The sequence below is a fragment of the Megalobrama amblycephala genome, linkage group LG2 (assembly GCF_018812025.1).
Source record: "Megalobrama amblycephala isolate DHTTF-2021 linkage group LG2, ASM1881202v1, whole genome shotgun sequence".
NCBI classification, from domain to species: domain Eukaryota; kingdom Metazoa; phylum Chordata; class Actinopteri; order Cypriniformes; family Xenocyprididae; genus Megalobrama; species Megalobrama amblycephala.
In genome coordinates this window covers 62,180,985-62,235,820 of record NC_063045.1, presented here as the reverse complement: position 1 = coordinate 62,235,820, position 54,836 = coordinate 62,180,985, and the positions used below count along the sequence as shown (strand labels likewise).

Sequence of the window (54,836 nt, the reverse complement as noted above, 5' to 3'; positions counted from 1 at the left end):
TCCATCGGTTTATCCATCCATCCATCCATCCATCCATCAGTTTATCCATCCATCCATGCATCCATCGGTTTATCCATCCATCCATCCATCCATCCATCAGTTTATCCATCCATCCATGCATCCATCGGTTTATCCATCCATCCATCCATCCATCCATCAGTTTATCCATCCATCCATGCATCCATCTGTTTCCATCCATCCATCCATCCATCCATCCATCCATCAGTTTATGCATCCATCCATCCATCAGTTTATCCATCCATGCATCCATCAGTTCATCCATCCATCCATCCATCCATGCATCCATCCATCATCCATGCATCCATCGGTTTATCCATCCACCCATCCATCCATCCATCCATCAGTTTATCCATCCATGCATCCATCCATCATCCATGCATCCATCGGTTTATCCATCCATCCATGCATCCATCCATCCATCAGTTTATCCATCCATCCATCCATGCATCCATCCATCCATCAGTTTATCCATCCATCCATCCATTCATCCATCCATCAATCCATCCATCCATCCAGTTACATAAGACATTTCCCAAAACTTAAATACATTAATAAATAAATACAACATTACAGTTTTTCTCAGTCGCTTTGGTGCATTTCTCACATCACTATTTACATTTGCACAACAGTTAATGCAGTTCTCAAAACAATTAGTACAAACTGCAAAACCTAGTTGATAACCTGCAAAAGCGTGTCACTTGCTCAAAATGGATAGGTCATTCCTCAAAAGCAAGTATTCGTGTCAATGAAAGTGTCAGTGTCATCAAGATGAAAAGTCCAGACACCATTGTTTATGAACAAGATAGTCAAATGGCTTTGTCATGTTTTCATTATGACAGTTTACTCTGTCAATGTTTTCCAATGCAAAAAAAGTCAGATCTTGGTGACACTACCTGAAAATGCTCAAGACAGCACTATATACTATTTGCACAGCCATTTGAAAAATACAGTAAAGTTACACATTACTGTATTTAGTGAGGTAACTGAGTACAAGACACTGAATATGTATGTTTCACATTTTTACTGCATATGCTCTTTGCAATTCTAATTTGTTCACAGCATTGTGCAAAAGAAAAAATACACCCTTATTTGCAACAAACATAAACTCCCTTTGGGTAGAGCTGTGCACAACTGTAAACAATATTGCAGTACATATGGCAAATCTTTACTGTAACACTACTGTACACTACAATACACTAAATGTGTGATGCAGTAAAGCTGTACGTCTAAATGTAAAATGTACAGTGACAAGTTCTTGTCCCACTGCAAGCTTCATGTATGACACGATGACAGTAGTGCAGTGCAGAATGTTTAGTGCTGAATTACTGTCCATTTATACACACCTGTTCTCCCAACGAAATGTTTGAATAATTGAATTTACAGTGGTTCTCCCAACATTTGGCTGCACCCTTCGACCAGCCTCAGCCATTGTGAGGCCGTGACTGACAACATGATCCACAATTGTAGCCCTGATTTCATCAGGGATCTGCCTATTGGCCTCTTCTTCCTCTTCCCCTGTTTTGTCCGCTTCCCCTTCTTCCCCGCACCCTCACCCCTCTTCCATGAGGCTGACCTTCCACTTCTGTGTCACAGTATTGTAGAAATGGTACACCTGCTTGGTTCGTACATGCTTGTAAAATGGGGGTTTATGGGATTCAGCTCTGACAGTGATTGTAGAGAAGTGGCTTATCATTGGTTGCAACTAATGCTTCACACAACCCTTCTCATCAGTGAAAGTTGAGATTCACTTGAGAGAAATTGTTCAATTTAGGAGACATTTTCAGGAAAAAAAGATTTCAAAAAAATGTGTAAAATTTGCTTGACAGATTTTGACAACTAGTTCAACATTTTTGTATGTAATGACTCAAGCAATGAAATGAGGACTATTAGTTTTATATGGAATGACTATTCAGCATTCACAAGTATAGTTAATTTTGACTGACATGACATAAGCAAATGATAATGTTATAAAACAGCAGAGAGTTGTATGAAAGCAATTGATGCATGTCCAATTTGTTCGAAGGAATGAGAAACTGCTACTATGATGTGCACAAATGACTAAATGTTGTGGAGGTTGAACTAACTGTTGTGCAAATGTAAAGAGTGATGTGAGAAATGCACCAAAGCGACTGAGAAAAACTGTAATACAATTGTTTCAAGTATTACATATAAATATTATTTTTTGAGTTATTTATTTATTTAGCAAAGTGAACTACACATTCTTATTTTCTTGTCACAGTTATTCCACATGGAATGAGCGGTGTGTCATTGGATCTGCGGAGAAGACCTTCTGATTACTCCAGAAGAGACACGTGTTGAACTGAATGTGACTGTGATGCCCAAAACAAAAACACTGCAGTCAGCTTAGTGTGTTTGAGGCACAGCCGCTCAGTGCAGTGCGCATGCGCTGTTCGCCATATTGCGCAGCTGGGCGTGAGATGGTGCGTCGAGACCATCGCGGCTACACTGTTTATTTTCGTCGCGCTCAATGACTTTTCATCCTGTTGTTGGTAAAATACAGTGCCGAATCCCAGTCTAACAGGGTTATCACTCAAATGAAGGACTCGTGTCGTCGCTTTAAATCGTTTTAGAGATCGTCCGGCTGAAGTGTGTCACGCGCGCTAGCCGCTAACAAGATTCACACCAAAAGTGGAGAAAAAAAAGACATTGATTCACAGGAGACAGAACAGGTATGTAATTTAAACACTCACTTTGACATTTAAATGTGTTTTGTTGCTCTACAGCAGAAGTTAAAGTCTGAAGTGAGCGCTTCTCGCAAGCTAGCATGTAGCATGTTGTGCTAGCGTTGTTTACATTCGCTTCAGCTCGATTGTAATCACTCGTTTATCTTCACATTCACGCGTTCACTGCACACCTCCACCTGTGCACGTCTTTGCACTGTGTATGAAAGCAAGTGTGTGAAGATTATTGTGTGTGAGTCGCTTTATCCAATTAAACTGTTAGTAAACACGATGTTTGTCCTCAGTGTTTTGAGAACTTTCTGCTGATTTATTTATTTGGTGCTTTTATTTGCTTTAAACATCTTCAGGGAAGTGTATGTTTATGTTAATATACACACGTTTATTTTATATACATAAACTACATATACACATATATATTTATATATATTTTATATATGCTTATTTTTTAGATTATTTATTATTTTTAATATATATGCTGTAAAATGTTTTATGCTTATGTTTATATATATATATATATATTATATAAATTATATAAATATATAAATTTAATAAACAAATACATATATACAAATGTATATATGCGGCTGTTTACCATTCTAAAGTCCTTTATATATAACAATATATAAATTGTTATATAAACTTATATATATATACACACACTTGTGGTATGTATTTGTATTATTATTTTTATTTTTAAACATGTATATTTATATGCTTGTATATTTTTTTGATTATTATATTATACTTATGTATTTTTTGTATATATATATATATATATATATATATATATATATATATATATATATATATATATGTATTACTATGCTTATATATTTTTTTGATTTATTATTTTAATATGCTGTAAAAATGTGTTTATGCTTATGTTTTAATATTTATATATATATACATTTGTATATATGTATTTGTTTATATAATTATATGCTAATATAGATATATAATAAATATTATTTTATATTTTATTATATATTGTTTTATATGTACTCATATATATATATATATATATATATATATATATATATATATATATATATATATGCTTGTTTTTATATTATTTTATTATTTTGTGTATATATATAAATAATGATATAATGATACAAACAAATACATACAAAATGCATATTTTTTTGTATCATTTGTATTTTATATATAATCAATTATATATATTATTTTATACTTTTATTATATTTATATGCATATATATTTTTTATATTAATTATATTTTATATGCTTATGTATGTTTATATACACACACATTTGTTTATATGTATTTGTTTATATAATTATATGCTCTCATATATATATATATATGTGTGTGTGTGTGTAATTATCATTACCCCTCAGTAGCTCATTATTGTTCTCAATCTCTATCCTTCCTCATAGGACGTGTGAATGGACCCTTTACTGGCGTCAGTGTCTTGCTGAAACGAGTTCGAAACGGCACCCGGGAGCCTCTCCGAGGCGGATAATCAGCGCAGGATGTCCATCACAAACACGCCCACCAGTAACGATGCCTGTCTGAGCATCGTCCACAGTCTGATGTGTCACAGGCAGGGCGGCGAGAGCGAGACCTTTGCCAAACGGGCCATTGAGAGTCTGGTGAAGAAACTGAAGGAGAAGAAAGACGAGCTGGATTCCCTCATCACCGCCATCACCACTAACGGCGCTCATCCCAGCAAATGTGTGACCATACAGAGAACACTAGACGGCCGGCTGCAGGTACAAATACATCATATACATGCATATCATTTGTGTTGTTAAATAAATACTGCTCTCAGTGTCATTCTGAATGGCTTGTGTTCTCGTCTGCGTTTAGGTGGCTGGTCGTAAAGGATTCCCACATGTCATTTATGCACGGTTATGGCGATGGCCTGACCTTCATAAGAACGAGCTGAAACATGTGAAGTACTGCCAGTTTGCCTTTGACCTCAAATGTGACAGCGTCTGTGTGAACCCCTACCATTACGAGAGAGTGGTGTCTCCAGGAATAGGTCAGTTTGATGTTTGTTTTGATAGCGTTAAGCTCATTCATCACGGCTTCTATTTATAATTCATCTATCCTGTGTTTTCGTTTAATCTAGATTTATCTGGACTCACACTGTCAGGCTCTGGTGAGTGATGTTCTCTTGAAAAAAGACTTCAATTTTGATTTCATGGTTACTTTAATGACACAGAAGGTTTATTAGGCTGCTGTCACTTTAAGACTGAATGCACAGATCTAATATGTTGATACGTTTACCATTCTAAAGTCCTTTTTTCTTCTTAAAATATGACATTACGGAAGTAATATGTTTTTCAGATGCATTTTCATAGACTTGACATGGAATGTTTGTCTCTGTGATTGCTTTCAGGTCCATCAGGCCTGATGGTGAAGGATGAATATGATTATGAATCGCAGCAGTCTCTGCCCAGCACTGAGGGACACATGCAGACGATTCAACACCCTCCCTCCAGACCGGTGGCCCCGGAGCCCTTCAACACGCCCGCCATGCTGCCGCCAGCAGAGGGCAGCAGCTCCGCCTCCACCTCCGCCTTCTCCAGCATCGCGGTGGGATCAACAAGTACGACACACGTCACAGTTCCTCATTATATCCTTGAATGCATAGGCCATGCTGGAAAGCTTTCTCGTTTGTGTAGGCGTCATATTCTTCATTGGTGTTTAATAGGGCTGGGCGGTGTGACCGGAGAGATTCTGCTGTACTGTTTATACCACAGTAGGCCGTTGCATTAGAATGACAAAGAAACATGCGAAAATACCAAGTGGAATGTGAAAAAAAAACATAAATAGAATGCGCAACATGCAAACAAAGTCCATTTTAGTTGCTGAAATTTTGGTGCATCACTATATGAAGAGTTTGGTTCGAAAACGCGATAAACGACATTTAAAAAAAAAAGGAGTTTCTGCCAAAATCAGTATTGTATCTGGTTGGTATTGAAAAGTCATTTATTAATTTTGCGCAAAATGCGATATCCGTCGTGTTATTCTGTCATGTTTTCTCCCTTTCTTTCCAAAACGCGATATATCCGCTCAACCAATCACAGCGCTCCATTCCACACACTGTAAACAGTAACGGCGGCGCTCTGAATACACCCGGCATCCTAGTTTTCCTCATCTGTTTTGTACTTTGTGATCAACAAAAGCAGAAAAATGAATGATTTTGACGGCATTGATGAACCTGTGGTGGTTTCTGCGGTGGGGAAGAAACGTGAGTCGTGGAAATGTAATCATTAACGTGAGGAGATTCAGAAGAGGAGGCACTCGAGTCGGAGGAGGAAAAATCAAAATCAAGCATCGAACTTCTGTCACGCTCCCCAAAACTGAATCATGGCCGTTTTTAATACCAGTGTACTCGGCAAATGTGTTTACTTTATAACGTTTATAACATTTTATTAATTTATAACATTAACAAAACGACTCGCTGAATTCATTTTGGGAGCGACGACTGGATGTGTTTTTAGTCAAACGCCTGAATATAAGATTAGTATTGACAAAGTTCAGAGGCTGTCATATATGTGGATCAACTTACTTTGTTGTGTATTTTCAATATGAAAAATAACTTTTATATTGATGGATGAATTGCATTTTGGGGGAAAAAGAATCAGTTTTTATAATAAACCTTTGAAAATCAAAATCTAGATTTGAATTTTTCACATTTTTATAACCAAAAGATGCTATGTGAAAGTTTGAAACAGAAAATAGTGTTTTTCATCTTGCCACTTTCTTGGTAAAGAAAACACATTTTTACTCAAATTAATCAAAATGGAGTTATAGCGTTTTGGAACCAAACTCTTCATATATTATGATGTATAACAATGCCATAATTATTAAATCACCTATACAGTGATGCACGCTTGTGGTCCTGCCGCCCAGTCCTAGTGTTCAATGGTTTGTGTGTGTTGATGTGTGCATGCCGCCTCTCTCCCCAGCTCAGCCCAATAGTGTTCTGACAGGAAGCCATAGCAGTGAGAGTCTGCTGCAGATTGCATCAGGGACAGGGCAGGGCTCACAGCAGAATGGCTTCCCACCAGGCCAGCCCTCCACATACCATCACAGTAAGCCATCAGTGAACCTCCACCCACAGGGGTCCTTAAAACTGATCAAATTTAAGGCCATAAAAAGTCTCCCCTGTAGTCAATTATTTTATCCCTTAAAATGATCATCAAAATGACACATTGAAACGTTTTTTCTTCATGCCTTAAAATAGCTTGAATGTAACTCTACACCCTTGCCTGATTTATTATACGCAGAACTATGAATATGCTAATTAGCCCTGCCTCCATTCACTCGCACGAGCTCAAAGATCCACTCGGTCAACTTACTGAGGTAAACGCTGCACAATGGTATCCCTCTTTTCAACGTCGGGCACATAACAGCAATTAATATGATTAGCCTTTTGCTTGACTACGTTATCAAACGGCTAATGTTACACAAACCATGTTCCCGTTCACCATCTCAGATGCCTCCTGAAAATCAACGTCCTTACAAATGCTTAGAATGTCAGTGGAGAAAGTTCATCAGAACTTCGTAATATACATCATACACCCGCTATTCGGACCAGCCCTAGTTTACATTATAGTGTTTATATGATACATGACAACTCGTCGCCTTTCAGTGAGGAAAGTTTCTCTGGCATCCTACTTTTCATATCACCTCCGTATATTTCCCTAATAAAGCTTTGTTTACAGATGGATCCGGGGTCACCGCTATATTTCTGCAGTTCCATAATCGCCATCAGAGAGTGAATTTGCACTTTTATTCAGCGCATCTGCCATTTTTATTTGATGCAAAGAATATTTTTATGCAGCTTGCATGCATTTTGACTAAATCCGTTATCATTTTGAACTTTTCTTAAAAAAAGTGTGTGAAATGTGACTTATAATTTTTGTTATTATTAAAACTTTATTATTTGAAATGTAAAGTTGTTTAAATCGTCGTCTTTACTGTCATTTTGTGGTTTAGGATGTCATCATAAACATTGACCTACATCCCCTCCCCAATACGGAATACATTTTATTTGTGCAGGTCTTGAAAAGCCTTAAATTTGATTTAAAAACTCCGCAGCCAGAGTCCGAAAGCTTTTCAGCATCTCCTGCATCCAGCACATTCAGACATGAATAAGTCTGCTTCATGACAGCAGGTCCGGTGTCAGATGTGCGTTCTCTCTTCTTGTGTCCACAGATGCCACTTCCACCTGGTCGAGGAACAGTAATTTCACCCCCACTGTCCCTCACCATCAGAATGGCCATCTTCAGCATCATCCACCCATGGCGCATCCGGCACACTACTGTGAGTGTCTCGCGTCAACCAGAACATATGATAAATTTCTCACGCTTGACTTTCTCATAATCTTTATTTTCTCCTCAGGGCCTGTTCACAATGAAATCGCATTTCAGCCACCGATATCCAACCATCCGGGTAAGAGTTTCATTCCATTAGGATCTTATTCCAGTCATCATTGGATGTCTTACAATCTTCTCGTCTCAAGCAGCTCCTGAATACTGGTGCTCCATTGCTTATTTCGAGATGGACGTTCAAGTCGGAGAAACCTTTAAAGTTCCCTCCTCCTGTCCGATCGTGACCGTCGACGGCTATGTGGACCCGTCTGGAGGAGATCGCTTCTGCCTCGGCCAGCTCAGCAACGTCCACAGAACGGAGGCCATCGAACGGGCGAGGTAGCGCTGTCGCGTTAATCATGATTATTGCGGATATTTGATTATCAATCGAGTTGATTTGATTTGTTGCATGTCTGTTTTCAGACTGCACATCGGGAAAGGCGTCCAGCTGGAGTGTAAAGGTGAAGGGGACGTTTGGGTGCGCTGTCTGAGTGATCACGCCGTCTTCGTTCAGAGCTACTACTTAGACCGGGAGGCCGGCCGCGCTCCTGGCGATGCTGTACACAAGATTTACCCCAGTGCATACATCAAGGTTAGAGTAACATCTGATTTAAACCATTCTGGTATAAAATTAGGGATGGCCCAATACCACTTCTTCACTCGTCCGATATTAATGCTGCAACCTTTAGTATCTGCCGATACCAATGCCAGTACTGTTTTCTTGATCAGTTTATGTGTATCTATACCTTAAAGGTCCCGTTCTTCGTGATCCCATGTTTCAAACTTTAGTTAGTGTGTAATGTTGTTGTAAGAGTATAAATAAAATCTGTAAAATTTTAAAGCTCAAAGTTCAATGCCAAGCGAGATATTTTATTTAACAGAAGTCGCCTACATCGAACGGCCAGTTTGGACTACATCCCTCTACTTCCTTCTTTAATGATGTCACTAAAGCAGTTTTTTGACTAACCTCCGCCCACAGGAATACACAAGAGTTGCGTTTGTAGAGTGTGTTTGTCGCCATGTCGTCGAAACGCTGTTATTTTCATCCCGCAGTCCAATCACCGGGTCTGATTCCGGCTCAAATTGATAGGGTAAAATTAAAGACATGTTTACAATAACACTGAGCGCGTGCATCTCCACGTTATGGTAAGAGGCGTGACCTTTCCGGGACCTTTCCGCTAAGCTGCTGTCGAATCACAACACAGGAACCGCTGGCACAATCAGAACTCGTTACGTATTTCTGAAGGAGGGACTTCATAGAACAAGGAAGTCATCAGCCCGTTTTTTTTGACAGTGGAAACAGCGGTATACAGATAAGTAAATTATGTGAAAAATACTGTGTTTTTTTACACGTGAAACATGAACACATGTTATATTGCACACTATAAACACAATCAAAGCTTCAAAAAACCACGAAAAACGGGACCTTTAACTTTGTATGGATACACACTGCTACTCAATATATAGTGCGATATGGTTCTATAACAGCACAGCTTTGATTGGGTCGTAGGTGCACAGCCTAAAAAACTATCAATGAAGGGCTTCCTTAGTGAAGCATATGATTATCTGCATCTGGTAAAACTTTCATTCTCTAGGTCAAGTCATAAATTTGTAAAAATTTGGATGCACAATATTGAACTGACACTGTTTAAAAAGTCAAGTGGGCACGGTTATTGGCTGATGCTGATCTCGAAAGTCTCAAATATTGTCCAATGCTTCGATCCGTCACTAAACGAGAGCTCACACTGCAGTCATGCAATCTGTTCTCCTCCCCTGCAGGTGTTTGATTTGCGTCAGTGCCACAGGCAGATGCAGCAGCAGGCGGCGACGGCGCAGGCAGCAGCGGCCGCACAGGCAGCAGCGGTGGCAGGAAACATCCCCGGCCCCGGATCCGTGGGAGGAATCGCACCTGCTATCAGTGAGTGTTCCTACTGTTTACACTCCAGAACTGCAGTTTAAGTTTCCCAAACTTGGAAATTCAGTCATTTAGTCTCATACCTACAGAGCCCCTAAAGAGACAAAATACGAGATGGGAGGAAAAAGATATTTCAGTGTTTTTGTGTTCCCCTGAGAAACCTTGCGTTCGCTCTGAAAACTTTTGTGTTCTTTGCGAGCGAATGCAAAGTTTCTCAAGGGAACGCAAAAGCATTGAAATATATTTTTTCCTTCCGTACATGCCTCAAACTCATGGCCGTTCTGACGTTGTTTCGTGCAAATCTGAGGAGTTTTTGTCTCAACTAAACCTTTATTTATAGAGCACATTTGAAAACAACAGTAATGTGCTTTACAAAACACATTCAATCATAACATTTTTACACGCTCAATCAAACATAACTTATTTAAAAGATAAAGAGTAAAAATGTGTTTTCAAAGAGGCTGATCTGACATGAAACAAGTTTGTTCCAAACGTTACGGCCTTTAATAGAAAATATATGAATGTATATCGGAAGGGAACTGTCTTCAGAAAACATTTGATGACTTTTTGTTTTCATTTTACCTTCATATGCTGTCTAATAAAGTTTGTGTACAGGGGTAACCGCTGTATTTCTGCTTTTCCATAAGTGACTGTCTGAGAGTGAATTTGCAGTTTCATTCAGCCTTTCTGCCATTTTTGTTCAGACCAATTTATTTGTTAAATTCATCAACGAAATCTATGACGACAAATGTTTGTTGACGACCTTTTTTTCCATGACTTAGACGAGACAATGACGAGACGACAACAACGTCATTAAATGATAACTATGCAATATTGTTGAAAGATGTGACGGAAATGTGGTTAAACTAAAACCTTGACCAAAACCACTCTGTTTTTGTTGAATAAAGGAGGAGACAAAACATTACAGACTATTTTTACGAGCTTTCATGCTTATGGTTGCCAGATTTCAAGAATTTAATTCCCCCAAACAGAGCTTTTCTGTTAAGAGTGTCAATACAGCCGGTTACCTTGATTCAGATTTCTCATAAGTTTAGGTCTAAAGAGAGAAAAATTATGACTATTTTTGTCTAATGACTAAAATAGCTACCAAAATTAATGATGGTAACTGCAGTTTGACTAAAAGTTGACAAAAATGCAATGAATTTGCGTTGACTAAAACTATGAAATGTGAGGTTTATCATATATTATTTCAACTGTAAAGAAGTTTAAATCATCGTTTTTAGAGTCATAGACATGGGTTTTGTTTCAAAACAACATCGCAACATAAAAGACGTTTAATATTCAGTAATATTATTGATTCAACTACACTATCAGGAGAGAACAAAACTCTGTAGAGCTGCTTACAGCACATTTTGAACTCGTCTCATATGTAAATCATTATTTGATTGATCCTGTAGGTTTGTCTGCGGCTGCTGGTATCGGTGTGGACGATCTCCGCCGGCTCTGCATCCTGCGCATGAGTTTCGTGAAGGGCTGGGGTCCCGATTACCCGCGGCAGAGCATTAAAGAGACGCCCTGCTGGATCGAGATCCACCTGCACCGGGCGCTGCAGCTGCTGGACGAGGTTCTGCACACCATGCCCATCGCCGACCCCACGCCGTTAGACTGAGACACTGTGCAACCAGACAAACCCAGCGCCGCCCAACTGTGCGAATGACGCAGAGAGAACAGACGGATACATACGTTTCATTTGCTCATTTTGTTTTTGCCTGTGTTGCTGTCAACATTTTCGACCCCAACCAAATTTATCATCTAAAAAGTTTTGCATGAAAAAGATCTCTGCAGAGGTGCATGCTGGGATTGGGTTCAGTCTTCAAGAGCCGTTTTAATGAATTTGTTTCCTTTTTCATTTCCTTTTTACTTTGTTTTGGCCGTCATCTCTTAATGCAAACCTTGACCAGAGTCTCACAGGCCGAACATTTGACAAATCAAGTAGCAATTCATTTGCTGTGTTTGGGTTAAAGCGGTTTGGTTTGCATGTACATAAGCTTCAAGATAACTGACTTGACCATTTTTTTATTTGCAAGTTTCTCGCCTGCATACTGTTAACCATCATAGCAAGACTCCTAACGGTTAGTCTAAATTCACACATGCACCGGCTTTATTTTTGTTCTGAACGCTTTTCTTTTAGCCAAGTACATGTGCTTAGCACTTCATGTATGTTTCTTTTCCGTTTCTCTTCTTCGCAGCCTGTGAATAAAAAATATTCTGCACCTCTTTTACAGACATGAACACGGTTATGAATTGGTACTAAGATGGTTGTCCTGGTTTAATGCAGCTGATTTACTGGTTAAAGGTCAAAAGGGCTCTGTTTGACTCATAATGACACTTTTATACCATTAATCTCTCCGTTTTTTTTAGAGCAAGCATCACGTTCCCCTTCTGATGCCTGAGAATATCAGTTATTCTTACAGTAGATGACGGTCATGCATTGATACGAGATGGACTGGAACCACCGTGTGTTTTTGATGTGAACATTGAAAGCCATATGAAATTAACATTATGGAGAAAAAAAAAGATGTCAGTATTATCCGGAAGCTTGTTTTTCTTTTTGAAATGACAGACTTACTCTTGAGATGCCATATGTGACGGTTCAGACAATCATGTCAGCCTCGCATGTCTGGAGTAAGATCACACGACCGATTGAGCCTGATTTTCTTTCTCTGTTTGAAAAGAAATAGGAAGATCCTGAAATGGAAGTTTCCTCAGATAGCTCATACTTTTAGCAGTTTATCAAATACAGTAAGATATTAAATTGATTTTGAAGTCTTGTGTATTTCATATTGCATTTTTTCCATTTTCACAGACATACTTTTTGCACATATATGAGAGAAATCATTCTCAGATTCGAATATAAAATCGGCATAAAACAGCAATACAACCCATATTTTGGTTACACTTTATTTTACAGTGCCGTAGTTACATTTTAATTACTCAAAAAAGTACTGAGTACTATTAATTAACTACATGTACTCACTATAGAGTTATGGTTTAGGGCTAGTTACTTGACATTATGCATAATTTACTGTTATTACTATAGTAAGTACATGTAATAATATGTAACTAAGGCACTGTAAAAAAAAAAGTGTTACCCAAAATTTAGTGGTTATTCTTATGAAAATGAACCATGGTTTTACTACAAAAAACCAAAAAAAAAAAACAAACAAACATGGTAACCACAAATTAACCATGGTTTTACTACACAAAAAATAGTTAAACCATGGTAACAAAATTAACCATGGTTTTACTACAAAAAAAAACTATGGTAACCACAAATTCACCATGGTATTGCTACACCGACTAACCATAGTTTAACCATGGTATTTGTAGTAAAACTGGTTCTACAAAGGGTAACGTAATCAATCTGCCAAAAAACATAGTTACTACACTTTTACTATAGTAAAACCGTGGTCAATCTATGAATTTTGCTGTTTAGTATTAAAATTCTGTTTTAAAATACTACTCGTACGTTTCTACGTCAGCAGTGTCGTGCAAGCTTATATTAATATTCATGTAGTGGGCGTGGCCTGTCACTAACACGTCATTACGAAACATTTGTTGATCCACAACTGGCTGGACTTCAAGACTCCTCTGTGAAGGTAAAATACTGAATGAAATGAATTTCTTTTGACGAAATAATTTACGAAGATCTGAAGAGATTTTTCTACATTATGGATCTGATCAATTTTGGTTAACAAGCCTCGCTAATTAATCTATTCTGAGATAAAAGTATTTCGCCTCAGTAATTCGCGCCATTTCTGTCAGGCGCGTGACAAAGAAGTTCGACTGGATTTTCTTCGTAGAAACGCTAAATTATCTAATCAGGTGAGTAAAGCTAATTCTTGTGATATCTAATAACTATTATGAATTGGACACACCTTATTCACTGTAAAACTTTTCAGGAGTGAATTAATCATTATAAAAAAAAAATATCGTCGGGTTTTACTCAAAAAAAAAAAAAAAAAAAGAAAAGAAAAAAAAGGCAAATTTGCATTCTGGCCTATTTTAAACTCAATTTATTTTTGTATGACCGATTAGATACCCTTAAGTAATGCCAACAATTTATTATGTAAGTCAATCAAGTACACGCTTTATTAAAAATAAAGATTCCAAAAGAGGGTTTTCGCAGTGATAAAACAATTTACTATAAGACCAGGAACATACAAACACGAAGAAAATATTTTTTCTATATATATATATATATATATATATATATAATTTAATTTCAGATAGATACAGTTTTGTAAATATATAAAAAACTTTAATGGATGTAAAAGTTTCTTCATTAAATCAGCAATGACAATAAATAAACTTTATTTTTAAAGGTGCAGTAATCAAATTCTGAGAGTTGAAAGTGGATCAGACCAAGTGCCAAAACACATTAGTAGCCAATCAGCAGTAAGGGGCGTGTCCACTCATGGGGGGAGTTGCCTGTGTTACATAGCGTGTTTGTAAATTTGGGGGCGGAGCTATCAAGATTGGGGTGTGATCCTATTGGGTAGGGGCGTGTTTGTTTTGGCTTATCAATAGAGTTGCTCAGAAATCGCTTACTGTGAGCTAATAATCCCCAAAACTCCAAAATAACTATTAGAATCTCTTCTAAATACCAATTTAACAGAACAGTAAACATGAACAAATCTCCTCCTTCATTCTTCCTGCTCAAAAACATAAAATATTTTGAACACTCTCACAAGATTAAGCAGCGAATAAACATTCAGTGATTGTTTTGCATTAGCTCATTTAAATGTAAGCAAATTGAGCATGCAGCAAAAATGCAAAAAAATGTTTGTTTAAAGGTTAGTTTGCATCATTGCAGGAATGTTTAAGCAAAATCCCTTTACAGTCAAGCCAACAAATGAAGGTTTTACCTTCTAGTTTTCGTCAGAAATTAATTATTTTTTGAGGTTGTAAATACATATAAAGAAAATATTATTTTAGCATTTCTACTTCAAAATGTAATGTTTAATTCAGTGTGTTACTTGATATTTCTTTAATTATTTGTGAAATTTACTAGGAATTTAATAGTATTTCTTAAACGTGCGAATTTTCTCTTTCAAAAAGCTAATTTTATTCATTGTTTTTATTCTGTGGAATTGGTGATGATTATTAAATTTGATGTCATTTTTTAATTTTATGTAAGTAAGATGACAGAACTTAACTGTAGAATAACAGAACATTTATGATCCATTTTATTTATTTTTTGGAGCTTTATGAAAAAGCTCTGATTCTCCAACATTTCTCCTATTGGTTTCCACAGGAAAACAACAGCAGCAGCGCTGATGTTTGGAAAGACATGAGGGTGAGTAATTCTGTGACATTGAACACAAACAGGTCTCGTTTCAACAAGAAAAAAGTTTATTAATTGAAAGACAAGCCACAAATTTAAGAAAACAACACTAATAAGCTAGCCTGAGCTCAAGTCTGAAATATTCAGAAAAAACAAACTACATGTGTCTTGGATAATTCCTATATTTTCCTCATATTGACACACTAAATGTTAATATATCATTTTATAAATATAAAAGTTCCCCGGTTTTGTTATCCTTCATGTAAAATACACAATACAAATCACTCTACACTTATTAGTAAGCTTTTACCAATTTTCAGAGGATATAATTTACTAAGAGGTAAATCGGAACAACACACAAAAAAGGAAAAAAATACATATGTACTGTATATGTAAGGTACATCATCCAAAACAATAGAGAGGGGGGGGGGTGGTATCACAATTTACACTTTCAAACATATCTGTCATTAAACCGCTTAAAGTAAGGGACTGTAAATAAATATCCTTCCATTTTATCTCAATATTTACATCTAGGACTTTGTTCTGAGAGGTTCTCAGAGTACCACGATGCTTGTGCTTGCATTTGAACGCGCTACAGCAGGCCACGACTCACTACGTAAACAGTCAAATGGCACTTAAAATATTCCAAAAGCCCCCCAAAATAAGACCACATAGAAACCAAGCGTGTCACTCTACGTACAATAGAAAGAAAAGTCGTGATGACAATGATAGTGCAGTGCTCTTATTGGTGGAATCCCAATATAGTTCTGTTCATGTCATCAGTTCATCAGCAGGTGAAGTTCGGGTGCCTTTAAACTGGGGTGTGCATATGTGTCTCAGGTGAGTGTGGCGTGTTGGGAGACGTGCTCTGAAGGTCCGTCTGTCCGTCCGTTGGCTTGTACTGGTTCTGGAGGTCTTGGTGAAATCAAAGGCACTGAAGTCTCTAGTCAGTGAAGCTGCCTTCACGCTCCTCAGGGCTTGATATGTCGAATATCAGAAGAAGGGCAAGTTTCTTTTCCTAGAAAAGCTTGCATTGATATCCAGAGTAAGGTTGCAAGTGGCGAAGCCAATTTTAGTGTCAAAAAAAGAAAAGGAAAAAAGCACAGGCGTCCTCGCACGATTGAGCGAGACTTGCCAAATCAAACGATCTTTAACTGCGTTTTGGCAAACTTTGAGTAGAAACAGGCATGTGGTTTGAAATCAACGCACTGAACTGTTCTATACTTTCTGGCACGTCGTCCAAAAGAAACAAAGAAAAGCGAAACTCATGATATCCTAGCAGCACGAGAAAAGGCATGCAAGACCAAAAGCACTTTGAGTAGTGATCAACACATCTACCAAACGATCCAATAGTGAAGCGCTGTCTGTAGTCCAGGCACAAAAGACAGAAGAAAAACTAAAACCGATTACATAATCTCAGAAATAATCTGCAATTCTTCAGCCGTAGAAAAATCTGCTCGTTATGGTTTAAAAAAAGGTGACTTTCACAGATTGCACACATAAATATAAATCACGATTATCAGAAACTTGGACAGACTGAATCTCTTCAACTGAACAGGATGGTTTTCTCCATTACAACCACGTTAAAATTAAGATTCATAATACATTTCCATAAAAAAGATGCATACAATGTACTTGAAATAGCGCACACAGTCAGTCATTGAAAATAAAATCAAGTTTTAAATGTCATTAGTGAAGAAAATAATGTTTTCCAACTACAATTTTCCAGTGTTTTCCATAATAGTAGAGCAGTTGACGACGGGTCGAGTACAGAACGACCGAACAGCCGACTTCGTCCTTAACGGACGCTGGTTAACATCCTCGTTTCACAGTAATTAAACAGCAAACAAAACTAAACAAACAACAATCTAGATCTAATACCAAATTAAACTCCACCCAGACCATCATCTATACATGCAGAAAAAAAAAAATAAAATAAAAAATAAAATCATAGGTCTCCCCAGCTAACAGGGAACGTTCTCAGAACGTTCTCTCAAAGTTCCAGTAACGGTAATAGAACGTTCGTGCAAAGTTATCTGGTCATTAAAAATGTTCTCTAGATGCTAGCACAAAAATATTATCCATTACGGAGCCCTGCACATGATATGCCAGAAAAAAAAGAAGGCTAAATCGTGCGCACATTTTAACAAATCGAGAACTAATTAGTAAATCGTGCGCACATTTTAGCAAATCGAGAACTAATTAGTAAATCGTGCGCACATTTTAGCAAATCGAGAACGAATTAGTAAATCGTGCGCACATTTTAGCAAATCGAGAACGAATTAGTAAATCATGTGCACATTTTAACAAATCGAGAACTAATTAGTAAATCGTGCGCACATTTTAGCAAATCGAGAACTAATTAGTAAATCGTGCGCACATTTTAGCAAATCGAGAACGAATTAGTAAATCGTGCGCACATTTTAGCAAATCGAGAACGAATTAGTAAATCATGTGCACATTTTAACAAATCGAGAACTAATTAGTAAATCGTGCACACATTTTAACAAATCGAGAACTAATTAGTAAATCGTGCGCACATTTTAGCAAATCGAGAACTAATTAGTAAATCGTGCGCACATTTTAGCAAATCGAGAACGAATTAGTAAATCGTGCGCACATTTTAGCAAATCGAGAACGAATTAGTAAATCATGTGCACATTTTAACAAATCGAGAACTAATTAGTAAATCGTGCACACATTTTAACAAATCGAGAACTAATTAGTAAATCGTGCGCACATTTTAGCAAATCGAGAACTAATTAGTAAATCGTGCGCACATTTTAGCAAATCGAGAACGAATTAGTAAATCGTGCGCACATTTTAGCAAATCGAGAACGAATTAGTAAATCGTGCGCACATTTTAGCAAATCGAGAACGAATTAGTAAATCGTGCGCACATTTTAGTAAATCGAGAACGAATTAGTAAATCGAGCGCACATTTTAGCAAATCGAGAACGAATTAGTAAATCGTGCGCACATTTTAGCAAATCGAGAACGAATTAGTAAATCGTGCGCACATTTTAGCAAATCGAGAACGAATTAGTAAATCGAGCGCACATTTTAGCAAATCGAGGGAAAGAATCGTGTGCACAACTTAATTTTTTCCCCCTGCATGTCATGTGCGGGGCTCCGTAATCCATAAATCGTTTTTGTAAGGTTTTTTTCTGATGAAACTTATAACGTTTTTTTTTTTTTTTAAATGTTACTACTTGTTACGGAACATTCCGAGAACATTCAAAAGTACGGAGCCCCGCATATGACATGCAGAAAAAAAAAAAAGTTAATCGTGCGCACAATCTACAAATTAGTTTCCACAATTTACTATTTCATTCCCTCGACATACTAAATCGTGTGCATGATTTATAAATCGAGGGAACAACTTCGTAATGCATAAGCACTATTTAGCATGCTAGCACGTTCCCATAATGTTTAAAGAATGGAATGTTCGCTTAACATTCGCATAACCGAGAAAAAGTTTTTAAAACATTTTGAAATAACGTTTTCGTAGCTCAAGCGTAATGTTCTCAGAACATATTTTTGTTAGCTGGGACATTTATGAAACAAAAATAGTTCCTGTCGTAAATCGTCAATGTTTTTAAAAACAAATCAAACTGAATGAGACCCAATGTATAAACTCTTTATCATCATATACTTCTATACCAATATAGATATTTATCAACTTTTGGTCCACGATACAAATATTGACTTGTGATTGGAGGGCAACCGATGTGAAATTAAAAATGACGGGTCAGCAAAGAACAAACACATTTCCGTCAGGACTTGTGTCTAAGACCGGCGGCGCCGGCGTGAGGTAGGGCGACAAGATACACACGTAACAAACACCTCGGCCAAATTCACACTTTCGCACACAAACGGGCCTTGACGTCGGATAGGGAGCGGAAACAGATGCGCGTTACAGCGCAAGCCAAACCACGATCCATGAATGTTCATGGCGATCTGAGTCGGATCACAAATCCAGCGTGACAGATGTCTACGCGAGATTATGAATATTCTCTGGCGGTGTGGTTTTCAGTACAAACGCAGTGTCGCTTCACCAGTTCAGACGAAATGAAAAGCTGTTGTTTGGGTTAAGGCACTAAGATGAACCCGAGGTACATAAAATCCCTGACATTCGCTCTGCAGAGAGGCAACGAAGGACAGCCGGTCGTCTCTCACTCTTGTGTTTTTGGTCCAATCGGTACAAAAAAACTAAAACTCCAAGACCCACAACACGGTTCGCACATGCAGCATATATGTACAATGACGAAAACTCCTCCTCTTCAAGCTACCGAACGACTAAATCTACAAACAGAAGGCAATTGGAAACACTCAGACTGCAAAGAAGGTGAAAAGGCAAGCTCATTACGTTCAGTACAAGTTGTCTAGCCTGCTTCGATTATAGCAGCACAGTTATACAGCGAGACTTTCCACTCCCTAACCAAACAGCAAGCAACATTTGGCCAATTACATGTTCTAAACAAAACTGTAAACAATGACCAGTACAGTAATAGAGAAGTGATAAATATGGACTAGGCAAATGGTATCGTTCCCTGGTGGAACTAGTGGCTTGGATTTGAGATTTCTATTAACATCAGGGCTTTAAACTTTACAATCAGCATCTCGTCGAATCCTCAAGCTGTGTGTCGGACAAAGCGTCGTGTTTTCCGATCCGAGGATAAGAATGGATGTCTCGCAGACAGAACTGAAAGAGATTGATGGGATGAGAGAGAAACAAAGGGATGGCGTAGACTTTCACACCGAGGCGTACGTGTTTCCCACGCTGCCGCAGTGGCGGATGGTGCTGGTTCCGGTCGAGCTGAGGATGTGCTCGGTGTGATTGCCGGCGGTCTGGGGCAAAGAGCTGAGCATGCTGGGCTGAACGACGCCCACCACCGCGCTGCTGCCGTCCTCCATGGCGCCCACCTGCAGCACCTGAATCACCTCGGTCTCCGCTTTCTCCCGCTTGGCCAGCGGCTCGTCCGACTCCTCGATCTCCTCGTCCAAATCGCTGTCCATCTCGCTCACCTCATCTATCGGACAGCAAGATGTTGGTTTTCAATTAACAGGCACAAAATCATTTCAAGAACCTTTACATTCGCTGTTCCTTGCTGGTGGAATGATCTTATCATCCCTATCCCTGACCATATCCAATAATCTCTTCAGCTTTCACCATTCCTTAAAGGGACAGTTCACCCAAAAATGAAAATTATCCCATGATTTACTCACCCTCAAGCCATCTTATATGTATCTGTCTATCTTTTGCAAATAAACACAATTGGAGTTACAGGGCTCAACGCTAAGGATTTTTTCTACTGGCCCAGTTGGGCCAGTGGTTCAAATTTTTAATTGCCCCACAACAACAACAAAAAAAAATGGGCCTATAAAATAAGCATAGTTATTGTTTTTGATGCATGTAACCTTAATATATAGGGTTATGACATCAAAAGCTACTATATTAACTCACTTAAATGTTAATTATTGTTAGACAAATAAACAGTAAGTGATAAAATAGTAACAAATAATCAAATTATGAGTAATAGCACAAATAAATACAACAGAACAAACATATATATGAAATAAATGGTGCTTTTCAAGTTTTTCATGAAGGTTTAAGCAGGAGATTTTCAGGTACAGAAATTGTAATCTAGTGTAGGACTATATAACTATAGATTAAATATTAAATAAAGATTTATTAAAGTTAATCAGTCAAGAGTAGTTACAGATGCATAAATAATGTTTTTAAAATGAAAACACACTTTAAACGTGAAATTAAACCCGCCAGTAGGTGGCAGCGAATCACTGTTAATGAGTGAGTCATTGAGATTCAACCGATTCATTCAAACGGCGGATTCATTCAGGAAGTGTTACTCAGAGACACAAAACAATGCTGGAACTATTCTAGTTGGCAAAATAAAGCGAAACAGACAATTTAGTGTCTAAAATGTAAGTCACTTGATATTGCAGGCCTCACTGAGCCATCGGATTTCATCAAAAATATCTTAATTTGTGTTCCGAAGATCAAGGAAGGTCTTACACATTACACATGATGGTGAGTAATAAATGACAGAATTTTCATTTTTGGGTGAACTAACCCTTTAATGAGGCTTGAGATTTTGAAGCCTAAAAAAGCACATCCATCCATCATAAAAATAATCCAAACGGCTCCAGAGGGTTAATAAAGGCCTTCTGAAGTGAAGCGATGCATTTTTTTGTAAGAAAACTATCCATATTTCAAACTTTATAAAACCTTATGATGGAGGAACACAAACAGAACAGACGAGAGCCCCCTACTGGTCTAAAGCGGCTGTGCTTGTTATTGTGGACTGTAATTACGTAGCGCTGTGTAATGAGGTCTCAGCTTGCAGTCCGAGCTTTGGCGGGCTTACCTTTGTCGATGTTGGCAGGTGACATGGTGTTCAGGTCCTGAAACTGCAGCGGCACAAAGAAGTGGCAATTAGAGAGAAAGACTGACTTCGCGGCTCTTTACGGCTCATGCTGAGCTATACAAACAGTACTGGGGCATTACCTCTCCCATAACTCCGATGGGCGTCTCTCCCGTGGCCTGGGCGACGCGGTGCTCCACCAGGTAGAACATGTACTCATCGTACAGCAGCCGGATCAAGTGGAAAGAGCCGAAACTTGCAGCGCTGCGAAGGGTCAAATCTCTGATGACCATAGAGCTGTAAGAGTCAAAACATGCAAGTTTAAAGCTCTGTTGACCCTTTGTTCTAATATATCATATTGTTCCGAAGATAAGACTATTTTTAGTATTGAAAGTATGGTAAATACTGGTAAAACGTACCAACGCACACAATTAAACAAAGTATTGAAACACAGTCTTGCCTGTAGAAGGACCACTTGAGCAGGAACTGGCGTGCAGCTTTGGGGAGGGAGGGTTTATCCTCGTACGGCTTGAGCACTTCAGTGACCACGTTGTCCAGCCAAGCAGCCCACTGTTCCAAGGAGCTCTGCTGCTGGAGGGTGGCCTTGAAGTCCTGCTCAAGGCGTTGAACTACGCCCTCTTCGCACTGGCACACCCATGAGGCCTGCTCCTGTACGTCATCAGCAAAGTCAGAACATCAGCACAGATGATAATGAGATTTAGGCAATACTGCGATTAAAATTTGCCTCATGTAAACATGGCGGAAAAGGCATCACATTTTTAGTTCATGTTGACAAAGTTGTGTGACATGAATATAATGCAGTGGTAAAAAACATGGGACATTTTTAGGCGTGTGCCAAAGAACTGGCAACACTGGAAGAGCTAACACACCTACTGTATGTGAGTTCATCATCAGTGCTGTGCATTTGGCCTGTGCGAATAATGGCGGTAAAATAACCACAAATCTCAGCTAATTTCATGTAAACCAGAGTGAAGATGTTTGCTCGTATCATCTTAGTCCATACACTAATTATTGCTATTATTGGTGCACATGTAAACAGTGTTGGGCACGTTACTTTAATTAGTTATAGTTACTAGTTACTTCTCACAAATAGTAACGGAGTTAGTAACTGAGTTACATCATTATAAAAGTAACTAATTACCAGGGAAAGTAACTATTGCGTTACTTTAAAAAAAAAAAAAAAAGTCAAATAACTTGAATGCCCCTAATATTAAATATAAGAATAAATTAATCATGATCCGACTCGTGACTCATGATCCGCTCTTGCTTATGAAATTTCTCTTCACTGTACAATACGTGTTGGTAGCCATTAAAGAAAATGTAGTTTCATATTTATGTTTAAATAGTCTTATGTTATGTTTTAAATTCCTTTACTTGATTATGAAAAGTGAAAAGCATGAGACAGAATACATCATAAGATACGCAATATATCGGGAGACATGGAGTGGGTCAGACATGATTTTAAACACTTCATTAAGTTTTGTTTTGTAGAAATCCTTTCTTTAAAGTGAATTTCGTTTTGTATCTTAATTTTAATCAATGTTTCATCAACCAATTGCATGGATTTAATAAATAAGAAGCAAATATAGCAGACAATATAATAATGGCAGGCGCCGGCGCGATCACTGGCGCGTGAACTGGAACGCGACTTATAGGCTAAATGAACCCAAACTCAGTGTATAGGCTGCTTGCCTCGCAGACATGAGAAATATATCTATAGAAAGCTTGAAATATCTAAAAACGAAAAGAAATAGGCTACTCTGATTATGTAGCCTAATCCGGATGAAATGTGCATTCTCTCTCTAGGCACGTCCAGTATGTGGAGATGACGAGAGTCAGTATGTCAGCTTCATCTTCACAGCGGACACTGATTCAGAAAACATTACTTTATTAATAAACAATTAAAATGTCTCCTTGCTGTTTTGGTCACATTCATAATTATTACTTTTGCCGGTTCTTTATGGCAAGCTTTATACGTGCGCTTGGGTGCTATATATTACGATCATTAGGTTTATTCTCTCCAGTATTTAAGAAATTAAATTAATATAAATGTGATTAGTCAACTAATGGCTTAAATGACTAGTCGACTAGAAAAACTTATTTCACATATTTTCGATCCAGCATGTCATAAAGGGTATTCTGGTTTGAGCTCGCGCTTCGCTCGCATGCTCACAGACACACACAGAGCATCGTTATTATCAATTTAAAATTATATTTGTGTATGACTAACCGCAGCACACACCAGAGAAAAAAACTTTGCAGGTCCTGTGGCTGAGAGAGAGCTTACTCGGATGAAAACTGCTTCAGTGAGCTCAATTATAGTAACGCGGCATTTTTTTTTTGCCAGTAACGGTAACGGCGTTGTAACGGGAGAAAAAGTAATTCGTTTGATTACTCGTTACTGAAAAAAGTAAAAAAAACGTTTATTTATAACGCCGTTATTCCCATCACTGCATGTAAACATAGTCAATTACCTCTTACAAAAGACTTGTTCAATGTTCAGAACTGTGGCACAAAAGGCCAAAATGATAGTTCACCAAAATATTAAAATTCTGTCACTTTTCTGCCTTCATGTTGTTCCAAACCTACAAGACTTTGGTTAAAGGATTAGTTCACTTTCAAATTAAAATTCCTTGTAATTTACTCACCCTCATGTCATCCAAGATGTTCATGTCTTTCTTTCTTCAGTCGGAAAGAATTGAAGGTTTTTGAGGAAATCATTCCAGGATTTTTCTCCATATAGTGGACTTCACTGGGGTTCAACGGGTTGAAGGTCCAAATGTCAGTTTCAGTGCAGCTTCAAAGAGCTCTACATGATCCCAGACGAGGAATAAGAGTCTAATCTAGAGAAATCATCGGACATTTTCTAAAAAAATAAACATTATATACTTTTTAACCACAAATGCTCGTCTTGCACTGCTCTGTGATGCTCCACGCATGACGTAATCATGTTGGAAAGGTCACGCGTGATGTAGGCGGAAGTACCGCGGTAGGGCGAAAAACTCATTTTCTCCTCCAACTTCAAAATCGTCTGACATCATTGTTTTACCTTTTTTTGTAAAGGCCGTTTGACTTTGACATTCGCTTTGTAAACACTGGATCGGTACTTCCACCTGCATCACACTTGACCTTTCCAACATGATTACGTCATGCGTGGAGCATCACAGAGCAGTGCAAGACGAGCATTTGTGGTTAAAAAGTATATAATTGTTTATTTTTTTAATAAAATGGTCGATGGTTTCTCTAGATAAGACTCTTATTCCTCATCTGGGATCATGTAGAGCTCTTTGAAGCTGCACTGAAACTGACATTTGGACCTTCAACCCGTTGAACCCCAGTGAAGTCCACTATATGGAGAAAAATCCTGGAATGTTTTCCTTCATTTCTTTTCCACTGAAGAAAGAAAGACATGAACATCTTAGATGACATGGAGGTGAGTAAATTATCAGGAAATTTTAATTCTGAACTGAACTAATCCTTTAATCTTCAAAACACAAATAAATGAAACCTGAGAGGTTTCTGTCCATAAATTGAAAGATTCAAAAAAGGTTATAAAGGCATCTTAAATCAAATCCATTTGAATTGAGCAGTTTAATCCAAGTCTTGTGAATCATTTTATATGATGAGCAGAATTAATTTAAGCTTCTTCTTTTTTTTAATCTAAACAATGATCGAGACACATGCATATATACACATGTATGTGCTTGAACAAATCTGTTCACCATCTAAAGTGATCGTATCTCTTCTTGGATAAAACCTTTATAACATTTTCGGATCTTTTAAAATTACCTTACCTTTCAATGGAAGGACAGAAACCTGTTTTCATTCAAAATATCTTCATTTGTGTTTCAAACCAAGGCTTTGGAATGACATGAGGGCGAGTTAATGACAGAATTTTCATTTTTGGGTGAACTATCCCTTTAAGCACGTGACGTACCTGCACATTGGCGAAGTCCACGCGGTTGAGGTCGCTGAGCATCTGGTTGATCTGTGAGGTGTTTTGCAGGACTGCACGTGCTGCCTGCGCCAGATGGTTCAGAGACGTGTATCTGCGGAGGGTCTGAGCGAAGGCACTAACAGCGGAAACCTGCGCAAGAGATTTCCACGTTCATTATCAACCGCTTTAGATTGCAGTAATGCAATAAAACAAAAACTCTTACCTTGGTCTGGATCATCCTCTGGGGAATGCTGCTCATGGCGTTGGTGAGCCAGCCCTCAAGGCTTTTGGCAAAATTACGGATGGCTTGAGTCAAGGCACCTGTCCAATGCAGAGAAAGAGATTTAGATTTACACCACAGCGGACCGGACGGATACGGGGCACTTAATGTTATCTGGACAACTAGACTCACTAGGAATGGGTCTCAGAACGTCAGGGATGAGGATCTCCACGAGGGCCTGATACATCAGGTGATCACAGGTGTTCATCCACTTCAGCACGTCCTCATTCCGGCAGAGCAGAATCAGTCTGGCCCGCGGCAGGCGGCCCTCGATCTCGCTCATACCGCTGCATCAACAACAATCACATTTCAGATATTGTGCGTTTAATCCGCTGAGCTTGAAGAAGCACTGTGGAGCTGATCAGAGTAACGCACCTGTTTTCTGTGATGGTGACGCCCTCTATGGAGTTGGATGGAGAATAGCGCCAGAAAGTCTGCCACAAGTTCTCGATTAGATTGAACTGAAGGTTCACCACTACGTCCAAAATAGCCTGAATGTGAAAATAATAAACAACAGCTTTAAACTGCAATTCAACAAGAATTGTGTTCCTTTTGTAATCAAAAATCATGTCTAATTATTTGAAATCATGAAACATACACTTTAACCCTAAAGACCTAGAGCATTTTTGGGGCTCTTGACTCACCTGCACTTTTCTCTGGTTTTCTAACCCATTCTAGCAGTCAGCATCAAGTATATCATTTTAAACAGGACAACTTGAAGTTTCAGTTTAGATCATTTAAAGTCCCAATTTTATTCAATGGATCAAATTTCCAGAATTTCAAAAAAATGCCAGCAAAAATCTGGTGTTTTTCACTGTAAACTCACACAAAACCTCCCGAAGTTTGGATTTTTTCTTTTAAAAAGTTATATTTGGATGTTTTAAACTTTCAAATGAAATTTTGTCTATATCTCTAAGCAAATTATAGCCATTTGTTACAATGTTACTCTAGATAAAACTACAATATTACTCTTTAGGGATAAACGGATGCACTTTATTTATTGATAATGTGTGTCCAAAAAAGACCAGGGAGTAAAATAAATTAAAAAAAATGTTATACAACAGAACACTAAAGCAAAAGTGACTTATTGGAGAAATATATTTTCAATCTGAACATGAATAAAAACAAATAGTGTTGCAAGTAATGAAAATTGCCTTGTGCAACAAAAATAAAAACACAAATAAACCAAATACACACAAAATGAGAGAGAAATATAAGTAGTTCAACTGAATTAATAATGTTAATGATCTTCACAAACTATAAAATAAGTATTTAGATAATATAACAACCAAACAGAGCAGTCCTGTGGCTGTACTCCTCACTGAACGCGTCACATGTGATTGCACCGATTCACTGCGTAGAGACACGTTTGAAAACATAAATTGCAATAACTTATCCGATGTCAAATTCATGCTTTCTAACATGAGTGTTCTCATTCAAATCTGTAATTTTTGTGTTTGTTTTCATACACTTACACAGCGCTTATTCATACTTCCAAAGAAACATGATGGTATCGTGGTTCAAACGTCCAAAACCTGTGTTTATTGGTTGAGATGCTGATGGTTTGAACCAATCTGGGCATAGGAGGCGGGACTAGGCATCAACAATCGTTCCTGTTTGGCTTAGAGGAATAAAAAATATGCATTGCCTTGACGAATCAATGCCGCAGATTTTGATGACGTATCACCGCAGAGCCTCTGAATGTCAGAGTGAGATAAATGCGATATCATTACGGTCAGTGTTGGGGAAAGTTACTTTTAAAAGTAATGCATTACAATATTGCGTTACTCCCTAAAAAAGTAACTAATTGCGTTACTTCGTTACTTTTTATGAAAATAATGCGTTACATTACTTTTGCCTTACTTTTTCTCACCGGGCTGGGCTTGCTTGTTTGTTTTTTAATAAAAACAAAAAAGTTATATTTTTGGCAAAAAGGCCCTTTTACACCAAAAGTGAAATCAATAAGCCTCAGGCTGAAGGAAATGCATATTTACACCTGTACAGTAGAGGGCGCAGCTCAAACAAACCTTTCAGCTGTGCTGCCATTCTGGATTAAAGAAAAATAGAATAGAGAAGAAAGAAGTTCTAGTTCTTATTTCTAAATCTAATCTAAAGTATTTTTTGATTATTAGTATGGCTGAATTAGGTATATTGAAGGTCAGCAGCAAAGACATTGGTTAATAATTGAGATTAAATACAAAGTATATTTGTGTAATTTAATATATTTTATTATTACAGGTTTGCTGAGATTGCATTTCACTGTTTTTATTCATTTTGAGGAATACTGAATGTTTTCGTGCAAGTGAAATGAGTAAATGCATGTTCACATTTAGTCTAAAACTACAATAATCATCATGCTTACACAGCGCACACAACACAGTCTGCACTTTATTTCTCTCGGTATGGGGACAGGAGATCTGTCAGTCAATAAATGTGAAAAGTAACTTGCGTTACTTATTTGAAAAAGTAACTCAGATATTTTGTTGTAAATTGAAAAAGTAATGCATTACTTTACTAGTTACTTGAAAAAGTAATCTGATTACGTAACTCAAGTTACTTGTAATGCGTTACCCCAACACTGATTATGGTACATTTTAAAGCATACAGATTGGATTAGCGGTTCAAAAGTTATTAAACATTTTAGAACGATAGTTCTTTTTGGTCGCCGGCGGCCGTCTAGGTTTTTGCATTTAGGTTTTATATTCTGGATTCTGTTTTATGTTTTTTTATTAAATTTTAATAATCAAAAAACATGTTTAATCAAATAATTAATTAAACAAATTAATAAAATTTTTACAATTATAAGGCCCTATGAAATGTTTTATTTTTTCAGAAATTCTGTGTTAAACTCTGGATTTATGATTTAATACAAATGTATTATCAAAAATGGTAATAAAATAAAACCATAACATTAACAATTTAATAATTTTATTATTACTTACTACTTAAATACTGTATATTCTACTGTACAATAACAATATATTTCACAGTTCAAGATAAACTGAACTTTTATTTTGGCCGGGTTGCAGTGAAGAGCTTCGAGTTTGTGTGTATCTGCTGAAGTTTCGGAACTTTTATTTTGGCGGGTTTTCTGCATGGCTGAAATCATAGGGCCCTACATGACAGACTGACCTCGCAGTGTTCTCTGTACAGCGTCTGAAGGGCTTTGACGTCCTCCAGGCCGACCCCTTCAACAGGCTCTCCGAGGTCAAGTTCAACAAACTCTGGCAGAGCTCTGGACCCGTCTGATGGGGCATACAGAGACATTCAGATAAGCTCTTCTAAAACATGAACGTGAGCTCACGCTCTCCAGTGATTTTTGCGTTGCGTTTACCCAAGAACTGCTGATGGTGCTGGCTCTGAGCGATGAAGGTCTGCTCCGCAGCGCTGGGCGTGTGCTGCCCCCCGCTGGAGAAGTTGTCCCCTGAAACACCGTCCATCTTCGGCACCGGCTTGAATCTAGAGACGGGAAACAAAAAGAGATGCTTAATGAGCTGCACAGGCGGTCACATGTGATGCAGATCTCTTCTGAAACACATTTTGCGCAGTTCTAGAGACGAGACTACCTCTGCTTCTGCTGGACGGGCTGCTGTCTCAGCGCCATGTACTGCATGTCCTCCTGCAACCGGTTCAGAGGAGAGTCCGGCTTCACGCGGATCCCGTAATAGTGATACTTCGAGTTCCCTCTAAAATTCAAGACGAGAAACACGAGATGAGACACAGCTGAGCGCGTGTCGATGACAGCAGAGGAGCGGGTGATTTTTACCGGGTTCCTAAGCGGCGGGTTCGCAACCCCATGAAGATGGAGCGGATGAGCTTCCCGAAGGACGCGGCGTTGACGGGGTCCAGTTTCTGCTCCTGACAGTGGCGCAGGTAGTGATTGTAGAGGGTGGAGCGGGGCAGACTCACACCCTCGGCCGTCTCGTAATTATCCAGCAGCCATTGCAGCTGTGAAGAACACGGCTAAATGCGTCAGTTTACATTACTTTAATAAAACTTGAGCATCTTGTGTTCTATGGAAGAAAGAAAGCCACAGATTTGGAATGACATGAACTATCCTTGTATTTTTAATCGGTGCATGACCTATAACCTCAGAGCAAATCATTGAACATCTTGTCCTGTGCAATATTTAACATAATAAATGCTGAAAGTCCATACAAATATGAAATTTACAATAAAATAAAACTTGCATAATCTAATAAATACAGTGCCATTTAAAGAGTCTGAGTTTATCTTTTTCAAATTTAAGTGTCATTGATCATGTGACTCTTTTAAACAGCACAGTATAAAGGCCTGTTCACACCAAGAATGATAACAATCACCTGATAAATCTCCACTATATGATATTATCATGATTTTTAAGTCACGCTACGATGTCATTGTGATTTTTAAACGTGTTGTGATGTGTGGAGTATTGCAATAAAATATATTGCATTATTTTGCCTTCTGCATCTAATAAGATAAAGTTCTCAATGTTAATTTTCCATCTTCATATCCATCTCTTTCGTCCCTTCCTTATTCAATATTTTAAATAGAAATTACAGTTGCACACTCAATTTAATGCATTTATTTTTATAATACATAATAAAAAACAACCTAATGAACAATTTAAAGCTGACAATATTCACTCCTTTTCAGTTATGTACAATTACGTAATTATTTGCATTGTTGTTTTAGGAAGATGCATAAATTTGCAATTAATAGATACTTAAAAGTGTACAACTTGGATGCTAGATGGTGCTGTGGAGTCATTTTCATTGTGAAAGAGCCTACGCAATAACACTAGACAGTTTGATTTCGCTTTAAATGCTCCAGCTCATTAAAGCAGGATGGATTCTGATTGGCTGTCAGTGTTTTTATCGTTCATCAGCTGTAAAAAAAAAAAAAAATCTTTATATTTGAAAGCCGATAACCGATATATTGGCCGATAAATCTAAATCCAAATTTGTATATAATTTTTGATCTGATTACAAAAACAAAAGTCTCACCATTAAAAGTAGTCATGTCCCAAACACATAATTATAATGTTCTCATATAAGCATATGACAGACTTGCACTGCAACTGTATTTTCCTTTTTGAAGAGATTTCAATCATATTTCAAGCTATTTATAATCATCATTATGATCAGTGTGCATCTGAAGTGTCTCAGCTGAAGGAAATAATCCATTATCAGCTTAAATATATCGGCCAAATCGTCTTATCAGGCCGATACCATTAAAAATCGGTACCGATATTGTGGCTGATATATCATGCACCACTAAATCCAGTAATATCTGTCGTTACTGTTATGTTGTGGGATTCTCATAATGATTAAATAGTTTCCGTTACAGTAATCTCCTTGGTGTGAACGGCCTTAAGAAAGAAAGTGTGTGAGAGAGAGGGAGAGAAAAAGCGCAAAGTACCGAAGCAGATCGCTAGGAGACGTGCAAAGCAAAGCTGTTCATGTTACAACTTACATGGCTGTTGAGCAGCGAACTTCTCTGACTGGATAAACCTTCAGACTTTTGGAGCGTCTCAATCGCCATTTCAATCTGATAGACCAAAGAGCAAAAGAATAAAGGAGAACAAAACAAAAAAAGGGGAAATCAAATGAAGGCCGTAGCGACAGAGAGCTGCACTGAAACCAGAGATGAGCAGCAGAAACAGACCCAGCCACCAACACACACTACAGCACCGCACACACAACCATCAGATCCAGCCTTCATTCTGAACTCTACAGGTCATCCGAGACGCTTTCCACGAGCAACGAGACCAATTATTCATATGCAGAGTCAGAAATGCAGATGTTTTCACAAAAAGTGGCACGTTTTAAATCATTGTTGTAATAAAACATGGGCAATAAAACTCCAATTTTTATTCAGTGTAACATCCAATAGGCCGAGATGTGCACATTGTCCCTGTTCTGAAACCTGAGCTGTCTACATAGGGAATATTTTGAGACATCACATGATGTTTATCAAATATGCTGCCTTGTTCTGGTCAGATAAGACAGCACTGCTCGTATGATTATTTCAACTCGTACTTTTAATGCTGAAAACGATCAGACAAACTAATTAAAAACTATTTTACTCAGTATTTGAGCATGTGGTTCTCTTAGGATAATACAATCCACCTTTTTTTAACATTTTTAAGTTATTTTAGCTGTACAAAAACAGTCTTGAAACTGCTATTTGTTATCATATTATTTTAATATTTATGTAAACACACTGGTATGTAGTGCGAATAGTTTTACCGTTTACTGAGTTGATCTGAATAATGACACTTAAGCTGCTTTATTTGAAGTTTGCATCATTGATTCTGTTATTTACATGTTTATTACTGTGAAGCTGGTATAGAAACGCAATAGAAATAAACATGACTTTACTGCACTTTATTCTTTTAGTTATTTTCCTATAGCAGCTCATGAATCTGAAGAAAATAGCTTACTTTCACATTAAAAATAAGGTGGATGTTTGGCAGCTCAAAAGGGTTTGAAACACCCATTATCACATAAAATGTTGATTTACTTTGATTGGTAAAAGCCTGTCTAATTATTCAGATTGACACTTCATTTTAATGAATTAATTAAACTGAAGTATTTGATTTCAAAAGTGTGTTTTTAAGCTCTTTATGCCCTTGAAAATGGCAAAATATTGCCTCTTAAAGTCTAAAAACATTATTTTTGACACTGGCTTTAATCATCACAAGCACATATCAGATTAATTAACCCTGTACCTAATTTGGTAAAGGAAAAATGACTGGCCTTATAAATCACTCATTATGCTGTTATTGGCAAATGTTGCATTCAATCTGTTTCTTTCAATTAGCACAGGTTTTTAAATTAAATAAATAAAACGGTACTATAGTGAGTTTTGCACATATTTATAATATTAATTTTCCACAATATAAATTGGATCTTCTTTACAGAAGAAAATAATTAGCTCCTTTCAGTGAGCTTCAATGTGTTTGTATCGTTTTGAACGAGTCAGTCGGGTGAACCAATGATTTGAAAAGGCCGATTCATAAAAAGAGTCATTTATTTCATTCCTGAATCAATCGAATGAATGAATATTCAAATACAAATTTCGTTATAAAGCTACTTTTTGTCATGTCTATTTGATGCTTTTCTCATTTAACACAATAATGACTTTAAATTATCTTTTGGGAGTAACTTCCCAGCCAAATTTGATGTGCAATTAGTTAATCGCCAAATCGTGTAATTACAATTTTTAATCGCTTGACAGCCCTAATTATTATTATTACTATAATAAATATAAAACCTGTGCTAACTGAAAGAAAACAAGTTGACAAAAAGATTAAATCCAATATTTGGTGATAATATAGCATAACAAGATTTTTTTTTTAGGCCGGTGTCATGACAAATCAGGTCAGTTAATGATTATCCTGAGTATATAACAGTGCTTCCCACACATAGACTTTACTTGGACGGGCCGCCCAGGTATATTAACGGCCGCCCAAGTATATTTGGAGACACATTTATACTTTTATTATTTTTATCCTCTTATACTTTTCTATCTGCCCAAGATAATGAAACCATCCGCGATCGGATAATCTCCCCTCGCCCTATGTGTTTCGTACCTGCTCATTATATGCGCGTCAGAACGGTTTACTCACGCTGACATTCCCACGTGCGCTGCAGAGATGAGGTGGATATTTCACAAAGAGCGCGGCAAGTTGCAAAGTCACAAGGCGGCGCTGTTGCGCGTTTTACAGGCTCACGCAACAGCGCTTCAGAGTGATTCTCAATCAATGAAAAGTGCAGATTTATGCCAAGCGATTGCTAATGAACTCAAGTTGATAAATTATTACAATGTCTACTTTATGGCCTTTATATAACATGTTTTAGACGGTTGTAAGAGTAGACATTTCAAAATAAGAGTCCCGGTGAATTTCGGGCTTGTTTATAATTAAAAGTCACATGCAAAGTTTTTTTTTTTTTTCTTCTGGGCATTATTGGTATTTTGGTTACACAATAAATTGTATTTAATTTGATTTTCCATTTAATTAGTAATTTATTGTAGTCTCCCCCACTGGAAGAAAAGATTATTTGACACATATATTATTCATTATATAAATTTTACTAGTAAAATCTGTGTCCCATTCACTGAGAGAGACACTGTATGACAGCAAGGAGAACATAGGAAAAGGAGAACCATTTAAATGCTATAATTTTGCAAAATTTACATAATATTAGTATGTAATAAAATGTAATAATATGCTATGTAATTAAAAGTAATTTCAATAAATAAAAATACGGTTAAAAATGACACATTATTTGTTTGTCACATGTAGTAGACCATTTTTGTGCCTTGGGTAATAGGAGGATTTTAAGTATATTTCAAACATGTGGGAAGCACTGTATACAAATTATATTAATTTAAAATACAGATAAGGAGTACGAAATTTGTCACTACACCGGCTTTTTGAAGCGTAAGAAGGTTGGGGAATAAACATATTTGGGCAAAAAGGGTTGAAATAACTGGAACATGACATGAGGGTTAAATACAGTGACGTGATTGGAGCTCACCGTGGCGGGGGAGGCTCTGGTGGTCTGAGCCGCGGTGTGAGGGGCGGAGCCATCCATGGAGTTTCCTCCAATCAGATACGCTCCAGAGCTGCTGATGATCTGGCCTCCCGACAGCCCCATGGCCAGAGCGCCGTTCCCGTTGCCGTTGTTGGCCATGCTGTGATTGGTCACCACCGCGCTCACCTGAGCCGAGCTGCCCTGCGTGTCGAAGTAGTTCCCGCCACTGTTCTGGTTGTACAGCTGCGGTTCTGAATATGAATACGTCCGTCTGCCAATAAAACAAGAACAGGCCGCCAGCTGCTTTTTCACTTTCAAATGATTTCTGACATTTTCATTTTATATCAGCGCACACGCTTTTCTTTAATTGACTTGAGAAACATAATAAGTCGTGTCTTGATGGGAGCTTCAGGTGAGAGTGCTGTTTCCATGGATACAGAAATCACCAAAGCATAACTGTTTTATAGAGAACATTGCTTTTGATTGCCATTCTGATGCGTGCTTTCTCCGTTCGCCTGATGACATTTTATTTATAATAGCCAATTTAAAAGTTCTTAGCCTCTTGCTGAGTGAATGTCTAAATATGAACGATCCAAATGCTGTTGAGGGAGAAAACAGACAGAAGCACTTAGGAGAGTTTCAGGTGCTTTTCTGCCGTTTCTTCGGCTGCTTCGGTGAAAGTGCACTCGTTGATGCTTGTGGTCATTTTCAGGTGACTGAGCACAATCCACACAGACGCTCGAGTCTCTCAGAAGCAGCATGTTTCAGTGACACACAGCAGATGGAGTGCGCTAAATCAGTTAAACGCATGCTTTTTTCACACTCATGTAACCCTTATTTTTATCTGCGACAGCATGAGAGACTAAAGGCCCGTTCGCACCAAGAACAATAACTATATTCGCGTCCAAACATTGTTCTGTTTTTTTTCTGCAGCTGTCATCTGTTGCTCGAGCTCTTTAAAGCAGGATGGATTCTGATTGGCTGTCAATGTTTTTATCATTCATCAGCTAGAAAAAAAACATTGTGACAATGATTCCAACAATAATGTTTATCTGCACCATTATTGCTATAGTTGAATGATTTTTAAAACTATAGATGTGTCCCAAATGATGCACTTATATGGAGGTAAAATAATGACAAAAGTCTTTGAAACAACTTACATGCTTATGTTGCTCTAATTGGGAAAAAAATGCATTGCACTAACTGAATAATGAAATTGTGAATGTTTTCATTTGAAATATTCACAGGTTAAATGTTGAATTTCAGCTCCCAAAAATGCAAGCCGTGAAAACGCAATGCATGAAAATGAAAGCATTGTTAGTGTAATGCATTTTTTTTTTCAGTTGGTGCAATTGACCCTTCGCCGGGAGTTTGATTGGCAAGCGATCTAACCAATCATAACGCCGAATTTTGTCCAACAAAGCAGTCAGGAGTTAGAAGATTAACCTCAGTAGACTTGAACTGACGTCTTTCCGCGTTTGAAACAACATACCTTCTGATGTTCATTCATGTTTATTTGATGCTATAAATGAACTAGTAGGAAGAGATGATCGGTTCACGAGCCGCTTGAGCTGAGGAGCTACAGAGATCTGTCACGACACATTAAAGAGCCACAAAACGCTTTTTATTGTTCGAATTTATTAAAAAATTACACAATTTGAAAGCTGGGACTTTGCTTAATACCTGCTCTGTCTTGTCTGTCGACGTGTTGTCAGTGTCCTCTTTGCTCCGCGATGTATTTTTCACTCAATTGGCCCTTTGCAAAGACCCGCCCCCCTTAGTTACTGTTGCTTTGTCCGACAAGCCATGACTGACAACACGTCGACAGACAAGACAGAGCAGGTTACTGATGATATTAAACAAAGTCCCAGCTTTCAAACTGTAATTTTTTAATAAATTCGAACAATAAAAAGCGTTTTGTGGCTCTTTAATGTGTCGTGACAGATCTCTGTAGCTCCTCAGCTCAAGCGGCTCGTGAACCAATCATCTCTTCCTACTAGTTCATTTATAGCATCAAATAAACATGAATGAACATCAGAAGGTATGTTGTTTCAAACGCGGAAAGACGTCGGTTCAAGTCCACCGAGGTTAATCTTCTAACTCCTGACTGCTTTGTCGGACAAAATTCGGCGTTATGATTGGTTAGATCGCTTGTCAATCAAACTCCCAGCGAAGGGTCAATTCAACATGCTTTTTTGTTTCAAAGACTTTTGTCATTCTTTTACTTCCATACACATATACACCATAAACTCAAGTGTGTAGTGTAAACTTTCTAAGGTTATTTTGTCATTCAACATCGCTCACTCTCCGCTTATGTGATTTAAAGCTGCGACAGTCGCGTGTATAAAGTGTCCAACATTCCACTCTTCATTTTTTCAGTTAATTAAGGGCATCATCCCGGTATTTAAAGTGCACATTTTCCATTTGTAATTTTCAGTGTGAACACACTACTTGCAGTAATTCTACTACAAAACATCAAAGAATAGTGCATAAGTACATGCATTGGGATGCACCTTATATCTTTATCGTTATTGTTGTGATTAGGCCTTTATTCTGCACTTATTACAATTTTGATTTTTGAACGCAGCTGTCTGTAGCATGTGCGAACCCAAAAATGAAAATTCAGTCATTTACTCCTGCTCATGTAGTTCCAAACCATGACTTACTTTCTTCCGTGGAACATAAAAGAAGATATTCTGTAGAATGTTGGAAACCAAACAGTTTCATTTCCCATTGACTGCCATTGTATAAACATAAAAAAACTACAGAAATCAATGGCAAATGAAACCATAGATATATATACATAGATGCCTCAGGGCTGAAATGTTAGTCGTCTGCCCTATTAGAACGGTCAAATCTAGTCTGTGACCACTTGAGAGCAAACTGACTGTGCATCTGCAACCTTGTATAAATATGTGTATCTGCAGCAGATATTAGATGATTTTCACAGCATTTAGTTTATCATGAATTTGATAATTCTGCATATGGATATTGCATATTAAGTAAAACACTATAACTATAACTCTGGTTTTTACAGCCATAAGCTGCACAACGCTGTGACATTTTTGATGAAAACTTTGATGATTTGTTAGTGTGAGTGATGAACGGCGTCATGTCGACCGTTTGAAGATGGCAGGCGCGTTGACGTGTCTGGAGCAGTGGCATCTACATATACATATCTATGAATCAAACAGTTTGGTTCCCACATTCAACACAAAATCTTCTTTTGTGATCCACAGAAGAAAGAAATGCATACAGGTTTGGAACGACACGAGGGCAAGTAATTTTTATTTTTGGGAAACTCACATTTCCTATCAGAGAACATGTGTTTGAGATGGGCTTCATGAAAACACTCACATGGTTCCGTTGGTGTAAACGCCATTGTTTTCCTCCTGAACGTACTGCACCTGTGCTTGATACACATGCTGGACCTGTTGAACAGTCTGCGCCTGAAAACACAGCGTTACACTGACAGTGACTCACGGCTCAATAATCACTCCACAATATAGAAATAAGTGGTTTCAGTAGCAGCTTTGTAATGGACCCTTTTCACATTTCCATGCTTCTCAGAAGCAGAAGTCGTCACAGTTGTATCATATAGCGGTGAACGGAAACTACAACAAATATACTTTTTGCGTTCCCAAGAAAATCCATTATAGCGTTTCTATGGCTTTCCAAAAGAGGAAAAACATCTAATTTGAATGAGGATGATTTTCCCACACTATTGTGGTGTGTTTGTGTATGAAGCGCCTCACCTGCTGCTGGACGGGCACCTGAGACGCCACCTGCTGGCCACTGACCGCAGGCTGCACAGGCACGCTGGTCTGGAGGGGCACGTTGGACGTGGAGTCAGCGCCGGCCTCTGGGGTCTGCATGGCGCCTGAGACACAGAATCATTCGCCGCTTAAAACAACCACATGGTCACTTTAGTATCAGCACACTCTCCTCAACAACACCTGATTTGAGGAATCATTCAAATTTTATTTTTTCATCTCGGTTAAAGTTTTAGTATTTGTTGTGTTTTTGACATTTTTAATAGTTTCTTTTATACATATCGTCGCTGTCAAAAACCTCCATTTGAAGCTTGATTTTGGTATTAAGTGTTAGTTTTCTGTCATTAATTACTCTCCCTCATGTCGTTCCACACCCGTAAGACCTTCGTTCATCTTCAGAACACAAATTAAGATATTTTTGATGAAATTCAAGACTTGTCTATAGACGGCAATATAATCAACACTTTCAAGGTCCAGAAAGGAACTAAAGACATTGTTAAAACAGTCATGTGACTGCAGTGCTTCAACCTTAATGTTATGAAGAGACGAGAATACTTCCAGGTTCTAAGGAGCCTTATTGGTCGGCTCCTGCGTCAGCATCACATGCATGCATCACGTGATCAGCTTTGTCGGCGTTCTGAGGCAGAACCTGGAAGCGCTGCAATGAAGTATTCTCGTCTCTTCATAACATTAAGGTTGAACCGCTGCAGTCACATGACTGTTTTAACGATGTCTTTAGTTCCTTTCTGGACCTTAAATGTGGTAATTTTGTTGCTTTCTATTGAGGATATAAAAAAAACCTCTTAGATTTCATCAAAAATACCTTAATTTGTGTTCTGAAGATGAACGAAGGTCTTACGGGTGTGGAACGACATGAGGGAGAGTAATTAATGACAGAAATTTTATTTTTGGGTGAACTAACCCTTTAAGAAAATCCTGTCCGTTGAGCTTCTTGAGTTCATGAGACGCTATTAGTGTCACAGTTCACTCCGACTCGCACAGAAAAACACACAAGTGCGAAATCAAGATTAATAAAAACGCGACATGAAATACAGCACCTAAAAATCCTAATAAAGTTGAATATCTGCAGAACTCCAGTTGTCAGGTGACAGTCAGAATGATGGCTGACAGATGTGAACACCATAACTTCTTGTCAAGACAGATATATTCAGATTTAACTGCTTTAATATGGACATTTACAAAAAAAATCTTAGAAAGAAATAAGGGTATTAGAACAACATCAGGTTGAGTAAATAATGCCTTAATTGTCATTTTAGGGTGAGCTATCCCTTTAAGATTTTCAACTAATATTTATTTTATTTCAATGAACAGAAATGTTTTAATTAATAACCCTGTGACGCACACACTTAATCCGAGCATGATGCTCGTCTAATAACAACCCTGAGGATCGTTACCCAAAGAATAAAAGATAATATTGTTTTATCATGCTCGGGTCACTTCCTGTCCTCATCAGAGAGTGATTCTGCTTACACAAACACACAGCGGTGATGTGGAGGTTATCTGTGTGAGCGGAGAACGCTGGCCGGACCCAAAGCAATAAATGAAGTTAATATTTAATGTTCTCGGCAGGTTTGTCTCCGCTCGCGCTCTAAACCGACGAGAAGCAGCCGTCCGCTGCTGAACTCAGTTCTGTGAGAAATCACATCTTTACGTTTGCATCGGTGTTTCTCGCATGTAAACAAGCGGTGTTTGAGCAGCGGCGCTGGAGCGTACACGAGTTTCCATGATCAGGTCTCTCCAGGTTAATTACCCTGCTGCTCCCCAGAGGCTCCTGCCACCTCCTCTTCCTCTGTTCCTCATTTACCTGAAGGGTGCAGGTGGTGTTGTGTTCACTTCACCTCCCCCTCAGCCCTAAACGTCTGATTACCCAGCATTCCTGCCTCGCACATAATCAGGCCGTTTCCAGTGCACACACACTAATGAGTCAACATTCGAACGCTGTGGATCACCATCAACTGTTGTTTTTTTTTATTAGCATCAACTTTAAAACATGATGCAGCACTATTATGACTCCAAACTGGCTGAATCTTAAGTCTTAATTCGATTTTTTTTCTCCTCACACAATCCTTCATTAAACAGACTTTCATTCTAATTAGAATCCGTTCTTGGTAAATGCTACAAATATGTCCTCTGAAATGCTGCGACAGATGTGGATTTGCAATGTAAACACACAAAACCTTCATCCTGTTTATAAATATGAGACAAATTAGAGACGTATTGAATGCAGGTTTTTTCTGCAGTTTATGACAATGATGTCCTTGAACATCTATAGAATTGGTTCTCAGGAAAAAACCTTGATACATTTTTTTTTTTTTTCTCAATTTTAAACATTTTACAAACAATAGATCACAAGAAGAGAGTTAAAAACCTTGATAAATTTCAATGATCAAATGCAACTTACCAACTGTTTATTTAACATAATGAAATAAATAAATACTATGGTCAGTGTTGGGGTAACGCATTACAGGTAATGTGAGTTACATAATCAGATTACTTTTTCAAGTAACTAGTAAAGTAACGCATTACTTTTAAATTGACAACAAAATATCTGAGTTACTTTTTCAAATAAGTAATGCAAGTTAGCTCTACTGTCACCAAACGAATTAAAAACAAACAAGCAAGCCAGTCCAAGTAAGAAAAAGTAACGCACAAGTAACGCAACACATTACTTTCTAACTAAGTAATGCAATTAGTTACTTTTTTTAGAGAGTATCAGAATTGTAATGTTACTTTTAAAGTAACTTTCTCCAAAACTGACTATGGGAAATGAAAAAGATCTAACCAACTACGTCATTAGAATAATAAATAAATAAATACTAAAGTAAATGCAAATGATCACATGCAAATAACCAACTGCATAATTGGCATAAATAAATAAATAAATGCAAAGACTGCGTAATTTGCATAATAAATTATTACTAAAGTAAATGCAAATGATCACATGCAAATAACCAACTGCGTAATTTGCATAATAAATAAATACTAAAGTAAATGCAAATGATCGCATGCAAATAACCAACTGCATAATTGGCATAAATAAATAAATAAATGCAAAGACTGCATAATTTGCATAATAAATTATTACTAAAGTAAATGCAAATGATCACATGCAAATAACCAACTGCGTAATTTGCATAATAAATAAATACTAAAGTAAATGCAAATGATCGCATGCAAATAACCAACTGCATAATTGGCATAAATAAATAAATAAATGCAAAGACTGCATAATTTGCATAATAAATTATTACTAAAGTAAATGCAAATGATCACATGCAAATAACCAACTGCGTAATTTGCATAATAAATAAATAAATGCAAAGACTGCGTAATTTGCATAATAAATTATTACTAAAGTAAATGCAAATGATCACATGCAAATAACCAACTGCGTAATTTGCATAATAAATAAATACTAAAGTAAATGCAAATAATCACATGCAACTAACCAACTGCGTAATTTGCATAATAAATAAATACTAAAGTAAATGCAAATGATCGCATGCAAATAACCAACTGCATAATTGGCATAAATAAATAAATAAATGCAAAGACTGCGTAATTTGCATAATAAATTATTACTAAAGTAAATGCAAATGATCACATGCAAATAACCAACTGCGTAATTTGCATAATAAATAAATACTAAAGTAAATGCAAATGATCGCATGCAAATAACCAACTGCATAATTGGCATAAATAAATAAATAAATGCAAAGACTGCGTAATTTGCATAATAAATTAGTACTAAAGTAAATGCAAATGATCACATGCAAATAACCAACTGCATAATTGGCATAAATAAATAAATAAATGCAAAGACTGCGTAATTTGCATAATAAATTATTACTAAAGTAAATGCAAATGATCACATGCAAATAACCAACTGCGTAATTTGCATAATAAATAAATACTAAAGTAAATGCAAATGATCGCATGCAACTAACCAACTGCGTAATTTGCATAATAAATAAATACTAAAGTAAATGCAAATGATCGCATGCAACTAATCAACTGCATAATTAGCATAATTAATAAATAAATGCAACTAACCAACTGCATAATTAGCATAATAAATAAATACTAAAGTAAATGCAAATGATCACATGCAAATAACCAACTGTGTAATTTGCATAATAAATAAATACTAAAGTAAATACAAATTATCACATGCAACTAACCAACTGCATAATTATCATAATTAATAAACATATAAAAACAAAAGTTTTTTTTAACAACTCGTTACTTTTGGTTTTATCTGGTCTAACTGCAGTATTTCAGCACACATTCATCTGTCATTTGGACACTTGACAAATCAGACAGATGTTTATGGTCTATGAAACATGGACTGGTCATGTGACATGCTCTCATCCTAACCCTAACCCAAAAATCACAAACAAAAAGCTGAAAGAAAATGCAGCCCAGACTACATTAAATCCAGGTTCCACTTGCGACAAGGACTCACCAACAACCGTGTGTTTTGAAGAACAATTTCAGACCATTTTCACAACTAAAGTTGACTTTGTCATGTTAATAATGTTGTATCGTGAAATCAGTGTTTGATTATCTAGATTGACTTGATAAATCATTTTGGCACTTGACATCCAATGTAAAAATGTGCATGTTGATGCGAGTCCCGGATCTATATTGTCTGAAGTAACCCCACCTGCTCCCTGCGGCTGCATAAACAGGCACCTGTCTGAGCGCTGCTCCACCCCCACCCCAGCTGACTTCACCTCCGCTCATTCATCCGCTCCCCTGTGGGCCACTTAAACCCAGAGCTCCGCTCCGCAACTGCAGCTCAATGCCGAAGGGTAACAAAGGCCCAAGAGGAGGGCGACACTTGCTGCCTCTCTCCCCCCACGACCCCGAATCTGCCCCGCCACAGAGTCAGGGGTCAAATGTGCTTTTGGGACACCATATATATATATATTAGTGGCCAAAAGTATGTCCAGCCTAGGAAAATTGACATCTTCACCCTTTTTTCAAATATTATTAAAGATTTTGTAGTCATATTGCATATTTGTGCTTGGAGTCGATCTTATTTGTGATAATAATGCAAAGAAACAAACATAATTTTTGGCCAGACTGTTACAAAGAAATTATGAACACATGCAAAAAAAAAAAAAAAAAGAGAGCACCAACCAAATATTAATAACTGATTATGTTGAAGTCAATGTTTGCTTTTTCTATGCATTTTTTTTTTTTTTTTTTGCATAGTAAAATAAATCCTGTAGTTGTAGTTTGCTTTTTTGCCAAATAATTTAGTCAGATAAATACCTCAACCAAATTTAGTGTTTTGTTCTTCCCTCATATTTAAAATAAAAAATATTTCCTCATTTTTTGATGGTTTAATTGAACTTGTAGGGTCATTAAAAAAAAATCCCCTCAGGACATTTTTGGACACTAAGACTACTGTATATAGACACATTCACAAATTCAGCTGTAAAGCAGCTCTACAGAAGACAATATTGTCATTATTAGTCATATATATATATATATATATATATATATATATATATATATATATATATATATATATATATATATATATATATATATATATACACATTAGGGCTGTCAATCGATTAAAAATTTTAATCTAATTAATTACATACTCTGTGATTAATTAATCTAAATTAATCGCATACATAATTTTTGCTGTGAAAGTATTAAATATTTAAATTCAAATTAATCAATGAATAATCAGCATTAGTGACATTAAATTCAAAAACCCTTTTATTATTATTAAACAAAATAAATTCAATAAATTCAAAAGTGCTTCAGGAAGAAGATTTGATGATGTGTGCCGTAACACCAGAGGTTGCATTAGACTTTAAACTGTCCATCATTTTGACGGAGAGGTTTGTAAAAAATCCGTCATAATCTATTATTACCCGTCATTTTAATTTCCATCTTTTAATTATAATAACACATTTAATTGCTTTTATTTTTGTTCACATTTTAATTGGTAATTCACACGTGAAATTTCTCTGTACTGTACTATAGGCTAGGTGTTGGTAGCCATTAAAGAAAACGTGGTTTCATATTCATGTTTAAATAGTCCTATGTTATGTTTTAAATTCATCTATTTGATTATGAAAAGTGAATATATTAGGAGACATGGAGTGAGTCAGACATGATTTTGACCACTTCATGAAGTTTTGTTTGGTAGAAAGCCTTTCTTTAAAGTGAATTTCGTTTTGTAAAAATTGTATCTTAATTTTAATCAATGTTTCATCAACCAATTGCCTGGATGTAATAAATAAGAATCAAATATAGCAGAAAATATAATCATAACACGGAGGCGCGGGAGCGATCACTGGCGCGTGAACTGGAACGCATCTTACATGAATGAAAAGAAACTCAGCGTATAGACTGCTTGTGTAAGAGACATGAGAAATATTTCTATAGAAAGCATAAAATATCTAGCCTACTTTAACGATGTGCTAGGTCGTACCTCCGGATTAACGTTAACTCCTGGATGTTTTGCATTGATGTGGTAGCCTACTTTAGAGTGGACGAACTCCGGTGATATGCAAATTCCTTGCTGCAGACATTGCAGACGACTTTATTTTTATCAACACTTCCATCAGGCCGTTTTTATAAGTAAATGTTCCAGTCAATGATCCAGGCAGCGCCAGCGCGTTCTCGTCTCTCTCCTTCATTTTACAGTCGAATGGTGGCTAGAACTGCTCCAGGTTCAAATGTCAATATGGAATGGATTAATCTGCGTTATTTTTTTAACGCGTTATTTTTTCTCAGATTAATTAATCGAAATTAACGCGTTATTTTGACAGCCCTAATATATATATATATAGTGATGACCGATTTCAAAACACCACTTCAGAGCTTTACGAATCAAATCAGTGATTCGGATCTCCTATCAAAGTCACTGAAATCACGTGACTTTGGCGATCCGAATCACTGATTTGATTCGTAAAGCTCTGAAGTGGTGTTTTGAAATCGGTCATCACTATATTGTTGAAAAGTCGTTATTTGGGTTTTTTGGTGCACCAAAAATATTCTTGTGGCTTTATAATATTAATATTGAACCACTGTACTCACATGAACTGATTTAAATATGTTTTTAGTACATTAATGGATCTTGAGAGAGGAAATGCTGGCTATGCAGGCCTCACTGAGCCATCGGATTTCATCAAAAATATCTTAATTTGTGTTCTGAAGATGAATGAAGGTCTTACGGGTGTGGAACGACATGAGGGTGAGATAAATTACATTATTTTCATTTTTGGGTGAACTAATTGTTTAAGAAATGAAAAGCTACTAGTGTTAGAAGAACTGTTGTGAAACACATAACGTGCTAGAAACATAATAATCACTGCAATAATGATCCGATCAAACACTCTTAAGCATTTGCCTATTTAAATCAGCAACTTTTGGGTTGGGCAGTGTGTAAATATTCAGCGCAATAATATAATAAAATCTCAAGACATTGATATTGGAATCAGCTACTAAAAAGAAAATCCCATATGACCACTAGTGTCACATTTCAAACAAACAAAACAATCGAATCAACTGCACTGACTGAGCGTGAAGCTAAAATGTCCAGAATACAGTAACGATCAGTAAAGCAAAGACATCTGAAGCGATCACAGTAGCTGATGTATATTTAGCATTTCCAGGGGTGGTTTAGACTGGAAAAAAAACACACTAAAATAAACCAAAAATAAAATAAAATAAAGAGTCTTGATTAATCTTGATTAAAAAGAGAAAAAAAAACTGTAGAAGCTCTGAAAGGTTTTTTCTGAGCAGCATCCGCCCACACACCCGTGAGCCGTGAACCTCAATGGGTTTAGCTTGAAATGAAATGGATATGAATTATTTACTCAATCAGTATCTCTTAAAGTGATTGGAAAGGCAACAGGATACAGCGGACAGGTGGTGCGGCCCCGTTTCAACTCTACACCTGACCGTAGATAAGTGGTAACGTGAGCTGTTAACTAGCGGTTTCTGACATCCTGTCCTCTAGGTTCGGCATTAACGGACCAGTGAAGGGGGATAGAAAACGACAGAAAATAAACCTAAAGCTCTGGACCCGAGAGAGACACCTGCAATAACATGATCGACTTCATTAGCTTTCGTTTGCTTTCAGACACATCATAAAAATCTTTCCACTCCCTCAACTTTAACTTTCCACAATATCGAAGTGTGCATTTCTGCATCAGGTTGGATGGAGAGATATCCCATGCTGCCTCTCTCCACTGAGCACATGTCAGGTCTTCTCCAGCACCTGTTCCTCGGCCTATAATGAAGACAACAGGGGAAGCGAGACGCTGCTTCATCTCGCAGAGGACCCTGACGCAACTCCAGGAAACCCTCAGCGATTTGCTTAGGTGCGGCTGGAATATGTGCAGATAGGTCACATTTCTGCATCCATCATCGCCAGCTTCTGCGCCAAGAGACTACAAACGAACGTGGCTAAAACTGACACGGCCTTTTAGCTGTTACAGGCCATTGCCAAGTTATGCTGAGCCATCAAACAAACTCCAGCAGACGGTGTCAATCGCAGCCTGTATGTTTGTGTCTATTAAAAACCGTCATCTCTGGGACTTTAAAAAAGACCTTTGCATCTCCTGTATTATTACAGGGCAAACATCAGAAAAACGTGGCAAATGGACGGACATGCAAACATGATGAACACTGTCCAGTTTCACTGGTTGTGAAATAAAATTACGATGATTATTTCGACAACATTCATCGGCAACATCACTGCAATATGATCTAGGATGCATTTGCATTTCCATGACCTTCCCAGCATTTTCTCATTTATCCATAGTAATAAGCAGGGAAGCACCACTAATAATCACGATTATTTGTTCTTTTTACATCAGAATTACGCAAGCACAAATGAAGAAAACGTCAACTCGTACGCAAGGTTTATTTTACTTTATCTCTCTACATGAACACTGGTAAAACCTTAAGAAGCTTCTCTCAAAAGCTAAACATAATATTAATTACAATAATTCTAAATTATGTTAATGCTTAAAATATTTTGTATTACAGCACGGAGTAAATGCATTTATCGCAGAAGATTATACTTAAAGGGTTACTTCACCTAAAATGAAATTCTCTCCCTCATGTCGTTCCACACCCGTAAGACTTTCGTTCATCTTCAGAACACAAATTAAGATATTTTTGATGAAATCCGAGACTCGTCCATAGACAGCAATATAATCAACACTTTCAAGGTCCAGAAAGGTACTAAAGACATCGTTAAAACAGTCATGTGACTGCAGTGCTTCAACCTTTTCAGCGACTGAAAAGAACACTTGTGCGCAAAAACAAAACAAAAATAACCACTTTATCCAACAAACTCGCCTCTCCTCTGTCATTCTGCTATTCTAGTTTTGTTGCAGCGCTTCTACGTTTTGCGTCAGAACGCCGGCTCAGTATTGGCTGACGCCTGGTCACATGATCAGCATGACACATGCTTGTGATGCTGACACAGGAGCCGACGTAAACACCGAAGCGCTGAACTGCATCAACGAGTCTGACAGGAGAGACGAATTTGTTGAGAGAAGTCGTTATTTTTGTTTTGTTTTTGCGCACAAAAAGTATTCTCGTCTCTTCAATAGATTAAGGTTGAACCACTGCAGTCACATGACTGTTTTAACAATGTCTTTAGTACCTTTCTGGACCTTGAATGTGGTAATTTCGTTACTTTATATAGAGGATAAAAAAAGTGTCTTGGATTTCATCAAACATATCTTAATTTGTGTTCTGAAGATGAACGAAGGTCTTACGGGTGTGGAACGACATGAGGGTGAGTAATTAATGACAGAAATTTCATTTTGGGGTGAACTAGGCTAACCCTTTAACTCTTTCCCTGCCATTGACATGTTTTGCCGGTATTCTGTGTCTCACAGTAGGGGGTGCTATTACGCATTATCTGAAACAGTAGAGAATCTCCAGATCAAAACACAGGCGAAGAAGAAGCAGTAGTCTTTGAGCGAAAAAAAGTGATTTTCTCAGCTTTTTCTTCAAAATGTAGCTTTTTAAATTAAACTTATCCACATTCAAGTGTTGATAAAAAAAGAATGCATGAAGCTAGCATACATTTTTTTTCTCTTTCATTTGACATATTGCATGCTCAGATATTCATACAACAAAATATTCTGGGGGCCATGAAATTTTTGTGAAAATGATTTTAAAAAATGCTGGCGCTGGCAACTTTATTAGAAAATAGTTAAATAATCAAGAGTAATCGTGCAGCCCTAGTAATAAATACTTTGGCAATATGCCAAGAAGCATCAAGCCATGTAATGTGAAGAAGAAAAAAAAAAATCAGAATTTGTTGGGCTGGGCTGAAAATATTGATTCCACAATTTTAATGGATTCTCATTTTGATGAACCGATATTGATTCTTAAATCCCAAGGTTGATCTTTTAGATGCCGTTTACAGTTGATGCGCAAACAAAACTTCACTAAACATGGCTCCTGCCATCCAATAATCACAATAATCTTTGATATGAAACAGTCTCAGCTTTCAAGTTCAGTCAGTTTCATCTCTAAATTCACTCAAATGTGTTTTTGTGTCTCTTTACTACTAGTTACAGCACCAAATCAACATGCATGAACATCAGAAGGAATGTTGAAAGATCCACAACAACTTACTGAAATCAATCGTGTCTCATGTAATCGATCAATCAGTGTTTCAACAGCGGAAAAGACGTCAATAAAACAGCTTAACGTCACATTCAATGACCATAAACTCAGTTAACTAGAAAAATAACTCTAGAGAGGAGCATTCTGATTAGTATGCACTATAAATTCAGTAAATTTTTACTCAAGTCAACCTGTTCTTCAATAATGTATAAATCCAAAAAAAATGGAGTAAAATCATAATTAAGGCATTATAAAGTTGTTATAACATTAATTTTAACCTGTAATATTATAGTAATAGTTTCACTCACTGTATAGTTTACAGCATTATAGTTTTTTTTTTTTTGCTAGAGAAAAATATATATGAATGAAATTAATCAATATTGAATCGAGATTGCAAGCTTGTGAACTAAAACCCAAACTATTTACTCTTTACTACTAGTTACAGCACCAAATCAACATGCATGAACATCAGAAGGAATGTTGAAAGATCCACAACAACTTACTGAAATCAATCGTGTCTCATGTAATCGATCAATCAGTGTTTCAACAGCGGAAAAGACGTCAATAAAACAGCTTAACGTCACATTCAATGACCATAAACTCAGAAAAATATCTCGAGAGGAGCGTTTTGATTAATATATGCACTATAAATCCAGTATATTCTTAATCAGCCATCTTCAATATTTAATGATTGGAGTAAAATCATAATTATGGCATTATTATAACGTTAATATTATAGTAATAGGTTCCGCCTCTGTATAGTTTACACCATTATAGTTTTTTTACTTGAGAAAAATATAAATAAATGAAAATTAATCAATATTAATCAAGCTTGTGAACTGAAACCCAATCATGCAATTCGTGTGTGGTTTGTTATAAATGAATCTGCATATTAACAGGTGGATTTTACACAGCTGTGCAAATAATCAGTGAGATTATAACAACACAGACATCTAAAGATCTGCCTATATAGACAGAGATGCTGCTCCACTAGTTCATGATGCCCAAACAGATTGTGTTTATGATCCATGATGCCCAAATAAGCTGCCCACTAAGGCTTCTATGTAGGGAGCATGACAGGTTTTGAGACACAGCCACTGAGGGCCAATAGCTTAGCAAGACTAACTCCTGCTTTATAACAATAGAAGACAGACAGATAATCTTCATATGCGGCATTAAATCTCACAGAATCACACCTAAAATCCTCTAGCATTATTTATCATCCGAACATAAAAACACAAACATCTCGCTGAGGAAAAAAAAATCATTGTTTCGTTTACAAATGAGCGTCTGAGGCTAATGATAATGCAACACCCAACGACTGAAATGACTCAAATATACACATTGAAGACTGTATTTTACATCTAAACGCTTGAGAATACACATAAAGATGTGATTTTGAACACAAACACAAAGTGTAATAAAGAATCGCCTCAGTCGGGCTCACGATGCTAACGTTAGCCGCTTAGCAACACCTGCATCGTGAGAAAATGATGCTGCGCTTCCATTCAACACCATTTTCATCGCGTTTTCTGCGTTAGGATCTCGTCATTAAACTTATAATCATCCTTTAGCGCTATTCAGACGCCGACAGATGTCGTACATAAAAGCAGATGAGAAGCGAAACATCTGGACGCGCCGCGTCAATAGAAACAGAACGAACCGTCAGAGAAAGAACCAGCAGAACGACACCGTCAATCTCCTCAGATTCACTCCAATAATCGCGGATAAAAACACATGCAGCGGTTAAACAGCGAACACATTCGGTTAATATTGAAATATTCACCTGGACTAGTGTGTGGATGAGGATGAGGATGGTAGGAAGGTGGTGGTAAGGATGGAGCGGAGAGGAGGAGGTTGTTGTTGTTATTGTTGGTGGGTTACAGTCGCCAGGACTACGGTGACTATGGCGCTGCAGCTCGGGGCAACGGTTGCTATAAAGCGCGCCGCGTAAACGAACTTGACGCTGCGGAAAGAGGCGGAGCTATCATATAAAGCTCTGCGCGCAACCGAACCTGACGCTGGAGGGGAGGGGGCGGAGCCAGCGAGGGTGGGAGGGAGCAATAATTTGCGGCTGATTTATTGCTTAAAGGATTAGTTCACTTTCAAATTAAAATTTCCTGATAATTTACTCACCTCCATGTCATCCAAGATGTTTGTCTGTCTGTCTTCAGTCGAAAAGAAATTAAAGGTGCCATAGAATGCTTTTTCACAAGATGTAATATATGTCTCAGAATGTGTCTGTGAAGTTTCAGCTCAAAATACCCCACAGATTTTTTATTATTCATTTTTTAAGTGCCTATTTTGGGGCATAATTAGAAATGCGCCGATTCAGTGTGTGTCCCTTTAAAGGGTTAGTTCACCCAAAAATGACAATAATGTCATTAATTATTCACCCTCGTGCCGTTTAAACACCCGTAAGACCCATGTCGAATCATGATTCGGATCGCGTGTCAAACCACCAACGGCTGAAATCACGTGACTTTGGCGCTCCGAACCGCTGATTCGACACAAAAGATTCATAACGCTCTGAAGCTTCCTGAAGCAGTGTTTTGAAATCGGCCATCACTATATAAGTCGTTATTTAGTTTTTTTGGTGCACCAGAAATATTCTCGTGGCTTTATAATATTAATATTGAACCACTGTACTCACATGAACTGATTTAAATATGTTTTAGTACATTAATGGATCTTGAGAGAGGAAATGCTGGCTATGCAGGCCTCACTGAGCCATTGGATTTCATCAAAAATATCTTAATTCGTGTTCCGAAGATGAACGGAAGATGAAGATGAAGGTCTTACGGGTGTGAAACGACATGAGGGTGAGTAATTAATGACAGAATTTCCATTTTTTTACAAAGTTCACACAGCTAATATAACCCTCAAATGGATCTTTACAAGATGTTCGTCATGCATGCTGTTTGCATGCTTCGAATTATGTGAGTAAAGTATTTATTTTGATGTTTGAGTTTGAGGCTGTGCTCTGTGGCTAACGGCTAATGCTACACTGTTGGAGAGATTTATAAAGAATGAAGTTGTGTTTATGAATTATACAGACTGCAAGTGTTTAAAAATGAAAATAGCGACGGCTCTTGTCTCCGTGAATACAGTAATAAACGATGGTAACTTTAACCACATTTAACAGTACATTAGCAACATGCTAATGAAACATTTAGAAAGACAATTTACAAATATCACTAAAAATATCATGATATCATGGATCATGTCAGTTATTATTGCTGCCATTTTTCGCTGTTGTTCTTGCTTACCTAGTCTGATGATTCAGCTGTGCACAGATCCAGACGTTAATACTGGCTGCCCTTGTGTAATGCCTTGAACATGGGCTGGCATATGCAAATATTGGGGGCGTACATATTAATGATCCCGACTGTTACGTAACAGTCAGTGTTATGTTGAGAGTCGCCTGTTCTTCAGAGGTCTTTTAAACAAATCAAATTTACTTAAGAAGGAGGAAACAATGATGTTTGAGACTCTCTGTATGTCATTTCCATGTACTGAACTCTAATTATTTAACTTTATTTTAATTATTCATTTCTTTTCGACTGAAGAAAGAAAGACATGAACATCTTGGATGACATGGAGGAGAGTAAATTATTAGGACAATTTTATTTGAAAGTGAACTAATCCTTTAACATGTGTTCTGAGGAATCATATTTGGGATGAAACTACAAACGCAAGCATGCATTGTAAAAGAAATAACTATATTTAAACCACCAATTGGAGGTGCCCAACGCGGAGTGGGCGGGGCTTTCAGGTTGAGATGAAAGACAAAGGCGGGGCTTGTGCTTCAAAGCAGAAACCACTTTCCCTTGCACTCAAAAGCACGTGTTTGTAGTTGAAATGCAAAAATCAACCTCACTTTTGATGAATTCTGCTGAATAATGAGAATCAGATGCATAGGAAATTAATTAACTACATGTACTTACTATAGAGTTGGGACTAGTTACTTGTAATTATGCATAATTTACTGTTATTACGTGTAACTACAATACCATTCAAAAGTTTGGAAACATTACTATTTTTAATGTGTTTGAAAGAAGTCTCTTATGCTCATTAAGGCTGAATTTATTTGATCAAAAATACAGAAAAAAACAGTAATATTGTGAAATATTATTACAATTTAAAATAATGGTTTTCTATTTGAATATACTTTAAAATACAATTTTTTTCTGTAATGCAAAGCTGAATTTTCAGCATCATTCCTCCAGTCTTCAGTGTCACATGATCCTTCAGAAATCATTCTAATATGATGATTTGACACTCAGTTATTATCAAAGTTGGAAACAGTTGTGTTGCTTAATATTTTTTGGAACTTGTGATACTTTTTTCAGGATTCATTGATGAATAAATAGTCAAAAAGAACGGCATTTATTCAAAATATAAATATTTTCTAACAATATAAATCTTTACTATCACTTTTTTTCAATTTAACACATCTGTGCTGAAAAAAAAAAAAAACTTTTGAATGGTAGTGTACGTCACTTTAAAATCAAGTGTTACCTTACTTTTTACAACAGATGCTTTTTTTCTTGCAAAAATGTTTAGATATGTTTGTTTTCCAAAGGAAAATCATTAGATTTAATGTTAACAATTCACTGAGATTGGAGCATTAAAGAAAAAGCAAAGATATTTTGACATTCTGGTCTGTTTTGGAGGAATTATCCCAAAATAAAATGCACAACTCAAGTGCTAAACAAGGTTGTAATGCAAACCTCAATGTTCAAAGATGATTTTATCAGATAAAACTGAACAAACATATGCATAAATATGTACATATCAGTATGGCTTTAATCTGTGTTAAGTGCATTTTGTTGGTATATTTATAATTTTCATGAACTATTTACATACAGTGGCCCCAAAATACATTTGTTCACTTGTTATTTTTAAAACATTAAAGCATGTGTCATTTATTGTAAGGAAAGATGCACAAACATGCTTTTTAAGCTAAACATTTGGCACAAAGAAGTTTGTCTGGTTTTTAAAAAATAAAAGAAGAGATTAAGTTTTGTGTCCAAAAGTGATGTTTTAAAGGTGCCCTAGAATGCTCTTTCACAAGATGTAATATAAGTCTAAGGTGTCCCCTGAATGTGTCTGTGAAGTTTCAGCTCAAAATACCCCATAGATTTTTTTAATTAATTTTTTTAACTGCCTATTTTGGGGCATCATTAACTATGCACCGATTCAGCGTGCGGCCCCTTTAAATCTCGCGCTCCCCTCCCCCCGAGCTCTCGACTATAATACAGTGCATAAACAAAGTTTACACAGCTAATATAACCCTCAAATGGATCTTTACAAGATGTTCGTCATGCATGCTGCATGCATGCTTCGAATTATGTGAGTAAAGTATTTATTTGGATGTTTACATTTGATTCTGAATGATTTTGAGGTTTTGCTCCGTGGCTAAAGCTAACATTACACACTGCTGGAGAGATTTATAAAGAATGAAGTTGTGTTTATGCATTATACAGACTGCAAGTGTTTAAAAATGAAAATAGCGATGGCTCTCTTGTCTCCGTGAATACAGTAAGAAACGATGGTAACTTTAACCACATTTAACAGTACATTAGCAACATGCTAACGAAACATTTAGAAAGACAATTTACAAATATCACTAAAAATATCATGATATCATGGATCATGTCAGTTATTATTGTCAAAGTCCCTTTAAGACAAGTCATTTCACTCGGCGGCCATCTTTGAAACGCCTCTCGGGCATCCTGGGCATCATGCAATCTCTTTGAATGGGGAAACATCAAATTCTCCAAAACTGTTCGCCAACCTTACGATTAAATTTCATATTTGAAATCACCAATGAAATCTAACAACAACCGGCTCATAAATTTAGTTTCTAAACGCTCGAATCATGGCAAAAAAAACTATTTTTCAGGCTGGATCAAGCTAATGCGCATGCGCAGACCTAAATGCGCGTCTCTTCGGAGGCGAGC

General features: G+C 37.2%; 2 protein-coding genes across 4 annotated transcripts; one reads left to right on the top strand and one right to left on the bottom strand.

The window, feature by feature from the left end:
• The first annotated feature begins 2,387 nt into the window (after window positions 1-2,387).
• smad4a (SMAD family member 4a) lies at window positions 2,388-12,787 on the top strand. 2 transcript variants are annotated; one of them, XM_048181370.1, is made up of 12 exons: window positions 2,388-2,711; window positions 4,125-4,460; window positions 4,558-4,732; window positions 4,823-4,852; window positions 5,093-5,302; window positions 6,669-6,794; window positions 7,921-8,028; window positions 8,107-8,157; window positions 8,231-8,414; window positions 8,499-8,667; window positions 9,855-9,993; window positions 11,409-12,787. In XM_048181370.1, exons 2-12 carry the CDS (start codon window positions 4,221-4,223, stop codon window positions 11,618-11,620), a joined length of 1,644 nt encoding a protein of 547 aa, XP_048037327.1. In that variant the 5' UTR covers window positions 2,388-2,711; window positions 4,125-4,220; the 3' UTR covers window positions 11,621-12,787. The 2 variants fall into 2 exon arrangements, with proteins under 2 accessions (XP_048037327.1, XP_048037328.1); XM_048181371.1 differs by lacking the exon at window positions 6,669-6,794.
• A 7,180-nt stretch (window positions 12,788-19,967) lies between these two features.
• On the bottom strand, window positions 19,968-50,847 carry rfx3 (regulatory factor X, 3 (influences HLA class II expression)). Of its 2 annotated transcripts, XM_048181366.1 has the most exons (17): window positions 50,657-50,846; window positions 38,203-38,327; window positions 37,805-37,896; window positions 34,451-34,718; window positions 31,380-31,454; window positions 29,689-29,870; window positions 29,489-29,608; window positions 29,257-29,381; window positions 29,055-29,167; window positions 26,298-26,413; window positions 26,055-26,209; window positions 25,866-25,963; window positions 25,643-25,792; window positions 22,145-22,353; window positions 21,828-21,981; window positions 21,688-21,730; window positions 19,968-20,331 (listed from the first exon to the last, which is right to left on the bottom strand). In XM_048181366.1, exons 2-17 carry the CDS (start codon window positions 38,320-38,322, stop codon window positions 20,054-20,056), a joined length of 2,298 nt encoding a protein of 765 aa, XP_048037323.1. In that variant the 5' UTR covers window positions 38,323-38,327; window positions 50,657-50,846; the 3' UTR covers window positions 19,968-20,053. The 2 variants fall into 2 exon arrangements, with proteins under 2 accessions (XP_048037323.1, XP_048037326.1); XM_048181369.1 differs by lacking the exon at window positions 31,380-31,454 and having other exon boundaries at window positions 50,657-50,847.
• Between the last annotated feature and the right edge of the window lie 3,989 nt (window positions 50,848-54,836).

Coding starts and splice junctions, on each gene's coding strand:
- smad4a (XM_048181370.1), top strand. CDS start 4,221: ATGTCCATCACAAACACGCCCACCAGTAACGATGCCTGTCTGAGCATC. Junction 8,029..8,106: donor GGCGCATCCGGCACACTACT/GTGAGTGTCTCG, acceptor TTTTCTCCTCAG/GGCCTGTTCACAATGAAATC. Junction 8,668..9,854: donor ACCCCAGTGCATACATCAAG/GTTAGAGTAACA, acceptor CCTCCCCTGCAG/GTGTTTGATTTGCGTCAGTG.
- rfx3 (XM_048181366.1), bottom strand. CDS start 38,322: ATGCAGACCCCAGAGGCCGGCGCTGACTCCACGTCCAACGTGCCCCTC. Junction 26,210..26,297: donor GTCACCATCACAGAAAACAG/GTGCGTTACTCT, acceptor TTGTTGATGCAG/CGGTATGAGCGAGATCGAGG. Junction 20,332..21,687: donor ACCTGCCAACATCGACAAAG/GTAAGCCCGCCA, acceptor GCTGTCCGATAG/ATGAGGTGAGCGAGATGGAC.